Raw genomic sequence first — 60,948 nt, 5'->3', positions numbered from 1 at the left:
CATTCCATGCAAATGCTCCCAAACACTTACTCTCCCTTAAAGGCTGCCGCCAGGGTCAGAGGGATACATCCTCAAGAGAAGGACATGAAAAAGGAGCGTTGCAGCCAGAAAAACACACCCCACCCCATTCCTCGCCAGGCTGTGGCATGAAAAAACTGCTTACTGAAAAAAGCCGTCACGCACAAGGGCTGTCCCGCCCCTTGGGGACCAGCATAAAAGCCAGCCCAGCGCCTCTCTCCCTCACACACCTCTCCTGACGCCTTCTCCTCCGCACTCAACAAGGTCAGCCTGAACCCCCTACCCCTCCTTCTTCTCACCCACCTGACCCGTCTCTCCCAGCACGCTCTGACCCCACCCTCAGCACCCCTGACGCCTCCCCACCGCCACCCTCCCCAACACCCACAACAGGCCTCCCCACTCCCTCGCCCTCCTGCACCAACACCCCTTGCACCCCACACCCCTCCGCTTGCTCAACACCCTCTCTTCCAGGGACCCTCCACACCACACACATGGCCTGCTACGATCTCTGCCGCCCCTGCGGACCCACCCCGCTGGCTAACAGCTGCAACGAGCCCTGTGTCACCCAGTGCCAGGACTCCCGTGTCGTCATCCAGCCTCCCGCCGTGCTGGTCACCCTGCCAGGACCCATCCTCAGCTCCTTCCCCCAGAGCACCGCCGTCGGATCCTCCTCCTCGGCTGCCGTGGGCAGCGCCCTCAGCGCCCAGGGAGTGCCCGTCTCCTCCGGCGGCTTTGGCTTCGGCTACGGCTTGGGAGGCCTGGGCTGCTTCGGTGGCAGAAGAGGCTGCTACCCCTGCTAAGGGCCCTCCCCACCACCCCGACAACAACTGCTAACACCCTGGAAGCCATGACATGGATTGAGGATGTGCCTCCATGTCGGTGCTGACACACAGGCTCGCTGTCCATGGCTCCTTCTCTCAAGGCACCAGACAAGGAAGCAGGGAAGGGGACAGCCCGGGCTGCCGGGAAACACGGCCCATGTACCTCCTCCTCTTCTCCCGCTTCCTTCTCTGCCTCCACCCTTCCCCTATGGACCCTACTCTCCACTGCAAACCCCTTCTCACAAGCCAAAGGCCACTGGGCACTTGTGCACGGTGGATCCTACTGCAGGGTAGGAAGATCTCAGAGCTCTGGCCAAATCTACTGCACGGAAGGGACATCAGCTGATGGCCGCTGTACTTCCAAATCAGACCAGCTCCCTTCCCATTGATTCTCCTGACTTTTTGCTTTTTTTTTCTTCAATAAAGTTCTCCTGCATCCCAGACTGAGACGCCTCCTCTTCATTTCTTCTCCCAACACTCTTCTAACCTCACCTGCCACAAAGCCAGGGCTCAATAGGTCATTGGGGTGCGTGGAAGAGGGACTGTAAGACCTCTCTTAGGCTGGATGTCCCCAGGAACAACAACAACATGGACCAGCATAGGGGGGCTGCAAGCCCGTGACACTTGCCCAAAGGATTGGACACACTAATGCACTTCTACCCACACCTCAGACACAAGCTCGCCGTGGCACCACACACTTAGAATCGTGCAAAAATTTAGGTTGGAAAAGGCCCTGAAGATCGTGGAGTCCAATGCTCTTCCCAAAGTCTCCCTGCAGATACTTGGCCTCTTTGACTGCACTGGTGCATTGATGCCTCCTGGTCAGCTTGTTCTACACCAGCACAGGAAACTCATGTTCAGCAAAGCTGCTTTCCAGCCTATCAGCCCCCAGCATGACCTGCTGCCCAGCGGTATTCCTCTCCAGATGCATTGCCCCCTGCTGAACTGCAGGAGAGTCCTCTCTGACCCATTCTCCAGCCTCTCCAGCTCCCTCAGAATGGTGCCACAACTGCCACGTGCCTCAGCCTCTCTTCCACATTTTGCTTCACCTGCCAGCTTGCTGAGGGGCCACACCATCCCACTGCCCACATCGCTGATGAGGATTTTGAATGGTGAAGGCCCCACAGATCCCAGTCCCGGCCTACACCACTTGAGATTTGCCTCCAAAAGGACTTTGGGCCACTTATCACAAGCATCTGGGCCCAGCCCTTCAGCTATGTTGCACTCCACCTCACTGGCCCCTTTGCAACCCATCCGTTCTCGCATGATCTACGAGGACCTCACGGGAGACACTGACAAAGGCTTCATTCAAGTACAGCTCAACCACGGACACCGCTCTCCCCTTGTGCAATACCCAGTAGCTTTAACATGGAAGACACAGATGACGGTCAAGCACGATTTCCCCCTCGAAAACCCATGCCGACCACTCCTCATCAACTTCCTGTCCTTCCTGGGCTTGGCAGCACATTCAGGGAAAAATTTATCCATTGTGCCCCCTAGAAACAAGGGCAGTCTCACCACACTCTCGTTTCCCACATCCTCTCCCTTCATCTTCTAAAAGACACGAGGGCTAGGAGCTCTCTTCCAGCCTTCAGGAACCGCTCCCAGGGACAACGACCTTTCAAAAAACATCAAGAGTCGCCTCCAAAGGACATCAGCCAGTTCATCCGCATTCCTAGGTGCGGCCCCTCATGCCCCGTAGACATCTGCACACACAGTCGCAAAGCAATTCTTCCTACCTCAATTCCCCTTCCTCAGCAACAAGCTCTGCTCGCCTGACACACAGCCTGCAAACACTCACCTCGGCTCCAGCGGGACAGGCCTGGCCATTCCTCAACCCTTCGGCACTCATCCACCACCACCAGAGCCAAGGATCTGCAGCCACGGGCCGCTTGCTTGCCTCCAACTCCCCTCGGAAATCTCCAAATTCTCTTCTGTCCCATCAGACACTGTGCAGAAAAATGGCTTCGCCCCTCGGCGCTGCCCCAAAGTAAAGACCACAAAAACCCTGGCTCAACACCTCCCCTGCCTACCACTCCCACTCCCCCTCTGTCTCTCACCACACTCACGACCTCTCCAGAAACTCACCTGCCCTTGCAAGGTGCCCCTCATCAACCACTGTGTCACACCAGAACCCAGGCTGCAAACCTGTGGCCCCAAACAGGGAAGGGCTATGGAGGGACCAACACAAGCCTCTGGGCAGCCGGACAGGCCTCCCGACAGCACAGGGCTTGCGAGCTCTCAACCAGGGCTGCCAGGACAACGGCCTGCTCTCGCAAACAGCCCTCCTCGGCCTGCTGGTACTGCCACCCCCAGGGACGGACCCAGGGGGACACAAGACCAAACACGCAGCCTCCTTTCTCCAACTACAACCCAGCAGCACGAGGAACTCCAAAACAACTGCAGAGCACACCCAAAAGGAAAGGCCAGGCCTAAAGACAGGCTGAGCAGTCTGGCAGCAGGGCAAGGACAGAGTGAACACAGTGGAACGAGAAGCCCCTCACATAATACACACCTGCAAAGCCCACACCAGACTGCCACAACTGGGAGGAAGTGGGGCCCACTCTTCGCAACGCGCCCACAAACCACAACACACGAGTGACATGGGATGACCTCACTGATGACAGCTCACAGTTCCTACGCTTTGCCCGCGTCTGACAAATGCCCTCACACGCACCATCAACACCAAACATTTGACCTCTAGTCCTTGCAGTTAAAGCTGCCGCCAGGGTCAGATGGACACGTCCTCAAGAGGAGGACATGAAAAGGGAGCCTTGTGGGGAAGGACAACACACCCCACCTCATTACTTGCTGCTTGTTGCAAGACGCCATCATGCACAATGGCCTTGCCTCCTGGATGAAAAACCTCACAGCTCGCTCAGCTTCTCCTCACAGCTAGGATGCTCCAGTCCCTTCACCATCTTCATTGCCCTGCACTCGACTCGCTCCACTAAGTCCAAGCCCTTCTTCCACTGGGGAGCCCTCAGCTGGACACAGGTCCTCAGCCGACCCAAGTCTGGATCCCTGTTGCACTCTCCACCCGGCTGCATGGTCCCCATCGCACCTAGGGGGAGTCCCCATGCCACGGTCTCACCTTCCCATGGGGTCACCAACCGATCACTTGGGGGACGTCCCCAGGCCACCAGCTCCTCTTCCTGCAGGGCCCACGGCGACCCATGCAGAGGGTCTCGGCACCACCATCCTCCCTGCTGCGGGGTCCCTGCACCACCTGGGCACGGGACCCCAAGCCACCATCCCTCTGCTCTGAGGGCACACAGCAAGCCCCTACTCTGAGGTCACAACCCCCCTCACTGTCGGGTCCCTGAGGCACAGCATGGGGCACTGAGGACCAGGAGCACCAACCTGCCGGGACCCTGCTCTGATCAGAAGATGGGGCTCTGTGCTGGCTTCACCTTGCCTGGACACCAAGTGCCCACCAAGACGCTCTCGCACTCTCTCTCACCTCAACTGCGCAGGGGCAGAAAAAGAGCATGAAAGGCTCCTGGGTCGACACAAGCACAGCGAGATCACTCACCAATTGCCATCACGGGAAACTGACTTGACTCTGGGAAATAAATTGAAGCCATCACCAAAAGTAAGGGCAGGAGAAGGAGAGATAACGAGAAATAATAAACAAGCATCAGAAACAACAGCCGATGAACTGAACGCAACCCCCATCCCCTGACCCCCTGTACCACCGGGAGGGAGCGGGAGCAAAGCAGATTCCAGGAAGAGGGATGCATGGATGGGGAAAGTGTTTTTAATCTGCGGGTGTATTTCCCGCTGCCTGACTATAGTTTGATTGCTAAATAAGTGGTGGTGCTCAAATTAATTTGATGTTCTTTTCTCCTTCCCCAACAGAATCTGTCATTTGCCCGTGACCAAAATGGGTGAGACATCCCTGCCTGTACTTGTCTCACTGTCCGAGCCCTTTATTTTATTTTCTCCTCTCCTTACCTGAGGGCAAAGGAATGAGCAGGTGCTTGTAAGATGCTCAGTTACCCTCTGGCTTATACCATGATGCATCCTCTCACACACGCCACCCCTGCTACCCTGTCCATACCAAAAACTTGCCAAGAAAATCCAATATACACAGGTACCACCTTACAAGACAGAGAGATACCAGGACACCCACGAAGCACACTCAACAGCAAAGACAGGCCTACACACAGGATTAGTGAGCTCGCATCAAGGCAGGGAGGGACCAAAGGTGATGGAAGTGGAAGCCCCTCACACCCACAACACATCCGAAGTCCAGACCAGCCTGTGAGGCCTGAGAAGTAATGGGGTCCCATCCTCACAATGTACCCGCAAACCACACCATGCGGGTGCCACGGGATGATCTCACTGATGACAAACACCTCTCCTATGCTTTGGACACATCTGCTAAATGCCCTGACGCACACATTCCATGCAAATGCTCCCAAACACTTACTCTCCCTTAAAGGCTGCCGCCAGGGTCAGAGGGATACGTCCTCAAGAGAAGGACATGAAAAAGGAGCGTTGCAGCCAGAAAAACACACCCCACCCCATTCCTCGCCAGGCTGTGGCATGAAAAAACTGCTTACTGAAAAAAGCCGTCACGCACAAGGGCTGTCCCGCCCCTTGGGGACCAGCATAAAAGCCAGCCCAGCGCCTCTCTCCCTCACACACCTCTCCTGACGCCTTCTCCTCCGCGCTCAACAAGGTCAGCCTGAACCCCCTTCCCCTCCTTCTTCTCACCCACCTGACCCGTCTCTCCCAGCACGCTCTGACCCCACCCTCAGCACCCCTGACGCCTCCCCACCGCCACCCTCCCCAACACCCACAACAGGCCTCCCCACTCCCTCGCCCTCCTGCACCAACACCCCTTGCACCCCACACCCCTCCGCTTGCTCAACACCCTCTCTTCCAGGGACCCTCCACACCACACACATGGCCTGCTACGATCTCTGCCGCCCCTGCGGACCCACCCCGCTGGCTAACAGCTGCAACGAGCCCTGTGTCACCCAGTGCCAGGACTCCCGTGTCGTCATCCAGCCTCCCGCCGTGCTGGTCACCCTGCCAGGACCCATCCTCAGCTCCTTCCCCCAGAGCACCGCCGTCGGATCCTCCTCCTCGGCTGCCGTGGGCAGCGCCCTCAGCGCCCAGGGAGTGCCCGTCTCCTCCGGCGGCTTTGGCTTCGGCTACGGCTTGGGAGGCCTGGGCTGCTTCGGTGGCAGAAGAGGCTGCTACCCCTGCTAAGGGCCCTCCCCACCACCCCGACAACAACTGCTAACACCCTGGAAGCCATGACATGGATTGAGGATGTGCCTCCATGTCGGTGCTGACACACAGGCTCGCTGTCCATGGCTCCTTCTCTCAAGGCACCAGACAAGGAAGCAGGGAAGGGGACAGCCCGGGCTGCCGGGAAACACGGCCCATGTACCTCCTCCTCTTCTCCCGCTTCCTTCTCTGCCTCCACCCTTCCCCTATGGACCCTACTCTCCACTGCAAACCCCTTCTCACAAGCCAAAGGCCACTGGGCACTTGTGCACGGTGGATCCTACTGCAGGGTAGGAAGATCTCAGAGCTCTGGCCAAATCTACTGCACGGAAGGGACATCAGCTGATGGCCGCTGTACTTCCAAATCAGACCAGCTCCCTTCCCATTGATTCTCCTGACTTTTTGCTTTTTTTTTCTTCAATAAAGTTCTCCTGCATCCCAGACTGAGACGCCTCCTCTTCATTTCTTCTCCCAACACTCTTCTAACCTCACCTGCCACAAAGCCAGGGCTCAATAGGTCATTGGGGTGCGTGGAAGAGGGACTGTAAGACCTCTCTTAGGCTGGATGTCCCCAGGAACAACAACAACATGGACCAGCATAGGGGGGCTGCAAGCCCGTGACACTTGCCCAAAGGATTGGACACACTAATGCACTTCTACCCACACCTCAGACACAAGCTCGCCGTGGCACCACACACTTAGAATCGTGCAAAAATTTAGGTTGGAAAAGGCCCTGAAGATCGTGGAGTCCAATGCTCTTCCCAAAGTCTCCCTGCAGATACTTGGCCTCTTTGACTGCACTGGTGCATTGATGCCTCCTGGTCAGCTTGTTCTACACCAGCACAGGAAACTCATGTTCAGCAAAGCTGCTTTCCAGCCTATCAGCCCCCAGCATGACCTGCTGCCCAGCGGTATTCCTCTCCAGATGCATTGCCCCCTGCTGAACTGCAGGAGAGTCCTCTCTGACCCATTCTCCAGCCTCTCCAGCTCCCTCAGAATGGTGCCACAACTGCCACGTGCCTCAGCCTCTCTTCCACATTTTGCTTCACCTGCCAGCTTGCTGAGGGGCCACACCATCCCACTGCCCACATCGCTGATGAGGATTTTGAATGGTGAAGGCCCCACAGATCCCAGTCCTGGCCTACACCACTTGAGATTTGCCTCCAGAAGGACTTTGGGCCACTTATCACAAGCATCTGGGCCCAGCCCTTCAGCTATGTTGCACTCCACCTCACTGGCCCCTTTGCAACCCATCCGTTCTCGCATGATCTACGAGGACCTCACGGGAGACACTGACAAAGGCTTCATTCAAGTACAGCTCAACCACGGACACCGCTCTCCCCTTGTGCAATACCCAGTAGCTTTAACATGGAAGACACAGATGACGGTCAAGCACGATTTCCCCCTCGAAAACCCATGCCGACCACTCCTCATCAACTTCCTGTCCTTCCTGGGCTTGGCAGCACATTCAGGGAAAAATTTATCCATTGTGCCCCCTAGAAACAAGGGCAGTCTCACCACACTCTCGTTTCCCACATCCTCTCCCTTCATCTTCTAAAAGACACGAGGGCTAGGAGCTCTCTTCCAGCCTTCAGGAACCGCTCCCAGGGACAACGACCTTTCAAAAAACATCAAGAGTCGCCTCCAAAGGACATCAGCCAGTTCATCCGCATTCCTAGGTGCGGCCCCTCATGCCCCGTAGACATCTGCACACACAGTCGCAAAGCAATTCTTCCTACCTCAATTCCCCTTCCTCAGCAACAAGCTCTGCTCGCCTGACACACAGCCTGCAAACACTCACCTCGGCTCCAGCGGGACAGGCCTGGCCATTCCTCAACCCTTCGGCACTCATCCACCACCACCAGAGCCAAGGATCTGCAGCCACGGGCCGCTTGCTTGCCTCCAACTCCCCTCGGAAATCTCCAAATTCTCTTCTGTCCCATCAGACACTGTGCAGAAAAATGGCTTCGCCCCTCGGCGCTGCCCCAAAGTAAAGACCACAAAAACCCTGGCTCAACACCTCCCCTGCCTACCACTCCCACTCCCCCTCTGTCTCTCACCACACTCACGACCTCTCCAGAAACTCACCTGCCCTTGCAAGGTGCCCCTCATCAACCACTGTGTCACACCAGAACCCAGGCTGCAAACCTGTGGCCCCAAACAGGGAAGGGCTATGGAGGGACCAACACAAGCCTCTGGGCAGCCGGACAGGCCTCCCGACAGCACAGGGCTTGCGAGCTCTCAACCAGGGCTGCCAGGACAACGGCCTGCTCTCGCAAACAGCCCTCCTCGGCCTGCTGGTACTGCCACCCCCAGGGACGGACCCAGGGGGACACAAGACCAAACACGCAGCCTCCTTTCTCCAACTACAACCCAGCAGCACGAGGAACTCCAAAACAACTGCAGAGCACACCCAAAAGGAAAGGCCAGGCCTAAAGACAGGCTGAGCAGTCTGGCAGCAGGGCAAGGACAGAGTGAACACAGTGGAACGAGAAGCCCCTCACATAATACACACCTGCAAAGCCCACACCAGACTGCCACAACTGGGAGGAAGTGGGGCCCACTCTTCGCAACGCGCCCACAAACCACAACACACGAGTGACATGGGATGACCTCACTGATGACAGCTCACAGTTCCTACGCTTTGCCCGCGTCTGACAAATGCCCTCACACGCACCATCAACACCAAACATTTGACCTCTAGTCCTTGCAGTTAAAGCTGCCGCCAGGGTCAGATGGACACGTCCTCAAGAGGAGGACATGAAAAGGGAGCCTTGTGGGGAAGGACAACACACCCCACCTCATTACTTGCTGCTTGTTGCAAGACGCCATCATGCACAATGGCCTTGCCTCCTGGATGAAAAACCTCACAGCTCGCTCAGCTTCTCCTCACAGCTAGGATGCTCCAGTCCCTTCACCATCTTCATTGCCCTGCACTCGACTCGCTCCACTAAGTCCAAGCCCTTCTTCCACTGGGGAGCCCTCAGCTGGACACAGGTCCTCAGCCGACCCAAGTCTGGATCCCTGTTGCACTCTCCACCCGGCTGCATGGTCCCCATCGCACCTAGGGGGAGTCCCCATGCCACGGTCTCACCTTCCCATGGGGTCACCAACCGATCACTTGGCGGACATCCCCAGGCCACCAGCTCCTCTTCCTGCAGGGCCCACGGCGACCCATGCAGAGGGTCTCGGCACCACCATCCTCCCTGCTGCGGGGTCCCTGCACCACCTGGGCACGGGACCCCAAGCCACCATCCCTCTGCTCTGAGGGCACACAGGAAGACCCCGCTCTGAGGTCACCATCCCCCTCACTGTCGGGTCCCTGAGGCACAGCATGGGGCACTGAGGACCAGGAGCACCAACCTGCCGGGACCCTGCTCTGATCAGAAGATGGGGCTCTGTGCTGGCTTCACCTTGCCTGGACACCAAGTGCCCACCAAGACGCTCTCGCACTCTCTCTCACCTCAACTGCGCAGGGGCAGAAAAAGAGCATGAAAGGCTCCTGGGTCGACACAAGCACAGCGAGATCACTCACCAATTGCCATCACGGGAAACTGACTTGACTCTGGGAAATAAATTGAAGCCATCACCAAAAGTAAGGGCAGGAGAAGGAGAGATAACGAGAAATAATAAACAAGCATCAGAAACAACAGCCGATGAACTGAACGCAACCCCCATCCCCTGACCCCCTGTACCACCGGGAGGGAGCGGGAGCAAAGCAGATTCCAGGAAGAGGGATGCATGGATGGGGAAAGTGTTTTTAATCTGCGGGTGTATTTCCCACTGCCTGACTATAGTTTGATTGCTAAATAAGTGGTGGTGCTCAAATTAATTTGATGTTCTTTTCTCCTTCCCCAACAGAATCTGTCATTTGCCCGTGACCAAAATGGGTGAGACATCCCTCCCTGTACTTGTCTCACTGTCCGAGCCCTTTATTTTATTTTCTCCTCTCCTTACCTGAGGGCAAAGGAATGAGCAGGTGCTTGTAAGATGCTCAGTTACCCTCTGGCTTATACCATGATGCATCCTCTCACACACGCCACCCCTGCTACCCTGTCCATACCAAAAACTTGCCAAGAAAATCCAATATACACAGGTACCACCTTACAAGACAGAGAGATACCAGGACACCCACGAAGCACACTCAACAGCAAAGACAGGCCTACACACAGGATTAGTGAGCTCGCATCAAGGCAGGGAGGGACCAAAGGTGATGGAAGTGGAAGCCCCTCACACCCACAACACATCCGAAGTCCAGACCAGCCTGTGAGGCCTGAGAAGTAATGGGGTCCCATCCTCACAATGTACCCGCAAACCACACCATGCGGGTGCCACGGGATGATCTCACTGATGACAAACACCTCTCCTATGCTTTGGACACATCTGCTAAATGCCCTGACGCACACATTCCATGCAAATGCTCCCAAACACTTACTCTCCCTTAAAGGCTGCCGCCAGGGTCAGAGGGATACGTCCTCAAGAGAAGGACATGAAAAAGGAGCGTTGCAGCCAGAAAAACACACCCCACCCCATTCCTCGCCAGGCTGTGGCATGAAAAAACTGCTTACTGAAAAAAGCCGTCACGCACAAGGGCTGTCCCGCCCCTTGGGGACCAGCATAAAAGCCAGCCCAGCGCCTCTCTCCCTCACACACTTCTCCTGACGCCTTCTCCTCTGCGCTCAACAAGGTCAGCCTGAACCCCCTTCCCCTCCTTCTTCTCACCCACCTGACCCGTCTCTCCCAGCACGCTCTGACCCCACCCTCAGCACCCCTGACGCCTCCCCACCGCCACCCTCCCCAACACCCACAACAGGCCTCCACACTCCCTCGCCCTCCTGCACCAACACCCCTTGCACCCAACACCCCTCCGCTTGCTCAACACCCTCTCTTCCAGGGACCCTCCACACCACACACATGGCCTGCTACGATCTCTGCCGCCCCTGCGGACCCACCCCGCTGGCTAACAGCTGCAACGAGCCCTGTGTCACCCAGTGCCAGGACTCCCGCGTCGTCATCCAGCCTCCCGCCGTGCTGGTCACCCTGCCAGGACCCATCCTCAGCTCCTTCCCCCAGAGCACCGCCGTCGGATCCTCCTCCTCGGCTGCCGTGGGCAGCGCCCTCAGCGCCCAGGGAGTGCCCGTCTCCTCCGGCGGCTTTGGCTTCGGCTACGGCTTGGGAGGCCTGGGCTGCTTCGGTGGCAGAAGAGGCTGCTACCCCTGCTAAGGGCCCTCCCCACCACTCCTGACACCAACCACCCACGCCCTGGAATCCACAACATGGTTTGAGGACGCACCTCAGCCTCTTTCTGGCATGTAGACCTCCCATCTTTGGCTCCTCCTCTCAAGGCACCATGAGAAGAAGCAGGGAAGGGGTCAGCTACAGCCCGGGCTGCCTGGAAACACGGCCCATGTACCTCCTCCTCTTCTCCCACTGCCTTCTCTGCATTACCCCTTCTCCTATGCCACTACACTCCTCTGCAAACACCTTCTCACAAGCCAAATTCCACGGGTACCTGTGGTTGTGTGATCCCACTGCAGGGCAGGAAGATCTCAGAGCTCTGGCCAAATCTACTGCAGGAAGGGACATCAGCTGATGGTTGCCCTGCTTGCACCTCAGAGAGGCTCCCTTTCACTTGGCGCTCCTGCTTTTTCACTGTTTTTTTCCTTCAATAAAGTTCTCCTGCATCCCAGACTGAGATGCCTCCTCCTCATTTCTTCTCCCAATGCTTTTCCAACCTCTCCTGCCACAAATCCAGGGCTCAACAGGTCATTGGGGTGGGTGAAAGAGGGCCTATAACACCTCTCTTAGGCTGGATGTTGCCAAGAACAGCAATAACACAGACCAGCACAGAGGGGCTGCAAGCCCATGACACAAGCCCTTCACTCGCCCAAACCAAGACTGGACACATTCACGCACTTCTACCCACATCTCTGACACAAGCTCCCCATGGCAGCAGGCACTTAGAATTAAGGATATATTTAGGTTGAAAAAGGCCCTGAAAATCATTGACTCCAACTGTTCACCTAACGCTACCAAGGCCACCGCTAAACCATGTCCCTAAGCACCACACCTACAGATCCTTTAAATGTCTCCCACAATGGTGACTCAACCACTCCCTGGGCAGGCTGTGCCAGTGCCTGACAACACTTTCAGCAAAGAAATTTTTTCCTAATATCAGATCTACACCTGCCTTGGTGCAACCTGAGACCATTTCCTTTCATCCTATCGCTTCTTACTTGGGAAAAAAGGCCAACACCTGACTCGCTACAACCTCCTTTCAGGTCATTGTAGAGAGCAATAAGGTTCCCCTCAGTCTCCTTTTCTCCACACTCAACAACCACAGTTCCCTCAGCAGCTCTTCACAGGACTTGTTCACTAGACCCTTCACCAGTTTCATTGCCCTTCTTTGGACATGCTCCAGCACCTCAATGTTTTCTTGTACATCGGTAGCCAAAACTGAACACAGAATTCGAGATGTGGCTTCACAGGTGCTGAGTACGGGAAGACAATCCCTGCCCTACACCTGCTGGCCACACTTCCCCACACAAGCTAGGATGCCATTGGCCTTCTTGGCCACCTGGGCACACTGCCAGCTCATATTCAAACAGTTGTCGACCAACACCCCAGGTCCTTTTCCAATGGGCAGCTTTCTAGCCACTCTGCCCCAAGCCCAGAGCATTGCAGGTGGTTGGTGTGACCCAAGTGCAGGACCTGGAACTTGTTGAACCTCATACAACTGGCCTTGGTCCATCAATGCAGCCTGTCGAGACCCCTCTCTGGAGCCTTCCCACCCTCCAGCAGATCAACACTCCCACCTAACTTGGTGTCATCCACAAACTTACTGAGCGTGCACTCAATCCCTTCGCCCACATCATTGATAAACATGTTGAACAGAACTGGCCCCAACACGCAGCCCTGGAGAACACCACTTGTGACCGGCCACCAACCGGATTTAACTCCGTTCACCACAACTCTCTGGGCCCGGACAGACAGACAGTTTTTGTCCAGGTCAACAGCATCCACAGCCTCTCCTGTCACAGAAGAGGATCCCAATGGTCAAGCAGGACCTTCCCTTCACAAAGCCATGCTGATCACCTGCTTGTCCTCTATCTGCTGATGGAAAGCACTCTAGATGATCTACTCCATACCCTTACCCACCATCAAGGTCAGACTGTCACACCTCTAGTTCCACAAATCCTTCTTCCAGCCTTCCTTGTACATGAGCATCAAACTGACCTCCAGTCAATGGGACTTTGCTGTTTAGCCAGGAGTGCTGAGAATTTTTTGAAAGTGTCTTGGTGAGCACTTCTGCAACTCCCTCAACACTCCTGGGTGGATCCTATTCAGCCACATACATTTGTGTGTGTCTGAGTGGTGTATGGGTTGCAAACCATCTCTGTTGGATTATGAGGGCTTAATTCTGCTCCCCGTTGACAAACATCCTTCCTCAGCAAGAATCTCTGCCCATCACAGCAAACACAATCATTGAGTGCACAAGGAAACTCTGGAGATCATCTAGTGCAACCCAAACTGCTCAAGCAGGGTCAGCTCAAGCAGGCTGTCCATGACCATGCCCATTCAAGGTTTCAGGATCTCCAACACCTCCTTGAAAAGCAGTTCCACTCTTTCACCACCCTCACACTGAAAAAGGGGTTGCCTTCTCTTCCACAGAAATGGCACATCTTTGCCGCTTTCTCCATTCGGGAATGTCTTGGCCATGGACACCATTGAGAAAAATATCACTCCCTTGTGTCCTCATGCCCTCCCTTCCCTTCCTGGATTTAGACACACTGATGACCTCTCCAGTGCATGGCCTTGCCTCCTGCCTGAAAATCCTCCCAGCACTCACAGCTTCTCCTCACAGCAAGGATGCTCCAGTCCCTTCAGCATCTTGGAGGCACTCTACTTCAATATGTCCATGTCCTTCCTCAATGGGGGAGCCCTCAATTGGACACAGGTCCTCAGCTGAACCATGTAGGTCCCTGTTGCACTCTCTGCCTGGCTCATGGTCCCCATCCCACCTACGGGGGACTCCCCACGCCACGGTCTCACCTTCCCATGGGGTCACCAACCGATCACTTGGGGGACGTCCCCAGGCCACCAGCTCCTCTTCCTGCAGGGCCCACGGCGACCCATGCAGAGGGTCTCAGCACCACCATCCTCCCTGCTGCAGGGTCTCTGGACCACCTGAGCACGGGACCCCAAGCCACCATCCCTCTGCCCTGAGGGCACACAGGAAGACCCTGCTCTGAGGTCACCATCCCCCTCACTGTCGGGTCCCTGAGGACCAGCATGGGGCACTGAGGACCAGGGGCACCAACGTGCCAGGACCCTGCTCTGATCAGAAGATGGGGCTCTGTGCTGGCTTCACCTTGCCTGGACACCAAGTGCCCACCAAGACACTCTCGCACTCTCTCTCCTCAACTCACAGGGGCAGAAAAAGAGCATGAAAGGCTCCTGGGTCGACACAAGCACAGCGAGATCACTCACCAATTGCCATCATGGGCAAAACTGACTTGGCTCTGGGAAATTAATTGAAGCCATCAGCAATCAAAACCCAGGGTAGGAGAAGGAGAAATAAAAACAAATAATTAAAGAAGCAGCAGAAACAACAGCTGATGAACTGAACACAACTCCCATCCCCTGACCCCCTGGGCCGCTGAGAGGGAGGAAGTAGAGAAATCATGAGCAAAGCAGAGTCCGGGAAGAAGGGAGGGTGGGAGAAAGGTGCTTTTAAGATGTGGTTGTTTTTATCACTGCCCCACTTGGACCTGATTGGAAAATTGGTGGTGCTGGTGTTCAAAATAAACTGGTGTTCTTTCATTCTTCTTCAGTGGAGTCTGTCTTTTGCCCGTGACCAAAATGGGTGAGACAGCCATCCCTGTTCTTCTGTCGACTTAAGTCTTTTTGTGTATTTTCTCCTCTCCATCCCTGAGGGCAAACCAGTGAGCAGGCAGTTGCAAGGTGCTCAGCTTCCCTCCGGGCTTCTACCATGACACACACTGCCCTGCATCAACCCCTCCTGCCCTATTGATACCAAAACCTGGCCACAAAACTCCAGTACACACACCTCCATCCTTCAAGACAAAAGGGCAGCAAAACACCCACAAAGCACACCCAATGGCAAAGGCCAAGCCTAAATAGAGGCTTAGTGAGCTGGCATCAAGGCAAGGAGGGACCAAACGCAATGGAGGGGCAGCCTCTCATGCCCATCACACATTCAAAGCCCAGACCAGCCTACCAGAGCTGCGAGGACATTGGGCCACTCCTCACAATGCACCCACAAGCCACAGCACAGCAGGGACATGGGATGACCTCACTGATGACAACCCACTGCTCATACACTCTGGCCACGTCTCCTAAATGCTCTCACATGTACCTTCCATGCAAATCCTACCAACTACCTTCTCTCCCTTAAAAACTGCTGACACAGTCAGGTGGACACATCCTCAAAAGGACATGAAAAAGGAGCATTGCGGCCTGGAAAACACACGTCACCTCATTACTCGCCAGGCTGTGGTTTTCCAAAAGCTGTTGTCTGCAAAATGCCGTCACGCACAAAGGCTGTCCCACCCCTTGGGGACCAGCATAAAAGCCAGCCCAGCGCCTCTCTCCCTCACACACTTCTCCTGACGCCTTCTGCTCCGCACTCAGCAAGGTCAGCCTGAACCCCCTTCCCCTCCTTCTCCTCACCCACCTGCCCCATCCCTCCCAGCACACTCTGCCCACAGCCTCAGCACCCCTGATGCCTCCCCACCATCACGCTCCCCACACACCCACAACAGGCCTCCCCACTCCCTCACCCTCCTGCACCAACACTCCTCACACCCCCACGCCCCTCTGCTTGCTCAACACCCTCTCTTCCAGGGACCCTCCACACCACACACATGGCCTGCTACAATCTCTGCCGCCCCTGCGGACCCACCCCGCTGGCTAACAGCTGCAACGAGCCCTGTGTCACCCAGTGCCAGGACTCCCGCGTCGTCATCCAGCCTCCCGCCGTGCTGGTCACCCTGCCAGGACCCATCCTCAGCTCCTTCCCCCAGAGCACCGCCGTCGGATCCTCCTCCTCGGCTGCCGTGGGCAACGTCCTCAGCACCCAGGGAGTGCCCATCTCCTCCGGCGGCTTCGGCTACGGCTTGGGAGGCCTGGGCTGCTTCGGTGGCAGAAGAGGCTGCTACCCCTGCTAAGGGCCCTCCCCACCACCCCTGACACCCGCACACACATCCTGGAAGACACGACACAGATTGAGGATGCACCTCCAGATCTTCACTGGCACATGGGCTCACCAACAATGGCTCCTTCTCTCAAGGAATAGTGGAACCATCTTCTCACATGCCGAAGAACACCGGGGTCCTGCAAAGGGCTGCTCCCACCACACTGCAGGCAAACCTGCATGCTCTGGCAAACTACCACATGCAAGGGAAGTCAGCTGATGGTCACCTCAGACAAGATCCCTTCCACTTGGCACTCCTGCCTTTTCACCATTTTTTTTTCCCCAGCTCAATAAAGTTCTCCTGCATCCCAGCCTGACACACCTCCTCTTCCTTTCTTCTCTCAAGGATCTTTCGTCTTGACCTGGGACAAATCCAGGGCTCACCAGGCCAGTGGGGTTAGTGGAAAAGGGCCACAACACCTCTCCTAGTGAATATGTCACCACCACCACTGACCACACACACTGGCACCTGGGGGGCTTCCAGAACATGACACAAGTCCATCAAGGGCTCAAACAAAGGATTCAACATGACAACGGTCCCCTGCACACGCCTCTGATGAAGCCTCCCTGTGCCAGCATACACTTGACTAACTCTCTCTCCCATCATGGCTCTCTGGGCTTTTCAGTAAACAAAAATCACAGAATCATCTCCTTTGGCAGGAACCTTTGGAGAGCAGGTGCCTCAAAACCCCTACTCAGGCAGGACCAGCAAGTGCAGGTTGTTCAGAATGGGTTTTCAGTATCTCCCAGGACAGAGACTCCACCATCTCTTCCACTTGTGGACCACTCTCCCACTGAAAAACACTCACTGCCTTTGCCCACAGAATTTCATCTGTTCTCACTGCACCCATGGCCTCTTGTCCTGCACATGCGCACTACTGAGGAGAGCCAGCCTCCCTCGACCTCATTCCCTACCGTCCAGCACTTTGACACATTTATGGCATCCTCCCTGCGCTTCCTATTCTCCTGCCTAAGCAGTCCCAACTCTCTCAGCATCACCTCCTAGGAAGGAATCTCCACCCCTTCAGCATCTTGGTGGCCTGTGCTGGTCTCGCTCAACTAAGTCCATGTCTTTCTCCATCTAGGGAGCCCAGAACTGCACACAGTACCCCACACGGGACCTCACCACTGCTGAGGAGACAGGAAGGGTCACCTCCCCCTACTTGATGGCAACACTTTTTGTAAAGATGCCCAGGAGACTGGTGGCTCCTTTTCCTGCAGGGGTGCACTGTCACCTCAGCATCCATTTGTTCTCCACCAGCACCACAAGGTCCTTCTCTGCTCAGCTGCTCTCTGCCCAACTGCCCCCCAGCCATTACTGCTACACAGGGTGACTCCTCCCCAGAAACAGGGCTCTGCATCTCCCCCTGCTCAACTCCATCACATTCCTCCATGTCCACTGCAAGGAAATCAGGAAGGTCCCTCAGCATTTGTGGGCTCAAACCATCTTCCCCCATGGACTCGGGTACATCAAGTTGCACCATTGCCATTTGTGGGGGGCAGCCCTGAGCCCAACTCAAGAACTGGCACCCCCAGACCAAGCCTGCATTGGCCCAGGCCTGCAAGGCACTCCAGTACCCATCAACACAGAAGCACAGATACCCTTCCCACCTCACCTCCTCTTCCTCACCAACAAGCACTGCAAGAACAACCCTCAGGACACTCACCTTCACTGAATGTGGGCAGGTCTTGGGAGGTCCTCACTGACTGGAAGCTAAAGAGCCTCATTTTCATTGATTAAAAGGGCATGAGGGTAGATCCAGGAAACTGCAGGAAACTGTTCCCCCTTGTCCTATTACTGCACTCCCTGAAAAATAGTCCCTCCCCATCTTTCCTGTAGTCCCCCTCTAAGTCCTGGGAGGCCACTCTAAGGTCTCCCCAGAGCCTTCTCTTCTCCAGCTGAACACCCCAATTCTCTCAGCCTGTCCTCACAGGGGAGGTGCTCCAGCCCCTAATCATTTTCATGGCTTCCTCTGGACCCACTCAAGCAGGTCCATGTCCTTCTGATGTTTGGGGCCCCAGAACAGGACATAGCACTGCAGGGGGGGCCTCACAAGAGTGGATTAGATGGGGAGAATCCTCTCCCTCAACCTGCTGGCCACATCTGATGCAGGCCAGGACACAGTTGGCTTTCTGAGCTGCAAGCACACATTGCCAGCTCATAGCCAGTTTTTCATCCACATTCTGTGGCACCAGGGCCCCTGCCCCAGTCAGCATTTTTCCTAGTCTCCCTACTCCTATACACAGGGAAGACCCTTTTGTTGCCTTTGACATCCCTCAATTTTTGTAAGCCTATGGATAAAACTGCTCTTACCTCATCATATCACACACATCCCATCTCTCCCCAAAGAGCTCCAGCAGCACTCACCACACAGCCAAGCGCAGACAGGCTCTCTCCAACAAGCAGAATCAGCTCCAACAGCACAACCACTGTGCCCTGGCTGCCACACACATCCCACCAGCAAGATCACAGTCACCCCAGCACCATGACTGGTAGCACAGGAACACTCTAAACCCCAATCTCCCCTATCAGCACTCACCTCAGCCCCACAGCTTTCCCTCATTATAGCCAGCCACTCCCTCACCCCACCCCCCCCCCCCCCCCCCCCCATCAACCAGCCAATCAGGAAACAGATAACAACCTGACCATCAGGAGGCAGCAAAAAATCTGCCAATCAGGGTGATGCTAACAAGCACCAGCTGTGCAGAAGCCCCTGGAAGCTTCCAGAAGGTGCCTGTCAGGTCCCCAGAATCAACACCTCCAGTACAACAAATAGATAATCTTCACCAAACAACCCCCAAAACAACTGCTGGGAGGGGTGGGGGGTGAACAAGGGAATGAATGAGTAGAAATGCTGCTGTAAACTAAACACCTCACATATAGTTAAGGGACTCAGGGGATAAGAGGGAGGGAAAATGCCCTGTTTAAATAACAGCCCCCCAAAAAAGCTGCGATCAATAAATATGTCAACAGACCCTGCAAGCAACTGCTGCGGAAGGAAAAATAATCCGCCAAAGATACAAAATCCCCATGTGTCCTCCTGCTTTCAGTAAATACATAAAACCCCACCAGAATAAATGCCGACTTTCAGTGTCCATGTCACCTTTCTTCTGTGCTGTAAGGTCCTTGGGTCACCCATGCAGGGTCACCTTTCATGGTCCCCCCTTGTTGTGGTCCCCAGCCCAACTGCCTGGCAGTCCCCGTGACATCTTCCCTCACTGCAGGGTCCCATGTCCCCCCCCACACAGGGTCCCATGTCCCTGTCCCCATTTTCATGTAAGGTTCTGGTGCAATTCATGCAGGGTGCCCAGGTCACCACCCCCCTGACGTAGGGTCCTCAGTTGACCCACGTGGGAGGTCTGTGGGCCAGTTTACTGTATGTTCCCCATTCGATCCATGTAGGGGTGCCCAAAATACTGCCCCACCTTTCTATGGAGTCCCACACCCGCCTCAGCTGAATCTGGGAAGCCTTACATTTATCAGACCTTTTCACCACTCACATGGGCACAACCACCTCAGGCTTGCAGCCCCATGCATCTTGCTCGCCTCCTGTTCCCATCTGCAATGTCCTCTCGTGTGTAGCAAAGACAGTGACGGTGGCAGTGACTCACAAGGCAATGGGGGATTTTCTCAGCTGCCGCTTACTCTGAGAAGATCTATCCCAAGCTCCTGAGCACACTGTGAGGGTCACATCTTTGACATCAGTGTGGTGCTTTGAGGCTCTTTCATGGACCATATGCATGACAGGACACCCTGGACCTCCTCAGCCCCTCTCCGTTGTCCCATCTTCTTGCTGTTTGCACCCCACCTTGGTTTGGGCTTGAGGTAAGCAAGCTGGGTCCAGAAGAGGAAAGCCCATCAGGATAAAGCCAGGAGCTGGGTGCAGGGACACGCAGACATGAATTGACCGTACTGGGCTGCATTTAGCTCTGACAGGGTAGATCTGGGCACCATGAGGATGCTCCTGAAGCCTCCTCAGCAGGGAGCAGCTGTCCTGTTGGCCGGGTTAGAGGTGGAGAAAGTTCTCCCTGTGCTTGCCTTCAAGGCCATGCCCAGATCTTCATGTGCCTGCAGCTTCTGGCTGACCCCAGAGCCTCCCTCTCCCATCACATGCAGAACATTTCGACACTCCTTGTGACAACGAGATGTGGATAAATGGAATTGGGGTGGAGCTGTTAAGGGGGAGGTTGATGCTGCTGCGGCTTTTGCAAATGTACCTTGATGGAAAGGTGCGTTTACTTTTTTTTTCATTGCTTCTCTTGTTTAATCATTGGGGGTTTGAAAGATGTTTCAAGTCTTTATATAGCTTAAAAATATTAAAACATAATAGTCTTCTGTTTCCATGGCAACGGACACAGCAGGTATTCATGGGCCTGAGATGTTGGCATCTTGCATTCATCACAAGGTTTAAAAGACAGAGTAATTTGCTTCAAGGTTCCCAGAAAGCACCACGCAGAGAGAAGGGAGGCCATGGCCTTGAAGGTACAAGCAGAGGCCAAAGCCTAGTCCCAGGCCTTGGGGCTGTGAGCTTGGGGGAGCTGCAGCTTTCAGGGAGCTGGGGTGCTGGCACTAGTTTCCATGCCTCCTGCCTGTGTAGGTGACTGACTGATGGCCTGGGCACTGGTGGGAGGCAGGGATCTCTGGGCTATCATCTGGGAGAAGAGGACCATCCTGGGAGTGTGCAGGGCATTGCAGCTGCATGGGGACAGTCATGTCCCTGCAGTTACTTTCCCTCTTCCTAGGACAGCTGATCTTCAAAGCTCTCCTGCCAGGACTATCCAGTCTAAATACCAGGAGTGGCAGGTACCGACTGCCTGAGCTTGGCCCAGCTCTTTCATTCATGCATGTTCATAGAATCGTTGAATATTTGGGGTTGGAAGGGACATTTAAAGGTCATATAGTCCAACCTCCCTGCAACAAGCAGGGGCATCTTCAACATCCTCAAGGTTGATTACCAGTGACTCCCATGAATCCCATTGCTCTGGCCATCCCAAGCGATGCTGAGGCACCATCCCAGATGTCCCTCTGCAGAAATCCTGAGCACGGGGCTGGGAGCATAAGCAGGACCCCAAGCTTCATCTTCTCTCCAGATGTGTCCTAGTTTCTCAGCTATTGTACGTGCCTTCAGCCTTCCCCTCCCTCCCCCTCACTTTTCTGGGACCCCCACCATCCTGTACTGGGGTTTCAAATCCTCTTGCCTCATGTAATGAGCACATCCTGGGCAGTGTCTCCATGCCACCAGCATGCTGGGTGTTTCACAGCCAGTCTGAACCGACAGCTCCATGCTTCCCACCTCCATCGTATCAGATTTTGGGGTCCTCAGCAAGGCTTCTTGCCTGCCCTACACAGGGCAGGCAGCCTTGTACTCTTCAGAGCTCGTCGCGTGACCTGCAAGCCCCAGGGATGTATTGATGCATCTGTTCTTCCTCTGTGACACAATGTTTTGTGGAGAACAAACAAGCTTTTGTTTTTTGTAAGTAAAATTCTAAGAACTGCCACTCCCTGGGCACCTAAAGTGTGTTTGATCATGTTTAAGTGACACTGCAGGGACTGAAGGTACGTTATTAAAGTAATTACAGGACAGCTTTAAAATTCAGCGCAGTTCTCATTATTCAAAGTATGTCCAGATAGTGACATTCCTGTTGGGTGACGTGTAGGTCATCTGCATCTTTCATTGTGACTGTGTCTCCAGGTGTCTGTTGCAAAGCTCCAGCATCTGTAGTCATGGGAAACCAATAAATCTCCTGCTTTCAGCTTGCAAAATAAAGATGTATAAAAAGTGGTACTCAAAACCCAGAAGACTACAAAATAGGACCCACATCTTCTTACTTTTTAGACAAAATCCCACTATTTGAGGAAGAGGGGATGAAATTTTTTATGCTGAGGGTGGTAAAACACTGGACCAGGTTGCCCAGAGAGGTGGTCGATACCCCATCCCTGGAAACATTCAAGGTCAGGTTGGACGGGGCTTTGGGCAACCTGATCTGGTTGAAGATGTCCCTGCTCATCGCAGGGGGGTTGGACTCAATGACCTTCAAATGTCCCTCCCAACCCAAACCCTTTGATGATTCTATGAATATCTAATGACTGTTCATGTTTAGTCTTTCCTCTTCATATTCAGACACCCTTCTTTAGAAACCTCTTTTATATCTCAGGGGGTCAAGGTGTATCTGTGTGTGTCCAGGAGTGTGTCAGTAGAACATTGGTCTCCATTGCACTGACCCCAAAGCTGCTCAACCATCTCTGTTTCCAGTGTGACACCCCCCCAGCCTGCTCTGGGGGACCGAGTTTCCCAGGTTGGACATGATCCGTGGACTGGGTGGCCTCTGCTGGCCTTAGAAGATGACTCCCAGCACTGGCTCTTCTCTGCCAGGACGTCGCATGGAGCAGAATCTATCTCCTGCCATGCATGGTCACTCTGCGAACATAGAGCAAGGCCAGTGAAGTGTGCCACAGGGCTTTGGAACCTGCTCCAGCACTGGAAACCTGGCTCTTTGGAGCCACAGCAGTGTTGGTGTGGAATGACCTCAGCTGCAGGCTGGTCCAGTTCAACGTCTTCATTAATGATCTGGATGATGGGGCTGAGCGTACCCTCAGCAAATTTGCAGGTGACGCCAAGCTGGGAGAAGTGGCTGATATACCAGAGGGTCATGCGGCCATCCAGAGGGACCTCACGAGGCTGGAGAAATGGGCTGATGGGAACCTCATACAAGGGGAAACGCAAAGTCTTGTACCTGGGGAGGAACCACCCCAGGCACCAGGACATGCTGGAGGGTCACCCAGCTGGAAAGCAGCTCTGAATAAAAGGACCTGGGGGTCCTGGGGGACGCTGAGTTGAACACGAGGCAGCAATGTGCCATTGCAGCAAAGAAAGCTCACGGTGTCCTTGGCTGCATTGGGAGGAGCGTTGCCAGCACATCTCAGCACTGGTGAGGCCACACCTGGAGTGCTGTGTCCAGTTGTGGGCTCCCCAGTACAAGAGAGACATGGACACACTGGAGAGAGTCTGGTGAGGGGCCACGTAGATGATGAAGGGACTGAGGCATCTCTCCTGTGAGGAAACGCTGAGGGAACTGGGACTGTTCAGCGTGAAGAAGAGAAGGCTCAGGGGCACCTCATCAATGTCTATAAATACCTGAAGGGAGGGGGCAAAGAAGACAGAGCCAGGGACTCTCCAGTGGTGCCCAGTGCCATGACAAGAGGCACAAACTGGAACACAGGAGGTTCCCTCTGAACATCAAGAAACACTTTTTTACTGTGACGGTTATGAACAGTGGCACAAGTTGCCCAGAGAGGTGGTGGAGTCTCCATCCTTGGGGACATACAAAGCTGTCTGGACACAGCCCTGGGCAACCAGCTCTCGGTAGAGCTAATGAGCTCCAGATGTCCCTTCCGACTTCAACCATTCTGTCATCCTTTAAGTTCTTAGCAAGTGGCTGCTGGGACCACAGCATGTCCCCTGAGTGGCTGCCCCCAACTCTGGTTGCTCCCTGTTGGTTGCCGGTTACCCGTGTTTGAGTGTGGGACGCAGAGGTCCCCTCTCCAGCTCGAGGTAGGTGGCAGGGGGGAAGAATCACAGAATCCCAGAATCATCTGGGTTGGAAAAACCCTTGAAGATCCTCCAGTCCAACCATGAACCTCACCCTGACCGTTCCCAACTCCACCAGATCCCTCAGTGCTGGCTCAACCCGACTCTTCAACCCCTCCAGGGATGGGGACTCCCCCCCTGCCCTGGGCAGCCCATTCCAACGCCCAACAACCCCTTCTGCAAAGAAATCCTCCCTAAGAGCCAGTCTGACCCTGCCCTGCCGCAGCTTGAGGCCATTCCCTCTTGGCCTGCCGCTGGTTCCTTGGCTCAAGAGACTCATCCCCCCTCTCTGCACCCTCCTTTCAGGCAGTTGCAGAGGGCCAGGAGGTCTCCCCTCAGCCTCCTCTTCTCCACACTAAACCCCCCCAGTTCCCTCAGCCGCTCCCCATCACACCTGTGCTCCAGACCCTGCACCAGCTCCGCTGCCCTTCTCTGGACACGCTCGAGTCATTCAAGGGCCTTTTTGGAGTGAGGGGCCCAAAACTGAACCCACTCATTGAGCACAGGGGTAAGATCCCTTCTCTGTCCCTGCTGGCCACGCTAGTGCTGATACAAGCAATTCTTGGCCACCTGGGCACACCACTGGCTCCTGTTCAGCTGGCTGGCAATTAACCCCCCCAGGTCCCTCTCTGACTGGCAGCTCTCCAGCCACTCCTCCCCAAGCCAAGAAATGGTGAGAAGAGCTGAAAGGGAAATTTCTGATCATCCCACAGAGACACCTCATGTCCCAGCTGTGGGGATGCTGGTAAAGCCCCTTCCCCGATGCCTACAAGACCCACCAGGCAGCATGAAACAGGCTCGGTGGAAAAAGTAGAGTTGAAGGAGAAATGATGTGTGATCCTGGCGAAACTGGCTGCTCGTGGCTTGGATGGACACACGCTTTGCTGGGTAAAAAACTGACTGGATGGTCGGGCCCAAAGAGTTGTGGTGAATGGAGTAAAATCCGGTTGGTGGCCAGTCACGAGTGGTGTCCCCCAGGGCTCGGGTTTGGGGTCACTCCTGTTTAACATCTTTATTGATGATCTAGATGAGGGGATCGAGTGCACCCTCAGTAAGTTTGCAGATGACACCTGCTCGAGGGTAGGGAGGCTCTGCAGAGAGACCTGGCCAGGCTGGAGCGATGGGCTGAGGCCAGCTGGAGGAGTTTCACTAAGGCTAAATGCCGGGTGCTGCCCTTGGGCCACAACAACCCCCAGCAGCGCTACAGGCTTGGGGAGGAGGTTGCAGAGAGGGGGGGATGAGTCTCTTGAACCAAGGAACAAGCGGCAGGCCAAGAGGGAATGGCCTCAAGCTGCGCCAGGGCAGGGTCAGACTGGCTCTTAGAAGTATTTCTTTGCAGAAGGGGTTGTTGGGCGTTGGAATGGGCTGCCCAGGGCAGGGGGGGAGTCCCCATCCCTGGAGGGGTTGAAGAGTCGGGTTGACCCAGCACTGAGGGATCTGGTGGAGTTGGGAACGGTCAGGGTGAGGTTCATGGTTGGACTGGAGGATCTTCAAGGGTTTTTCCAACCCAGATGATTCTGGGATTCTGCGATGTTCTCTGTGAGACCTGCGGATGGATGGCTCTGCTGAGCCATGGTAGGCAGAGAAACCCACTCAAAGCCAGGGGAGCAAGGTGGGCTCCTGGAGACTCAGTTTGTGGCCATCCAGCTCCTGACTGCGATGAGAGTTTAGAGCTGGTCCCTAGACCAACGGGTGGCAGAGTGACACAATTCCGTCCATCTGAACCATTTACCTTCCCCCTTCTTTTTCTAACAAAGCGCTAGAGACCAAACTAAATCAAAGGTAGGTAGTGCACCACGCCATGGGTCAGCAACCCTGGAGCAGGGCTCAACCCTGGCTGGGGACAACCTGGCTAAATCTCCTTCAGGCCTGGGCTCTCCCTGGTGCCTCATCAAGGTGGAGGACGGATTTGCAGATGGGCTTGTGTGGTCATCACGTATGTCATGGTGGTGTTTATCCCTCCCCAAGGGTGCAAGCAGAGAAGAGCAGCTCCACCGCCACCATGACTCATGGACACCAGCTCAAGTCCTTGTGAGAGACTGAAATGTCAAATGATTGTCTCAAAGCTTGCTTGTGTGTGCATGTAAACTTCAAGGACAAGCCGCGGCCTTTGGATTAGTCTAAGGAATGTCACCCAAGGAAGCAGGAGTGTATGGAAGGACGCACCCCCCACTCCCTCGCAGTTGCATTGACAAACTCCTTAGATAAGCCTCAAAGGGGGAGACATGGACTGAGCGAAATCAAGTGTTTATCACTGGCTCCAGCATGTAAACCTGATACTTTGTGGCTCTATTGTGTAGGCCAGACACCATGCTTGCCTTGCTAATGACTTGGCGCCTTCGCTGTTAAACTGATAAGAGGCGAGCGTTTCTGCCCCAGAAGCCCGATGATTGCTCAAGAAGCATGAAGTCAACAGAAACCTGTGGGAACCAAGGAAAAACTAAAGATGGGCAGAAATGCTAATCAGCTGATATGATGAACTTAAAAGGCACCAGAAGACTTTGCTGTGTGTGCATCCACCACCAAAGAGGACCAACAGGACGCTGCCAGATCTGGGTGCACCCACCACCGAGGAACTGAAGACTAAGGACCAACAGGACGCTGCCGGATCCATGGTGGTGACTATTCTTGTGACTCTCTTCCAGATTCCTGCTTGATTTCTGTCTTTTCCTTCCATTCTGTCCTATTGCTACCCCTCTTCGCTTTTAACAATAAAAATTGTATTGTGTGTACGGCATTTGACCTTGTTTGTGTCTTAATCTTGCTCTTGGCATCATATCGAAACCTCCCGACACTGGATCGGGACAGCCCTGTCTTCTCCGGAGCACGGATCAGGCTACCCCAGGACGAGCGACCGGTGGGGTTAGTCTGGGACACGCGTCTTCATGTCACCGGGTCCTAGATCAATGCCGCAGGTAACGCGCCGGCTGCAGCGAGTCAAAGACGCCCCTGTCTGTGTCACTAAAACGGGATAAAAGAACTTATCGACACCAATGGGTTGTAGATAATCAGACACTCCTTTATTAACAGCCGGGTGCGTAGGGGAGTCGTCTCACCAACAACACACCCCTAACTCATGTAACATGCTGATTATATTGGAAACAGTCATACATATTAATCAAGTTCTCATACATAAACATGATAATTCCCGTAACTCATTTTCTTATTCCCACCCCTTTCCAGTCATGCACACTTGAATCCCGAAATGAGTCGGGGGGCTGCGTTTGTGACCACCACGAACTACTGACCTAAAAGAAAGACCCTCCAATGCCCTTGACTCAAGGACTTTGGCTCACATGGTGATTTTAACAGGCTTCAAGGCCCTTTCACAATACAACTTTTAGAACACCTGGTCTACAGGGCAATAAATCATCCTTAAAGAACAGTCTAATAATGGTACCTCGTTATGAGTCTTATTCTTTGACTAGAAATCTGGTTAATGATTATTACTAGTCTACGTGGCCTTAGCCTGGGACTTTAAAAAGGACTTTGCAGCAGCATAACTGGTTGTATGGTTACTATAAATCATTCCTTGTTTAAATCCAAATCATCAAAAATCATTAAAATCAGCTCAAATTAATAACAAATCAGTAACACCCATGCCAGGCTCTGCTCTGCTGTCCCGAGGTTTTGGGTGGGGGTCATGGGGCTGCTTTTGACCCTCAGCTCCAAAGGGTTGGGGATGAGGGTCCTGGAGAACTTTGTGGCTTGGGAATGGGAGGAATGATGTTGGGTGGGGAGGAGCTGTGTTAGGCTGAAATCCTTCTGGCCTTCAAGTCTGGTTTCTTTGCGTGGTCTGCCAAGCCCACGCTGGTCCTCCAAGGAATGGCAGTGGACGCCCTGCAAACTGGTGGTTACTGGGGCAGAGCCTGGGATCAACTGGAGCTGACCCAGTCACTGCTGAGGTCAGTCCACGCTTCAGTGTCTGGACCCCATCATCTCGCCGAAGCGCTGGCGGTGGGCGATGGAGCCCAGGCTCCTGGGAACCAGGGGTGATACCTCAAGGTTTGGATGGGGGATAGGTGTTGGGGGCACCCCTGGGCGTTAAACCCCTCAGAGACATCCTGATCCCTCCTGCAGCAGACAGCCCACGCAGGAGGTGACGTGAGGAGGACTTCCCTGTGTACGGTGATGTGTTAACGGGGTGCTCGGACACAAGGTGACCCCGCTGAAGCAGCGGATGGTGTCCTCCAGTAAAGTTTGAGAGCAGAGGCCAGTCACGGTCATACCACAAAACTGCTCCATGGCCCGGCCCGTCACACACACGTTCACGTTGAGCTCATCCAGGCTCATGTTTTGGGGCTGGTTTTTATCCAGTTCCTTCTCCAGATCCCTTCCGAGGTTGCGGTGAAGAGCACGTGGAGCAAATGACTTTGGTTTCCAGGAGCTTCTGTGCAGGATCACATCTCCCCTTGGCGTAAGAGAAGATGATGGCAATGGTCTTTCTTGGATCAGGGTGCCCAGGGGCAAGGAGGTAATCGCTCTTTTATTCTGTATAAATCAAAGGAAATTGAAAAAACTAATAACAACAACCCAAAACTAAATGTTTGGGGAAAAAAGAAAAAACACCACCAAAAGAGCAACGTTCATCTGAAGCAGCCACTAGAAAAACACCAAAACGTTGCTAACTCACCATTTCCCAAGCTCTGTCCTGCACTGTGCACATCTCAGAGGAACGTGGACGTGAAAACACAACGTTCTTGGGCCCTTCTGCTCCAAAAAGCCACCGGTTGAACATCGACAAGATGTTACGGCTGTGGCAAAGATCATTAGATGAGGAGCTGCTTTGTTCCCAGCACCTGGGAGCCCCAGGCATGGGCACCCCTTCACCGGAGACGCCGACGCCGTCCTGGTGAGATGCCCAGAAGGACAGTCGGCCAAATTCCTTCAAATTTGCAAGTCAGGAATTACGTTGGGGCTTGAAAGGGAATAAAAGGTTTTGCACCATGACCAAACTTGTCCCCTTCTGACAACTCATCAAATCATAGAATCCTGGGTTGGAAGGGACCTCAAGGATCATCTGGTCCAAACTTTCTTGGCAAAAGCCCAGTCTAGATGAGGTGGCCCCACCAACAAGCCAACAAGCCAATGAGCAGCTTCTCCGATTCCTTCAGTAACACCAAATTTTGGGCTTGGGGCAGAAGGTGCTCCAAGCTCTCCTGATGTCTTCAACCCAGGTGCCTCCAAAGCTCATCAGATGTGTCATCCCCCCCCAACCATTTTGGGGTGCTCAAGCTCCGTTAGGCACGAGGGCATGGAAAGGTGCTGATGGGCGTCACGGTGAGGAAAAATCTGGGGGAGCAGGAGGAGCCTGGGTGGGGGGAAGTGGGTTAAATGGGGTAAAATCAGGCTGGCAGGAGTCTGGACTGGAGGGGACAGATTGTAGGGGGGACCCTCAAGTTGGGGAGACCAGGCAGTGCTGGCACAGCCCCAGGGGGCTGGTCCCCCCAACCTGTGTGGGGTTCCCTTCCCCATCCAGTGACCCCAGGGAGGGACTGGGTACACGGGTATGGGTGGAGGTTGTGGGGGGACGGGGACACACAGGGGGGGTGTGGGGTGATGGGGGTACAGGACCCATAGCAGGGTGTGGGGTGCAGTGGGGTGCTGGGGGTACAGGACCCACAGGGTGCTGTGGGGTGCAGCAGGGTGCAGTGGGGTGCTGGGGGGCACGGGACCCACAGGAAGGTGTGGGGTGCAGTGGGGTGCTGGGGGGAAGAGGACCCACAGGGTACTGTGGGGTGCAGTGGGGTGCAGGGGAGTCCTGGGGGGTCACAAGCCCTGGGGGGGGGGGCTATGGGGCACCCCGGGGGCAGGAGGGGGGGGGTGTGTCACTATGGGGTACAGGTCCCAGGGGACATGGGGGGTCGCGGGGTGCTGTGGGGCACAGCGTGTGTGCGTGTGCACGCACGCGTACACACATGTGTGACATATATGCACTCGCATGCAGTTTGTGTGAGCACCGTGCGGCGCCTGTGTGTGTGTTTGTGCACATCTATGTGCTGTGTGTACACACGTGCAGGCATGTGCAGTGGGTTGCACGGTCACATGTGTGCATGCATGGACACGTGTGTGCACCGTGAGTGCGTATACACAGCGTGTAGGAACATGCACGTGTACTGTGTGCCTGTATCCGTGCAGTGGGGATATATAACATGTGTGTGTGCTGTGTGTGCACATGTGTGCACATGTGTGTGTGCGTGTGAGTGCACAGCATACGCGCATGTGGTGTGCACGTAGGTGCTAATGTGTGCGCAGGATGTGCAAGGTGTGTGTGTGCACTGTGTGTGGTGTTTGTGAACATGTGACAGAATCCCAGAATCATCTTGGTTGGAAAAGCCCTTGAAGCTCCTCCAGTCCAACCATGAACCTCACCCTGACCGTTCCCAACTCCACCAGATCCCTCAGCGCTGGGTCAGCCCGACTCTTCAACCCCTCCAGGGATGGGGACTCCCCCCCTGCCCTGGGCAGCCCATTCCAACGCCCAACAACCCCTTCTGCAAAGAAATCCTTCCTAAGAGCCAGTCTGACCCTGCCCTGGCGCAGCTTGAGGCCATTCCCTCTTGGCCTGCCGCTGGTTCCTTGGCTCAAGAGACTCAGCCCCCCTCTCTGCACCCTCCTTTCAGGCAGTTGCAGAGGGCCAGGAGGTCTCCCCTCAGCCTCCTCTTCTCCACACTAAACCCCCCCAGTTCCCTCAGCCGCTCCCCATCACACCTGTGCTCCAGACCCTGCACCAGCTCCGTTGCCCTTCTCTGGACACGCTCGAGTCATTCAAGGGCCTTTTTGGAGTGAGGGGCCCAAAACTGAACCCACTCATCGAGGGGCGGCCTCACCAGTGCCGAGCACAGGGGTCAGATCCCTTCCCTGTCCCTGCTGGCCACGCTAGTGCTGATACAAGCCAGGATGCCATTGGCCTTCTTGGCCACCTGGGCACACTGCTGGCTCATTATCAATCAATCCCCCACCAGGTCCCTCTCTGACTGGCAGCTCTCCAGCCACTCCTCCCCAAGCCTGTAGCGCTGCTGGGGGTTGTTGTGGCCCAAGGGCAGCACCCGGCATTTGGCCTTAGTGAAACTCCCCCCGTTGGCCTCAGCCCATCGCTCCAGCCTGCCCAGATCTCTCTGTGGAGCCTCCCCACCCTCGAGCATGCACGCACAAGCATGTACACGGTGCACGCGTGTGCCCACACACGTGCATGGCAGCTGCGTGGATGTGTGCACGTGGTGCTGCCTGCAGGCGTGTACATGACCGCACGTATGTCTGCACGCCGGCACGTGTGCACTGTTACAGGCGTGCAAAGAGCCGCACGCACACACGTGTGCATCACTATGCACTTTCACTGTGTGCACAGAGCCACATGTACATGCGTGTGCACGATTACAGGCGTGCACCATGTGCACGGAGCCACACATACACGTGTGTGCACTGTTACGGGCACACGCCATGTGTCTGGAGCCATGCACACTCACATGTGCACAGTTATAGGCGTGCACCGCATGCACAGAGCCATGCACACACGCGCGTGCACCATTACAGCCATGAACCATGTGCACAGAGCCATATGTACATACGTGTCCACTGTTACAGGCATGCACCACGTGCACAGAGCCACACGCAGACGCGTGTACATAGTTACAGGTGTGCCCTGCATGCACACGTGTGTGCACCATTATGGGCATGCACCACGTGCGCAGAGCTGCACACACATGCGTGTGCGCATTACGGCCATGAACCTTGTGCACAGAGTCACATGCACACATGTGTGCACCATTACTGCCATGAACCATGCGCACGGAGCCATACCACACACGCGAGTGCACCATTATGGGCACGCGCCACGTGCGTGGAGCCATGTGCACGTGTGTGTGCACAGTTACAGCCATAAACCACACGCACGGAGCTGCACGCACACACGTGTGCATGTTACAGCTGCGAACCATGGCACAGAGCTGTGTACACACACATGTGCACTGTTACAGGCATGCAACACATGCACAGAGCCATGCACACACGCGTGTGCATGTTATGGCCATGAACTTCATGCACAGAACCACGTGCACAAGCGTGTGCACTGTTATGGGCATGTACCACGTGCATGGAGCCACGCACACACACGTGTGCACAGTTACAGGCGTGCACCACGTGCACAGAGCTGTGTGCACACACGTGCACTGTTACAGGAGTGCAACGCATGCACAGAGCCATGGACACACGTGTGTGCACCATTACGGCCCTGATCCTTGTGCACGGAGCCACGTGCACATGCATGTGCACCATTACGGGCATGCGCCACGTGCACGGAGCCACACGCACACACGTGTGCAGTTACAAGTGCGTGCCACGTGCATGGAGCCACTTGCATACATGTGTGCACATCACAGCCATGAATCGTGTGCATGGAGCTGAGCACACACACATGTGCACTGTTACGGGTGTGCAACACATGCACAGAGGCGGGCGCACACACATGTGCGTGGTTACAGGCCTGCACCTCATGCACAGAGCTGCACGCACACACGTGTGCACCATTACAACCATGAACCTTGTGCACAGAGCCACGTGCACACGCATGTGCACCATTACAGGCATGCACCATGTGCATGGAGCCACGTGCACATGCATGTGCACTGTTACAGGCGTGCAATGTATGCACAGAGCCGTGCACACACACATGTGCACCATTACGGCCATGAACCTTGTGCACAGAGCCATGTGCACACACCGTGTGCACCATTATGGGCATGCACCACGTGCCCAGAGCCATGTGGACACGCGTGTGCACTATTACGGCCATGACTCGTGTGCACAGAGCTGCATGCACACACATGTGCACTGTTACGGGCGTGCAACACGTGCACAGAGCTACATGCACACGCGTGTGCACGTTACAGCCACCAACCTTGTGCACAGAGCCAGTGTGCACCATTATGGGCATGAGCCGCATGCAAGGAGCCATGTGCACACGCGTGTGCACAGTTACGGGCGTGCACCGTGTGTACACAGAGCCACATGCACATGTGTGTGCACCACTATGGACATGAACCTTGTGCACAGAGCCATGTGCACATGCACGTGCACCATTACAGGCATGCACCAGTGCATGGAGCCACGTGTACATGCATGTGCCCTGTTACAGGTGTGCAACGCATGCACAGAGCTGTGCACACACACGTGTGCACTATTACGGCCATGAACCTTGGGCACAGAGACACATGCACACGCATGTGCACCATTAAAGGCATGCACCACGTGCCCGGAGCCACGTGCACACACATGTGCACTATTACGGCCATGACTCGTGCACAGAGCTGCATGCACACACATGTGCACCGTTATGGGCTTGCAACACATGCACAGAGCTACATGCACACGTGTGTGCACCATTAAAGGCATGCACCACGTGGTGCACTATGGACACGCGTGTGCACTATTACGGCCATGACTTGTGTGCACAGAGCTGCATGCACACACATGTGCCCCGTTATGGGCGTGCAACACATGCACAGAGCTGAATGCACACGTGTGTGCACCATTACGGGCATGAGCCGCGTGCACGGAGCCATGTGCACACGCATGTCCACAGTTACAGGCGTGCACCGTGTGTACACAGAGCCACGTGCACACGTGTGTGCACCGTTACGGCCATGAACCTTGTGCACAGAGCCACGTGCACATGCATGTGCACCATTACAGGCATGCACCACGTGCACGGAGCCATGTGCATACATATGTGCCCTGTTACGGCCATGACTCACATGCACAGAGCCACATGCACACACATGTGCACCGTTACAGGCGTGCAACCATGGCACAGAGCTGCATGCACACGCGTGTGCATGTTACTGCCACGAACCTTGTGCACAGAGCCACGTGCACACGAGTGTGCACCATTACAGGCATGAGCCTCATGCAAGGAGCCATGTGCACACGCGTGTGCACAGTTACAGGCATGCACCACGTGTACACAGAGCCATGTGCACACGCGTGTGCACCATTACGGCCATGAACCTTGTGCACAGAGCCACATGCACATGCATGTGCACCATTACAGGCGTGCCCCACGTGCACGGAGCCACGTGTACACACATGTGCACTGTTACAGGTGTGCAACTCAGGCACAGAGAAATGCACACACACGTGCGCACCATTACAGGCATGCCTCACGTGCATGGAGCCACGTGCACATGTGTGTGCACTATTACAGCCATGACTCGCATGCACAGAGCCGCATGCACACACATGTGCACCGTCACGGGCGTGCAACGCGTGCACAGAGGTGTACGCACACGCATGTGCACGTTTCCGCCACAAACCTTGTGCACAGAGCCACGTGCACACGCGTGTGCACCATTACGGCCATGAGCCGCGTGCACGGAGCCACGTGCACACGCGTGTGCGCAGTTACAGGCGTGCACCGCGTGTACGCAGCTGCGTGCACACGCGTGTGCACCGTGACGGCCACGACCCCTGCGCACGGAGCCCCGCGCACACGCGTGTGCACACTTGCGCCCGCGCAGAGCCCGCGCGCCCCCCCCCGCGCATGCGCGCTGCGTGCCCGCCGCCGGACTCCCGCTCCCATCAGCCCCCGCGCCTGGCCCCGCCCTCTCCGCCGGGAGGGGCGTGGCTTGAGGCCGGGCGGGGGAGGGAGGGGGCGTGGGTAAGCCTCCCAGGCCACGCCCCCTCCGCCGCTCCCCATTGGCGGCGCCGCCGTTGTCGCTGGTGACGGCGGGACGCGGCGGGGCCGCGGCGCGAGCGCCGGCCTCAGTCAGCGGCGGGGCGGCCGCGGGGGGGGGAACCGGGGAAGGGGGGTGGGGGGTCGGGTCGGTCACCGGGGCCATGGGAGGCCGAACCGGGGCCGAGACCGCCGCCGAGCGGTAGGGCCGCCGGGAACATGGCGGAGAGGTGAGAACCGGCACCGCGGGGTGGGGTTGGGGCGGGAGGGGAGCGGGGGGTTGATCCCTCTGAGGGGGCCTGAGGCCTGTGGGGAGTGGGGGGGGCGGTTGGGGGCTGCTCCCGCTGTCCGAAGAGGCCCAGACACCCTCAGCCAAACTCCCCCCCCGCCCCGGGGGGTGCTGAGGGAGGTCTGGGCCCCTTTTTATCCCTCCCTCGGGGGGCGTATTCCCTGTCCGCCCCCCCCATATAGATCTGTATAGGGGTTATGGGGGTACCCCGTTTCTTTGGGTTCCCTGAGGGGTGTTTTTCGACACCCTCCCCCCACCTTGGGAGCTATCTGTGCTTCTTGTTGGGGAGGGGGGTATTTTCTCCTTCTTCTGGGTGTATATGGGGAGAACTGACCTTATTGGGGGGAGCGGTGTCAGCGCCACCTTGATTTTTTTGGGGGGGGGGATGGGGGGGGTGCATCCCCACCTGCTCTGTACGTGGTGTAGGTTTGGATCCTAACCCCACCCTGCTCTCTGTGGGTGCGTGGAGTGGGGGGTGAATCCCAACCCCACTCTGTGTCGTGTCCCCCCCCTTTGCTTTTGGTGCATGGGAAGGGGGGGGGGGGGGGGCTGCATGCACCCACCTGGTTGCATGTGGGTGCAGTAGGGAGATGGGGGGGGGGGGGCTGGATCCCAACCCCACCCTGATTCCAGGGGGGCATTGCCTAACGGCGGGGGGGGGGGGGCTGGATCCTCCCCCTCTGCTCCCTGTGGGGGGGTTATGGAGGAGCTGGATCCCCCCCCTGCTCCCCGTTGGGGGGATTGTGGAGGAGCTGGATACCCCCCCCCTGCTCCCAGTTGGGGTTATAGAGGGGTTGGATCCCCCCCTGCTCCCCGTGGATGCTCTGCGGGGGGCGTTATGGATTGGGATGGATCCCCCCCCCCCACCCCTTCCCGTGGGATGCAGCCAGGGGAGGTATTTTTTACGGAGGTGTAAGGTGTGGCAGGGCGAAGCGGGGGGGTGGCGGGGGGTGGGACACACACAGGGTGGCATGCGAGTGGGTGTGGATGCAGGGGGGTGCCGGGGAAAGGGGTGCGGGTAGGGTTTGGGCTGGGGGGGGGGGTTCTGCAGCGGGGTGGGGAGGGGATACACCGGTCTTGGAGGGGGAAGAAATCGCCGAGTTTTGGTGTTTGTACTGGAATGGGGTTTATTTATTTCACATGTGCGGTGGATGGCGAGCCGCTGGTTGGTTTGTTGGTTGTGGGCTTTTTTTTTTTTTTCTTCCCTCTCTGCGCTGCTCTGCTGCTTCCCCAGACCTGCATTCTCCGGCTGCAAAAACTGCAGGATGGGAATTTTTTTTTTTTTCCCCTCCTTCCTTGGCGATAGCAGTTTAATCAACCCTTGAGTGACCTCTACAGATAAACCAGCAGCTGCTGGGCTCCGCTACCTCACCCGGCCCATGCAGCAGGGTGGGCTTAAGCAGAGGCGGGAGGGGCAAAAAGAAAAAAAAAATGTTTTTAAAATAAAATTAATGAAATTGGGGAGCTTGGTGTGAGCTCTGGGGTGCCTCCAAGCAGCAGGTGGCTTGGAGAGGGGTGTGCCTCCGGCTGGGTGTATCTGGACCGGTTGTAAGCGAGGTGTGACGCTGTGCTTCGTGCCAGCGGGCCAGCGTTGGTGGCCGTGCCGTTGCCATCCGTGGATGGTTGGTTGATCTCCTCCATGAAGCGTCTGCCCAGGCGGTAGCTGCGGCTGAATGTTAATATACCACATGATCGTTAAAAACAGCGTGATTGCACCTTGCTGCAAATCTGTCGCCTTCATTTGCAGCGACGTTGAGAGCTGATTTCTTTGGTGCTAGGGGGAACCAACACCCTCGCGATTCCATCATCTGGCTGCTGCAAACTGTCTCGCTGCTGACTTGGGGGGGGGGGGGCGGGGGGGGGCAAGACTGACAGCGCTTGGTATTTGGTGCTTGTGGATGTGAATTGGCCTGTGGATGCGAGATCTTGGCTTAGGCTTGCAAGATGTGACCTTACGTTGGTTAATAAATGCCTCTTGTAGTTCTTCTACCGAGTGTTGCGCCGTACATATATTTTTTAAAATTTTTTTTTTGGAAGGGAGAAGCTATATATTTCTGCCCCATCGCTTAGGATGGATGCGAGAGGGAGGGCTCAAGACATCGAGCAGCGTTACCCTTCCTCTGGTCAAAAGGAGGCACAGAAATCCCCTGTGGAGTTTTGTAGATCCTTGCCCATCAGCACCCAGTAACTTCTTTTCTGTGTGTCTTGGCCGGTGCGTACGCTCAGCTGATCAGGAGCTATCTTCCCAGACTAAAATTTGGATGAATTTAACTCCGCGCCTCATTCCACCGGTACCTGGGATGGCTTTCAAGTCTAAATAACTCTTTAATGTTAATCCCAAATGCCTTGAGTTATGCTAATACCCTTGGGAGAGATCCTTTCAGCGCTCTTTTGGGAAGAAAGGCATATGTTGAGGCCCTCGATCTCTAGGGAAGTCTTTGCTCTGATGCTACAGTTGCCGCTGACGGGGTATTTCCCACCGAAATCTCTGGTTGCTGTACTTTTCCCGCTGCAGATCAAGACAAACCAAGGCCTAGCTTGTCTGCAGGCCAGATGTCTTTGTGCAGCTCTCTTCCAAAGGAGCTGGAGATGGGTTCAAAGGAGCTTTACAAAGGAGGCTGCTAGCGAGACATTGGGATTTGTCAGTGGCTTTAAAAAGACGGGAGGCAGCGAACTTGCTGTCCTCCTGGTAAAATTAATATTGCTGATGTAAAGGTGCCTGAGAAGTGCTCGCAGCTGAATTTCTGTGATTTAGTGTTAACTTCATTGGAGGAGCCTGTAACTGTAATTCCTGGCTATACTCTACATGGCTTAAATTAGGTCATTAACTATCCTAATAAGAGAAGCAGAAATGCCATAGTCTCCTGTAACCTGCAGCTCGGATGGGGAGAGGGAGAGCGAGGAGATGCAGCCAGTTGGCCAAGAGCCCAGAGCTTCATAGCTTGCAGCTGAATAAAAGGTGGGTGAATAGATGCAGGAGGATAAATGTGGTTAAATCAGGTGCTGGCTGTGTCTCTCCTGGGGGGGTCGCGCCGTTGCGGGCCGTGGGACTTGCTGTTGGGCTGCTGGGAGCAAGGAGGGGTCAGAGAATCATTTTGGTTAGAGAAAGACCCTTAAGATCATTGAATCCAACTGTAAAAGGTTGGAAGGAGAGAGAGAGGCTGCTGAAATCTGGACTGTGGAAGGTTCTCCAAATCCTGACCGATGCTGCGTTTCACAAAGGATTTTCCTGATGCCCGTGACGGTGAACGTGTGGTTGGTGGGTGCAGTTTTTATCTTGATTTGGGGAATTTTTTAATTTGCTGCTGCTGTCCTGTTGAGACAGGAGCCCCGTTCTACCCTGGTTGCAACCACAAAGTGATTTTTATGGTTAGTCCTAGACAGCTGCAGCAGCTGCTAAGTTTAACAGCGATGCTGGGTGTACGCTGGACCAGCTTTATGAAGATTAACGAAGATATATTTATGTATGCTAACGAACCTGACAACATAAGAACAGTGAGGTGATACAGGTTGTGTGGATGGCAAAACCAGCTTTTTATTCTGATTTAAAAGTAAATCCCTTCTGCCTCGTTCTTCCTAGCCTATATTGAGCATTTTGGACCTGTGATTGTGGGTTATAACTATGTGAGTGGTGAGAGAGCATCGTCTTGAAGCGGGAATATAGGGCCTAAATGTGATGGTTGAGAGAGCTTCTCCAACCCATCAACTAGTTGTAGGGTTCCCAGACATTTTAGATAATGTAGTTCAATCCCAGATCATAACTTTTAAAAAAAAAAAAAAATTTATGGAATGCCTGGCTTCTGCAAAATAGGAAAATAACATCTGCGCCTGCGTGATGGGTTTGACATCAGACCTCCTGGGTGTGTGTTGTCAAACAGCCCCCTGGAAGGGCAGAGCCGCTCGGGAGCGCGGTGCAGCCGATGGTAGATCTGGTGCGTGTTTGTTTTTCTTGCCTGTTTACAGAGCTGCTCCTCCACCTCTTTAATATTAAAACACTGGTAGAATCTGGGACAATCCCAGCAGCCTGTCTGTACATAAGTCTATCTTTAGAGCTGTGGCTTTCGGCGGTTGAAAGCTGCCTTGTTGCCTGTGGTGGTGATATCTAAAAGTCATCTCTCAATTAGGACTCCGAGTCTCCAAAATTCAGCATCGTAGAATCGTAGACTGGTCTGCTGGAAGGGACCTTAAAAATCATCTAGTTCCAGCCCCCCTGCCATGGGCAGGGACACCTTCCACTAGACCAGGTTGCTCAAGGCCCCGTCCAACCTGGCCTGGAACCCTTCTAGGGAGGGATAAGGGTTGTCCAGGCTCTGTGTTGGGTGTTTCCTGTCAGACTGAACTTTGCTGTGAAACCTTTCTTCCTAGAGAAATGATGGAGTGTTGTTTGCTGAAATATTTCTGCTTAGACTGGACAAAGCACTAGAAAATCTTGTCACAGGGATTAACATGACCCTTCCTTAGTAGGAAGGTGGAGGAAACGTGTTGCATCATGTAGGTCCTCTCTAAGGATAAGCCTGATGTTCTTGGGTAGAGCTCAAGGGAAGGAGTTGTCTCAACTTTGTGCTTGTTTAAGGCTTTGTGAGGAGCTATCCCAAAGGATGAGGGGAATCCACAGTTCTGTACCTGGATTTGAAGGTCACCTACTTTGGTCTTGACCAAGTCCTTCCATCAGCTCCTGCCACCACGTGGGGTTTGTCATCTGGGAAATGTTTGTGGGGTTGAAGTCTTGAGCTGTAGAAACCTGCAGCATGGTGGTGTAGACAGCTTCCCCCCCCCCCCCCCAACAAAGTAACTCCTTTAGAGAGTGAACTAGGAACAGCTTCCTAAATCCCCGTTCCAGCAATGTCCTGTTGTGGCTTCTCCTTTTTTCAGGTCAACTGACCTGACCATTATTTCTCTGGGGTCAATCTGCTCTGACTCCTCAATCTGCATTTAGGCTGGTGAAGCCAAAGATCCGGGACAAGTTTTTCTGGGTAAGTTCCCAGGTACACTATAATCTAGATAGCAGACATCGTGTCTCATGAGTAGGTATCTTGGTTTAAGACCGGTTTGGGCAAGGCTCAAGTCCTCAAACCATTCTGACAATCATGTTAAGACCAAAGACTTGTGGTGTGTTGTTCCTCTTCTGAAGGATAAAGGTTTTAGCAGCTCACCTCTTGGTAACTTGTGGAAATACACGATTTAAGCAAACAAACAAACAAAAACCCTACCCAACAACCTTTAAACGAAAACCCACAAACCAAAACGAAACCACTACATACAACCGAGGAGTCTGTAGGGACTGGGCTCATTCCAGGAGTAAAATTTATGTATTATTCGGTAGGGTTGCAAGTTCCCCGACGGTGCGGCAGAGCCGTGGAGGGGACTGGCTCTGGGGGGGTGGATCGTAAATCAGCAGGTGTAGGATTTTTAGTCTTTGACTGTAGCCACTGTCACCGTACAGCAGCATTTTTGTGATATGCTTATTTGGATATGTTTGCCCCAGACAATAAATATTAGTGAGAACTTCATTTTGGCTGATTAAGATGGCTACAAATGTTATGATGACCCTCCAGTACCTTTAAAAAAATAATTTCTTGTTCCTGTCTTCAACAGCCACGCTCTCCCTCCTGCTTTTTTGCTTCAGTGATTATTTCCTTACATGCTCTAGATAACGCATTGAACCTAGACCTTTCCTCTTCCTCCTCTGTCTCTTCTCAAAAATAAACATTTCTGCTGTAATACTTTTCTTTTTTCGCTTTGCAACTAATCCAGGCTGGCTATTTTTAATTCCAATTGCCAAGAAGCAGGTGAGGGATAAATGTACTCCAGGTGCTGAAGGGAAAAAGTGGAGCACTCTCTAGAGAGCATCTGCACCGTGCCCTTGGAATTAGTCGTTACTCCTTAAATTGCTCCCAGGAACCCCCAAAGCTGGTTTTCTCGGTTTACCAGCTCCTGGCTAGCAGTGAAAGAACCACATTGTGCTGTTACAATGGGAGGTGCCTCGTTTCTCAAATTCTTCATCCCTCGCTGTTTCTCTGGCCTTAATAGATCTGGTGATTGTATTTATTTTCTTCCTCTCGCTGCTGGGACTGCTCCTGCCCTTTAAACATTCTCACAAACAGCTCTGCAAAGAGGCAGTCCTGGCAGTTGCCTAATTTTTAGGGTGCCAAATACACCGCTCTGACTTTTGGTACCATCCCAGCTGATTGGCAGGAGACTAGATAACCTCATCTCTGCACTCTCAAATGAAGAAAAAAAAAAAAATTTGTTTTCCAATTGTTAAAGTATTTTTAAACAATAAATGGGAAGGAGATGGAAATGGGCAGAGAGTGCTTATTAACTGTGACGTGTAGAAACCCAGTGGTGTAATTTAGAGAGCAGAAACCACTATTCCTGCAGTGAAAGATGTGGAAATTTTTGATTGTTGATTAACATCTCATAAAACTTGCAGCAAATGAGGCCTGAAATAGACTGTCAGAGGGAGAAGGCTTTGCTTATTGTATTTTACAGACAGCGTGATCCTAGAAGGTTTTGTTCCTGGATTGAACATTGATTGGAAGTTATGTTTCTGGTATGGAGCAGAGCTTTTTGATTTCTGGTTAATGTTTAAGTTTTCTCATTAGTGCTGAATTTAAAAGACGGTTTGACTGGGAAAAAAGCCCTTACTGGGAGGAAAGGAGGGGCGTAAGGGGCGGGGGGTTGGTGGTATAGGGGGGCTGGTTGGTGTCACGGCCACCGGTGGCTTAGCCAGCCCTGAATCAGTTGATACCTGACCTAAAGGTGCCTTGCAGGCTGTTCTTCTCTTACAACAGTGTGTGTATAGGGACTGGGATTATAAATTTGAGCAAGAACCTCAGCAAACATTGGAGAAGAATGCAGCGTTGCGTGCCAAAATTTAGGATTTCTGGCCTCGCTGTAGGAGGGGCATATTCTGCATCTGTGTATATAAAATAGACCGGTTTGGGTTTGAAGGGATCTTAAAAAACATCTAGTTCCAACCCCCCTGCCACGGGCAGGGCCACCTTCCACTGGCCCAGGTTGCCCAAAGCCCCGTCCAACCTGGCCTTGAACCCTTCCAGGGAGGGGGCAGCCACAGCTTCTCTGGGCAAGCTGTGCCAGGGCCTCCCCACCCTCACAGGGAAGAATTTCTGCCTTAGATCTGATCTAAATCTACCCTCTTTCAGTTTAAAACCATTCCCCCTCCTTCTAACCCTATACTCCCTGATCAAGAGTCCCTCCCCCCTTTCCTGTAGCCCTTTTCAGTCCTGGGAGGCCACTTTAAGGTCTCCTTGGGGCCTTCTCCTCTCCAGGCTGAACAACCCCAACGCTGTTCCCATTCTACAGATGGGAAGAGACCTCAATATGTCAAAAGTCGTGCAGTAAAATAATACCAGAGCCTGGGATCTCACTCTCTGGGCCGTGACTGGTTTTGACCACGTGGTCCGCTTCCTCTTTACCACCGAGAAGTATAGAAAAAACTCTGAACTGAAGCTAGGTGCCTTCCTTATGGCGTAGCCCCTATAGAAAACACACGTGCCTGGTCCATTTGTGCTCCTGTCAGACGCACGCGGTTTCTGGGCTGCCTCTTCCCAAGGTGGTGACATTTCTCTGTCTGCCTCGTTGCGTTTTTATTGATCTTCCCTCTCTGCTCTCCCTCTGCTTGAATGTAAATGACTTCCACGGGCGACGTGTTTGGAAACCCAAGCTTTTTACCATCCAGAAACGTTACTTACTCTGCGAATTGAAGCTACAGTATTATGATTTTTATTGATCTTTCGGTAGCGCTTCTTGCAAGCCCGAGAGCACTTCGCGCACAGTTGGGAGGGATCATCGCGTTGGATGGAAAAGTGCAATCGCTTGTTGACTGCGATGTGGCAGTTTCCTTTCTAGAAGAGAAGGATGAACAATAGGGTGTGTTTAAATAACGGTGGAATTTAGGTTACTAGAGCCAACCCATGGTCTATCCGGGATGTTTAGAGAAATAGTCCCTCTTTGAAGTCTAAATCCTTTAAAAGACTAGAAATGGAACAGCAACACGCTGTCCCTGGCCGCGTGCGGAGATGCAGAGTTACACGTGGACTTAAAAGGGGAAATGTTGCTTCTTGAAGAGCCAGTTTTGCTTCCTTTTGGTATGCTGGGGTTGGTTTTCTGTTGTTTTTTTTTTCATGTCCATCTGTTAAATTACTCACATTGAGGAACGCATCTCAAGCTGGCCCAGCAGCGCGCTGAGCACATACGCAAGGCTTTGGAGGATATACGGATGTATCATCGTTTTTTTATTAGTAATTAAGCTGTCTCTTAAGTACTTTCTGAATCCCGTGGCTGACCTGAAGTTGGCTTTCTGGATGCTGTTGTTTCTGCTTCATAAGCTTCTTTGCTCCCTTTAATCTAACGTGTGCATCTGTGAATCCACGTCCTCTCAAAGACAGGGATGGGAGAAACCCTGTAGAGCCTCCTCCATGTGCCTGGTGCGCTGCGGTGGCTGAGGCTTTCAAAAAAAAAAAAAAATAACAAAAACACAAATGCCTCTTACTCTGGCAACGCTTAATGTGGTCAGGAACATTTGGGAAGAACTAGGGGAAAAAAGAAAAACAAACCAAAACAAACCGCCAGGCAGAGGAATCACTGTTTGGAGCAGAGGACTTGAGGGATTTGTGTGCACACATCTCTGACCAGATCAGCAGGCTCTTGGTGGGGCATGTGGTTTTCTTCCACTTCCCAGAAAAGTAGTGGGATTTGGGTGAAATGAGCATGGAGGAGGTTGTTTGCTGAGGCTGCTGGACTCCGATTCCCTGCTTTGCATCTGCTTGACTAAGCGTGACCTCTGCTACTTGCTGCTTGGGGGTTTTTTGGTGGGTTGGTTTTTTTTTTTTTTTTTTTTGCAGTTGAGATCATGTTTCAGCCCTCGCTGGAGTTAAATCCAGGGGCTGTGTGGAGAAGGGAGCAGGTTGGCTCCTCATGGACCCTGGCAGCCTGCGCTGCTGTGGGTATCACAAAAAGGGAGCGTGGGGAGACCAACACGAGGTTTCTCAGGTCACAGGAGCTACCTCGGGCGTCTGGTGGTTGTCTCTTGGGGACATCCGCAGCGCTGGCAGCTGAACGGAGCCATCCACGTTAAGATTCCTCTTAATGCAATTTTCCTTTCTGAGGTAGGAAGGAGGCTAAGTGATTTCAAACCCATCCCCTTTGCAACATCCCCGGTGGGTTTCTTGCCTTTCTCCTTCCTGGCAGTACATCTCAACGTATCGCCGCGCTCAATGCTTATTTGAAATGCTTCTTCTACCTCTCCAGTTTCGAAGAAACCTTCCCTTCAACTTTTTGACCTCTCCCTAAGGCCTGCTCTGAGAAATAAGAGCAGACATATCTCGGCATGCCAGTCTACATCCAGGATTAATATTAAAGCACTGGGATTGTTAGAGCTAAGGTTTGGTGTTTTGGGTGGGTTTTTTTTTTCTCTGCCTGGCTTTGGGGAGAGCAGGAAGGTGCTGCTTTGCTTCCTTGCACTAGGCAGGACTCACCATTTAGGAGGATCTGCATCCAGAGTTATGCTCTGGGACTTGCTATTTAGAATCATCAAGTGGTTTGGGTTGGGAGAAACCTCTGAAGATCATCTAGAGCAACCCCCCCCTGCTATGGGCAGGGACATCTTCACCTAGATCAGGTTGCTCAGAGCCCCGTCCAACCCAACCTTGAATGTTTCCAGGGATGGGGCATCTACCACCTCTCTGGGCAACCTGGTCCAGTGTTTTACCACCTTCAGCATAAAAAATTTCTTCCTTGGATCTAGTCTCAATCATAGAATGGTTTGGGTTGGGAGGAACCTTAAAGCCCATCCAGTCCCACCCCTGCCATGGGCAGGGACACCTTGCACTAGCCCAGGTTGCCCAAAGCCCCATCCAACCTGGCCTTGAACCCTTCCAGGGAGGGGGCAGCCACAGCTTCTCTGGGCAACCTGTGCCAGGGCCTCCCCACCCTTATTGTAAAAAATTTCTCCCTTAGATCTAGTCTGAATCACAGAATGGTTTGAGGTGGGAGGGACCTTAAAGATCATCTAGTCCCAACCCCCCTGCCACAGGCAGGGACACTTTCCACTAGATGGGGTTGCTCAAAGCCCCGTCCAACCTGGCCTTGAACCCTTCCAGGGAGGTGGCAGCCACAATATCTTCCAGTGTCTCACCACCCTCTTTGAGTTTAAAACCATGACTCCTTGTCCTGTTGCTACAGGCCCTATTAAAAAGTTGTCCCCATCTTTCTTATAAGCCCTTCTTAAATATTGAAAGACAATGATTTAAAAGGATCTTAGTTAGGCATTGGATCAGGCTGAGCAGCAGCCACCAAAGGACTGTTCCTGGAGAAGGCTGCGGCAGACGTTTGCTCTCCTTGTGCTCCGGGTTGACCCGATGACACTCCAGCTGTGGTGCAGAAGTCTCACAGCCCTGACGGTGCGGTGATGGGCCTCTGTGGGGCTTCTTGACACGGGCTGGGCCATGCGTGGATGGGAAACTCCGCTTGCTGGGTCACGAGGGTGGAGGTCTCGTATTCCTGACTCGCATCCTCCCGCGCGGATGACGCGAGGACCGGAGTAGATTGCATCACGATGAGTTGTCCCTGATTGAGTGTGGCTTGATGAAATTGAGCAGTGAGGTAGAAAAAGCATACAGGAAACTATTTTTTTTTTTTTTTTTTAAATTTCAGATTAAAAGGACTTTCATTACACCCCCTGCCCCACCCAGAGAGCGTTGGGTTCCCTACTTCCACCTTCTGTGCCATTTTCAAGAGATGCTGTTGAATCTGTCAGAGCTCCCAACAGCACGCCTGCAAGGAAAAATTGCAAATGAATACATCAACTCCGCTTTCATTTAGAAACCCTTTCTTTTTCCCTTCTAGTTCTGCATATCTAACATCTCCTGAATGTCACCTTGAGGAATCTATATTGTAGTGTGGCTGTTCCCTATATGTGGAAGTAGGTGGAGCATGTTCTCAAAAGATATCCCCCCCTGAAAAAAACCCAATGGCTTAGAGAACACCTCAGCACATTTTCTGTCTTAGACTTTTTTTTTTTTAAATAGGAAGTTCTCTAGGTTTTTATTCAAGGTAAGTAACGTGCCTAGAACTTGAAACCATGATAAGTGCCTCTGCAGTAATTTTTTTTCTGTCAGATTTGAGCTTGCCTAAGCAATGCACTTTTCTTCTTCAGCTCAAAGGGAGAAGGTGCATGGACGGGGTTTTTCACTGCAAACAGAGGTGGGAATAAGTTCTGTAAGAAGAGGTGACTTGCTCTGAACGTGTTGATCAGGGTTTTAAAGGCTTGAGAAGGTACAATGCCTGCCTTACTCTAAATATGTTCCGCCATGGGATGGTCTTCCAAGTTGAGGCAAGACAAAAGGGACTTTTCTATGAGTTGTCTTAACAGTGTCAAAAAGGAGGTTCGTGTGTTGGAGGATGAAGGTCAACCTTGTTCCCAGGCATGACTTTACTACTTAAAGCAGAGCACAGAACAAGGTTGAGGAGGGCTTGTGTGGAGAAGGCTGTAGGAGGAACATAGAATAATGCAGTTGGGGGCAACCAGGGCTTGTTTTGTCATCTCTGCAATCCCCCCCCTTTGTCTTCTGCAAAGATGCCACTCCAAACAGGAGACTAATACAAACCCGTGGTAGAAACCAAGCTTGGTGTGCAGGAGGAACAGGTTTGGCAGCAGAACCCTCTGTTGTCTGCCGCTCCTCTACGTAGGAAGCGTCTAATCCAGACCTGTAAACCACGGATTATATTCGTCTCGCCGTGGCTGCCTCGTTTCACGTGGCCAGTACTGATAGGTGGACTTGGGACCATTCCTGTCTGTTAAATGGGAATGTGTTAAAAGTTGCTCCAAGAATGGATCAAAAATGGTTGGAGCTCGAGCTCCAGAACACAAAGGGAAGTTTGGCTGGAGTTTGAGCAGTGACTATCCCTTTTGGATGCCGTGCTCTCGTCAACATCCTTGCGTGATCTGACCTGGGTATGGATGAGCTTTCCATCAGCTCTTGCCCACGCAGCGCCGCGGGCGTTAGTTGACTGTTCCTCCGGCGTGTTCCTTTCGTGAATCAACGTGTCTTATAAGCAAATGGAGGGGTCTGTAGCCATTTGGATCTTGAGGTGCCTATCCTTTTAGCAATAGGGAAAATATGAAAATCTGTATATGTACTTTTGGATACTCCTGGCATATGTCTCTCCATCTGCACTTAGAGCACGCGGATAATGTGGCTAAAAACACACTTGCAGATAACGCTGTATAAATTTTCCCCCTATGCGGTGCAAATATCTTTCATTAAGGCTTTTAAATAGGGAGAAAGCAACATTTTGAGGGTATGATTTTGCAGGATTACCTACATCTAAAGCAAGTCTACTCAGGCACTGCCGATAAGTCTTGTGTCTCGCAGTATAACCACTGTGCTTCAAAGCACCCAACCAGTGGCTGAGGAGGGGGCAAAGCCTTCGGAATGGGAGCGCGCTCGCTTTGCGTGAGCGTGGACAACGGCAAATGTCGTGCATAGCTGTCCGTACAGTCCAAACTGGAACAAAAATACTTCATTTTGGCAGTCTGGGGTTAGATACTGCAAACTAGGGGTTGGAACTAGGTGATCTTTAAGGTCCCTTCCAACCCAAACCGTCCTATGATTTTAAGCTAGTTCCAAAGCAAAGTAGGCTGAGCTTAAGAGTAGCCCCTCTCTGTTTCAGACCCCACTGCAAAGACTTGAGTTCTGTTTCCCTTCTTTGTTCCCTTTCACAGAAATAAGATGCACAATACTTTAATGGGGAAAATTGAGTCTGGAGCGGTGTATTTAATATATTAGTGCCACAAACAGATGTTCTGGAGTTGGTTTCGTTCTGGGGAGCTTGTGAGCTTGGAAAAGGGGCCTACAGAGGCTACTGGGGAAGGCTGAAATCTGCACATCAAAGTAATTAAAGGTTATTAATGACTCATGTATCTCCCTCCACCCACATAACTGTGATCCGGGCGCTTGCTTTCTCTTTTCATAATGCATTTCAGACTATCCTGGATGGCAGAAATCATTTAACCCTCCGGATTATCTCGGCATTTTCAGATCCCATCCCAAGGTGGGCCTTCAGCTTTAGTGTCTGCGTGGCAGGAAAGTGGCTGCCACATAACTATTTGCATTTTGTTTCCAATCATTTGACTCAAATTTTGACTACTAGGGTCTTGCCTAGCCACAGAATCTTTTTTTTTTTTTTTTTAACAAAATGCTGCCTTAGCTCTAGAATATTTTTTTTTCCTTGATTCTTCAGTATATTGACAACTTAAAGTCAGTACTCAAAGTCCTGACCTGCCAATCTAAATACAGGCACAGGATTTGTCCTGAAGCGAGGAGACTCTTGTGTGTGTTCATCTAGAGGACATGGCACTGAAATTAAGAATATCTGGTGTAAGTTCTAGTTCAGTCTCACTGAGCTGATGGTTTTACAAATAGAGATCAAATGATTTTGAGCCAGAGATTTGAAAGGTTAGAAGTTTTCTGGTAATCTGTTGATTGACATTACTAAAAGAGGTATTGATACCGTGTTAGGATACAAAAACGGAAGTTAACGTCTCCCGGGTACGTTAGCGTGCTCCTCTGGTGTGTTTGTAGGGTTATGGCATACAGCTTGCTCTGGTCGAAGTGGCTAAACCCTACAAAACCAACTGCCTTAGTTGGGATTTGTTGCAGAATTGCATCACGGAGACCTTAAAACCCTGAAGTTTGGAACCCTGAAGTCCAGCCACCTGCCCTAGATGGAGCGTGGTCCCTGTCCCCTGGAATGGGGAATGAAGTGGGGGTGGTTTTGGGTCGTGGCAGCCACTCTGCTTTTTAACGGCGGATTCCCACACCTCTCCGTGGGACGGTAGGTACAAGGGACAGGGAATATCGTACGGTGTCAGCGATGAGCCACGTTGGATGTTGACTTCAGCTGGGAATCTGGACTGACATGAAACCACTTTATCTGTCTGAGGGAAGCGTCCAAGATACAATGCCCCAGGCTTGGGTTCAGGCATGAATTCAGGAGGGAAAGGAGCTGAAATAGGATTGTTTGTACCAAGCTGGAGGAATGATTTCGTAGCCCAGTATCCCATTTCCTGACAGCAGACCCTGCCTTCACCTTCTGTGGTCCTGGGAGACCGGTACGTAGCAAACGCAGCTCCAGGTCCATGACTTTATGTAGCTGCAAAGGGTTTTGTGAGTGATGGTGGAGCTTTCAAGGGGACTGGACTCTGACAGGATGGTGTAAAGTAAAGCCTAACATTTTTGCTGATCCTAGTGTCCTCTTAACAAAGCTCTAGTACATATCTTGACTGTGTTGGGAGCATATGAACTTAAATATCTTTGAGGTGAATGTCTCCTAATGGTTTAAATATCTGGATCTTAAATATTGCTAAGTATTCTTTATTTTCCCATTCCCTAAGTGATACTTTAATCCTACAGTTTGCCGAAATATAATTGCCATGCTCTTCTGTGAGTAGACTCTTGGAAGATCTTTATCCTGGAGCTATGCAACGGCGGGTTATCTCCTGGTTTTTAAAGGCAGCCTTTGTGGGAGACAAAGACACAGCTCCCTCCAGGAGGTAGAAGGATGCCTTCCCCTCCTCGTTAGTGGACACAAACTAGCAGCTGTAATGAACTTATGGACGAGGTAACTTGGTCCATAGCATTCAAAAGTATATCCAGAGAGTGTTTCATACTGTTACGTATCCCAGCTGTGTTTATAAAATGAAGCCTCTTGCCAGGAAGGTGAGGAATTGGCTGCTGGAAGACAAGATCCAATTATCTGCAGTGATCAATGGCAATCAATTAAAAATGGCACTCCCTGGACGGTGAAACTCAAAGAATATCTGTCCATAGTTCCCTTTAAGGCAAGACGTGGCTGTTTGAGCTAGTTTTCTGGTGTTACCTTTTAACTTAACTGGTTTTAGCTTGGTAAGAACTTCAGGCTACATGAAATTTAAACCTGTTTTGACTCGAGCAGCATCCTTGATGAGTGACCTACCCCCTTCAGGGTCCTGTAATCCTATTTTCTTTCTCATACATCCCTAAGAGGTGTTTAAACTGGGAATAGAAAAGCACAAATGTCCGAGAGGGCTACAGAAACCTGCAAAGGTCCATTCAAAGATCAGGGGGCAGCAAGTAGAAGATAAGAAAGGAATGAGCAATAAATTACTTAAGCTCTACACAGGTAATTAGGAGGGACAAGGTGGTGTGTTGGGAAGACAGGATCGATTAGGGAATTAGAAATGTGGGGGGAAACCACCATAACTGTAGCGTTAATACAGAGGGACATAAACTAACAAGAAGAAAAATGGATGTGAAGGAGGGAGAGGATGCTCCAGGCTACGCATCAGAGTTGCGTGCGTGGAGGTTTTTTTGATAGTGATGAGGAATGAAGTGGAGTGCAGGCTCAGGAAACAGGGTGAGGTTCGAAGTGGTTGCGCTGAGGACGTGGCCAGCGCTTCAGTCCCTAAGTGGCTGCTGGGTTCCAAAATGATACTTGTATTTAATGCGTTGCCTTTACCTCTTTAATGCAACTCTGAGAGAAATCACGTGGGTACGATGGTGAAAATAGGGACCATGAAAAATATTCCAGCAAAACTTAGTGCAGGGAGAATATAGGGAGATTTAATGTTTCTTCTGGGGTATTTTTTTAGCCATTTTTGTCTGGGAAAGTCATGCCATTAGGAATGCCTTCAAGGTATTTGGTTAGGCAGTGCAGAAATACATGAGCTTAAGGATCGCTGCCCTGCAGATCTGCCTGATGTGGTAGGACCTAGAGTGGATGGGGACAAACTTTGTAAGCAAGAGCTTTGTAAGGGTCTTTTGAGTAGTGGCAAATACTTGCTGTAGTAACATAAATGTATAATTCCCCTTTTTGCATCAGTAAGATGCACAGCAGAACCCGCTGGAGCAAGAAGAGCGTACACCTCAGTACAAGCCCTGTCAAAACTAGGAGGGTGAACAGGGGTGGTGTAGGGGGAAGAATTATTGAAAAATAATTTTGTCTGCCCCAGAGGTCTGCAGACAGGCTCCAGCTGAAGCCTGGCGTGGGTCACTGGATGATTGGAGTTAACTGTGACTTGGAATAATTTGACTTGCACAAAGTGCCATTTAAACTGTTTAGCAAATGCTCTTTGCATCTGCTCATGCGGTCAGTTTTATGAAAGATAACGTCCTCTTAGCTTGGAAATAATGCAAAGGATGATGGCTTTATAAGCAAAAATTAAGGCAGTGGGAGACTTGAGGTGAATATTAGGTTTCCATACGTCGCGTCTGAAGAATTGCTGTCTGAGCAGGGAGTAGTACAGGTTAACAAATCGATATCGCTGCTAGCTCGCTTTCGTGCAGTTGCAATTTTCTACTCAAGGGAGTGGAAGTAACATGGCCAACTCTACTTCTCAGGGTGAAATGCCCAGGGTTACTCCTGCGTGCTCGTCTCCGCTTTGCTGCACGGCGGGTATTTTGCTGGAAGTAGTTGTGCTCTCGGCGCTTCCCTTGCTCTTTCATCTGAGCTGTTGTTAACGATACAGTTGGCATTAGTGTTTGAGGATCTCGTAGCTCTTGCTCTTTCTGCTTCGTAGAACCAAAAACTCAAAGGGAAAACTTGACGTTGGGAGGACATACTGTCATTCATCCTGATAAACTGAGAGAATTGAACTGTGCATTAACAGGCAAGATGCCAAAGAGAGAGGCTGATCATCCTGAAGTACAGAAAGATGGTCTGAGGATGCCCCGGGACAGAGGCAGATGTTCCAGATCCTTCTTGATGAATGGAAGTTTGTATTGTAGACAAGTGCACTGCCTAGAAATGTGGTCAAAGCTGGAAGTGAGATTTATTTTATTTTATTTTTTTTTTTAGAAAGTAGCAAAGTGATGGTATCCAACCACCACAAAAAATCCCGTGCTAGTATTCAGTGATAAAAATTGGATGCTGGCTGCGGTCGGGGGGTATTATTTTAAAGATGGTATCCAGCAACATCTGTGCATTGAACGCTTGGAAGTGATGCACAGCACTGTCCAATTTACTGCTTTTTTTTTTTTTTCAGCATTGACTAAAGGGTTTGCAAGGATGAACAAGGAGGGGGAAAATAAAGGGCTGAAGGGAATTATTTGAAGGTTAAGTATCTGTTGCTTTAGAAAAGCCTACAGTGATTGCACCGTTGCAAAGGCAAAATGAATAAAACTTAACTAGACAGACGAAGTAGACCTCATTACGAGTTGGGCTCTGCGCTTGCTACCTTGGTTGTAGATCCTCATCGATATCTGTGGGGGAGGAAGAATAAAACAAAGCTCTTCTGATGTTGCTTGTGGCTGAAATTCTGTGCTGCTTTCTTCCCTTGAAAGCCTGTTCTCCTGAAGACTAAATGCTGCCTTTCATAGCAGAGCTTTTGAGATACTCGGAGTATTTTTGGCTAGGAAAGATAATGAAGTCTTAATGCAGCAATCCATTTGATACAGAAGATCAAAAGGCACACAGAACTTGAGTTAAAATCCAAGTGTGGCTGGACGCAGAAATAGCAATGACAAAGCGTGTGGGATCTCATCTCCTCACCATCATCTTCTAAGCGCTCGGTTTGTTCTAGGGGCTGGGAAGTGAGATGACAGGACAGCTCGAAGCACATCCCTTAAATGAGAAAAGGGATAGGAAGGGTTCTGAAGAGACTATGTTAAAAAAAAATCCAGTGTATTGGTACTTTGAAATCTCTTCTCATACTTTTCGTAGCCTAAAGCTTAGAAACAGAGTAGATTTCCAGGGAGAGGAAGGATGTACTTGTGGGTGTCCAGCTTGCTGAGGTGACTGCTAACACGAGATGTGGGATGGAGGAAGAGAAGACACTTGCACCATGACATACAGCTTGAATGTTGTTGGTGGAATCTGAGCTGCACCCCCGATTTGTACTTTCATGGTACCTGGGGAGGGGAGCCCAAGTTTGCCTTCCCAAACCATGCTACTTGGTGGTGTCAAGAAGCTCTTCCCTAAGCTCAGATTGGCTCTTAAATTGGAGGAAGGAGCTCCAGTTTAGCTCTACTATTGTTATAGCTTCTAACCCTTTAATCCGCTGTGTTGCAGTATATTTCTAAGGGATGCCTTTTCTTCACACGCCTGCAGATAAATGGAGTACAGAGGTTGTTAAATGGAAACACTTCCAACTTGGTCTACCAATTTTGTGTGATGCACTTACTGCAACCGCTGGTTTAGGTTCACTTATTGTTCACAAATTTTCCTTTATCTGCTAAAAAGAAGAAAAAGCCTTAAACTGCTCCATGGGGTGAAAATGTTCAGAGGAGATTTTTTACATCCAACTCAGGAACTCTTATGTCAGCTGGAGAAGGAGAAAGAAGAGTAATTGAAAATATTCAATACTTCATGAGCCACAGTCCAAGAAAATTTCTAATGCAGCTGTAATATGATTTGGTTTTTAGAGCTCTCTGTATTGATTTGTCATTTAAAAACTGTCGTGCTCTGTGTCCGTTGTACAAGGAGGGAGGAAAAAGAAAATGCTTTATAAATAAATTTCTGAGGACATACAGAGTGCACTTGGAGTAATGTCTGGACCATAGTGGAGCTGCTTATTGGCTCTCACATTGTGCTTTGGCTGTTAATGGTGTGTAAATTTTATTTCTATTTAAAGCCATTGTGGGACTTATTTTTTTCCTGTTTCACGTGCAAAGAGAAAAATGGAAGAGTGGGCAGGATGTCTTTGGGGCCCCTGCTTTAGGATGCATCTCAGTCGATGTCTGCCTGTCACCCCACCTCAAATTCCAGCGTTGCCCCATTATCAGGGAACAAGCATGTTTTATACTAAACATATGTCTCACACTTGCCTCTGGTTACAGCACTCGGTACTAGTGCCATTTATCAGCCTAAGTAGAGATAAATTATAAATGTGCAAGGAAAAAAAAAAAAAAAACCCTTGATGTTTAAGAAATTTTCTTCCTCTTCTCTACTCGTCATCTTGCCTCATTTTTAGCTACAATTTAGACTGTGTGACCACGGCTTTTAAGAGCACAGGTCATTGACTTTCAGATTGGCAGGCAAGCTTCCTTCCAGCTCTGATATTGCTCTGAGCAATTAGTATCCAGAAAGGCTGAATTGAGCAGAGTGGGCACGTTGGGTGAAGCAAGCGCTGGTACCAAGCATGGTGAAGATGTTGCTTAGAGCTGTGTACAAAGCACCCTTGATGCGTGTTCAGCATATCTGATGGTTCCTATTACTCCTTTGAAATTTGTTGCCCAGCCAGCTGAAATAGTCTTTTCTCCACACTGGAGATCTCGTGTTCAGTTGAGGTAGGACTGCTAGGGTATCTGTCTTTGGGTAGGGCTCTCCTGCGTGCTCCGAGTGCCACACAATCTCAGCTTGAACTTGTGAGCGAGGACTCGCTTTGTTCTTGATGAGTTTCTACTCTTCTCAACACAAGCATTTGGGTTTATGGTACCTCGCTTATGATGGTGTTGAGGGTTGGGACTAGCTCTCCTTTCCCTCAAAACACTGGACTGTGTTGAAAGAGTCCATGGGGTAGAGGCCACAGACAAAATATTTAGTGAAGACCAACAGAGCAGTTTGTGATGGTGTCTAGCAAAGTTGTGGGGCTTGGGAGGTCCAGCTTCTGAAGGCCAATGCAGCTGACACCCCTTGGTGACTTATTACTGCTTGGCAATGAAGCTTTCGTTGCCTTCCCTTCTGGGATTGCAGATAAAAGGCCATTTTCCCCTTTTTCAGAGCATGTGTGTGGTGTTAAGCAGCACTGAGGGGCATAAAAGTTTGTTCAGGGCAGACTGCAGAGAGGCAAAATGTCCTCTTACACCTGTATCAGTGGGTACCTGCAGCCTGCTCACTGCAGCTGCGCTCTTCTCGCTTCAGTGTGTCTTTTGGGGGGTGTTTCTCCCCAAAATCAGGCCAAGGAGTCCATCTCCTTGTAGGCAGACATCAGCTGGTGACAGAGCTGGCTTTGGAAGGATGCCTCTTGGAGGGTGACCTGGAACAAGTGCACCCCTTGGACGGTGCTGTATCCTGCCTGGCATCTATCCTGAGGGCTGTCAACATCCACGCTACGCTGATGAGCCCAAAAGCAAAGTCTCATCACCCAACACAGAGCCAGTCCCCGAAACCAACAGAAAGACTCTTCATTGATTAACATCGATCTGTCTTGGGCGGCAGTGCCGCCGTATCAAGAGCAGATCTCCCGTCAGATGTGCTAATGCTTTTGGCTCCTCGCCAACTTTTAGGGCCCTTGGCATGTAACTTTACCATCAAGTTCTCATATTTCTGCAGATTCTCTGGGACTCTTTATCAGGGCGTGTAATGATAAGACGGAGGGTAGCAGTTTTAACTAAAAGAGAGTAGATTTAGATTAGATGTAAGGAAGAAATTCTTCCCTGTGAGGGTGGGGAGGCCCTGGCACAGGTTGCCCAGAGAAGCTGTGGCTGCCCCCTCCCTGGAAGGGTTCAAGGCCAGGTTGGACGGGGCTTTGGGCAACCTGGGCTAGTGGAAGGTGGCCCTGCCCCTGGCAGGGGGGTTGAAACTAGATGATCTTTAAGGTCCCTCCCAACCCAAACCATTCGATGGTTCTGGGATTGTCTCCTGCTGCGGCCGTTTTTGAAGTTGTACTTAGTGACTGATCAGGCTGTTGATGCTGCTGGTGGAGAGCAGAGAACAAGATTTACTCTAAACCGAATACTCAGTTTAACTTGTAGACCCATTTGTGGTGACTTGCTCTGCTAGGTGTTGAGAAACAAGTTGATAAAAGGAGCTGAGGATCTGAGCTGGAGGCCCAGGTGTGAAAACACAGCAGAGCGGTCGGGACTTTTGACTGTGTTATGACTTCAGAGGGGTTTTTTGCTGGATTTTTTTTCTAGAAGAGCCTTTTAGATCACCAGAGTTATCCACTTTGCCTTGCATTGTTGGCTGGCAGCCTCTATTTTTTTCATTTTATTGTTTTTCTAAGCAGTACGTTCGTTGATTGCCTCTGCGTTAGATAAACTTCCTCAAACATCTTGGAACTGAAACTGCGGCCTTTGAGCAGCCAGTGTCAAGCTGACTACAAACCTTCTCCATAACCCTTAACATAAGCTTGTTTTACTCACTTGAACGTCCAGAGCAGTTCAGGCTTTGGAAATCCTGATGGTTTCTGGTGGGAAATATTTCTGCTGAACTTTTCAAGAGGTGTATACAAAGAGCGCTTGGGGATTGAGAGTTGCGAGCGTCGTCGGAAACCCGCGCTCTGCGAGACGGGCAAAGCAAGTTTTCAACACGACGACGTCTTGTTCATGCCTAAATAACAACCGTCGTCCCCCAAGCTCCAGAAAACGTTGTGGTAAGATCCCTTATCCTGAAAGGCAACAAACAGCCTTTCCTTCAAGTCGTTAAGTAGTGTCTGGGTGATGATTTGACTAATTTGCCTGCTGCGGTGCTCTGCTCGGGGGATCTAATCAGCGAGCAAATTGCAGGTCTGGCTGATTCTGCAGACCATGCCTTATGTGACTGTCTTGCTGTTCGGGTTCAAGGGGCCTGCTTGGCTTTGTCATTTCAAAGCAAGCTCCCAAACTTCTTTTAGGGTTGTATTACTGGATTAAAGGCTTTACTGTAAGGCTTGGGCACACAATAGCTGCTGGTTTAAGTAGCTTCTCTGTAAAAGCTGCGCTGCGGCAGCGTGCACGCAGGCTTTCTGTCAGCAAAGTGCTGCGACTTTGTTTAACCGCAGGAAGCTCGTTGGGCTCTTTGAATCGCCCCAGTGGTGTGGCAGGTTAAGAGCCTTTCCATGGAGAGTCCCTGTGACTCAGCTGCTGCGTAGTAACATCCAGCTTGAATCACCACTGCACCGATAATCATGTTAAATAGCGCCGTTTTGTCCAAATTCTCTTGTCATTCTGAAAAATTCTATTACATAGCATCCTTTTAACCTGGTTACCTGGTTTTCTGTGGCCTTTCAAAGGGATTCCTTCATTTCCTCTACCCTATTTTCCCTGGCCACCTCTGTTGCAAGGATGACACGGATAGAAGAGAAATATTTGTTCTCTCACAGGGACAGAAGTCTGATTTGCTCACGTAAGGCATCACTCATATAATCAAGCCTTTCTGGTTCTTTGTTCTAGGCATCTATTATTGGAAGAGGAGGATGTTGTGAATTGCTGAGGACTCTTACAAAGAACTAGGAAGGTTTGAATGAAAAGGCAGCAGGTTCAGAGGAAGGATTTGGTAGCCTGTAGTCCTTTCTTTCTCACCACGTATAATACGTGGGAGTTGAGACTTGGATCATTTGTCAATCCTACGTAATAAAAATGGATCCTAATTGCTAGCAATCCTTGGCCATGTTATACCAAAATTGCTGTAACAGGTAACTATTTTCAATATTGTCATTCCAAAAATGACAGTATAGAAAATTAATCATTTTTGTAACAATAATTTCACTATTTCTTTAGTCCAGAGCTCCAGATCTTCAAAGAGGTGGGTGATGGGTGGACTGGCTGAAACTCTTCCAGTTCAGGAGCAGCTTCTCTCCTGTTTTGTTCTCCATAGTGGTGGGGCTTGGCCTTCTGCATCTTTGAGCATGTTTCGGGGTGTTAGAGTTTGAGAAAGCCTGGGAAAATGGGGCAGGAATGATTTTTGCCTTAAAATCAAGTTACTGGCTTTAGGGTAGGGAATAATTCCATTTTAAACAGAGTGGGGGTGAGGGAAGCGGGCTCTGTACTAGGAAGTTGGTTGGTGGCTTTGCTGTAGAGCAGCTCATCACTACCTGTGTTGCTAAAAATGTTTTGTTTAATGAATTCTCTTAACGAGCGCCCGAGACCACGCTGACTTCTCTGTCAACCTGTTCTTCCTTCAAAGACCCGAGTTAACCAGCGTTGTTGATACTAGCTTGAATTTGCTATCTGCTGGCCAACTTAATTTCTCCTCTGATGAGCCATCTTAAAATAGTGCAGTAGCCTAGCTTAAAAAGCTGCTTTGAGGCCTGAAGACTTACAAATACCTATTTAAATATGCCTTATGCAAAACCAAGTTCCTGACTTGACTGGTACTGCAGGTATTTCAATGACTACCCTTGCTTTACAGCTGGGTTAGCCCACAGCAGTCTCTCTTGCAGTCTAGCTTCCAGTCTGTAACTCTAACCACAAATCCCAAAGTTTTGAGTCAGCTCCTCATCTCTGCTGGCTCCAGAGTATTTCTCCCCCCGCCAACACCTCCTCTTCGCTTGGCTTTCCCACTTGCCAGCACAGCAATCATTACCTGCTCTGGCACTGAATAAATAGCAATTAATCATACTGACAGCTATGTGATGACATCCAGGGCACCTACTAATAAATGGTATAAGACCAAATCTTATTTTACCATGTCTACCTTAGCCAGCCAGCTGTTCTTCCTCCTTTCCTTTACTGTTCACGTGCTGTAAACTTTGTCCTATCCATGTTTTTTCCTCCTGTTGCATTAGTGTAGTACTAATATGCTAAAGAATTGCTAAATGCTTGCACTAGTCTTACTAGTGTGTAGACATCTGCTTTTGGTGGTGGGGTGCCAGACTGGACAGGCTTCTGGCCAGACCAGTGCTATTCTTCTAGTGACTTGACATCTCGACGGGTTCAGATGAGGACTGGATGCCCGGGGATGAGGATGTGTTTGTAAGTGCATATCTCATGCCTTTCTGTAAGGTTACAACACTGGTGATCTCTTTTTCCGTTTTTTTTTTTTTTTTTTTTTTTTAAACATTGCCTGGGAATGCGTAAAGCCCTGGCATAAAAAATGCCCCCATGTCCCAGGATGGTTGGGCTATGTTTTTTAGGTCTCAGGGTTTCCTGGACACATCTGAAAGTTTTTTAAATACGTGTTACTCATCTGCACCTTCATAAAGCTGGAGATTTGCTGCTTCCCTGGCGTGGTTTAGCTGCCTGCTATGTGGACACTGCACTTGATCGGTAGATCCACACTTTCAAAAGTGCTCAGGGACCAGGCTGCCTCACTGGAACAGCAGATCTAGATGTGTCTTCAACTGGGAAAAGGGTTAAAACTCCACGGACCCCTCTGTCTATCCGCGTGGTCTCTACTAACCTGAGTTTTAACACTTTCTGGTTGAGCTGTAGGCTTTTTCATAGCTAGCTTGTGTGTGTACGACTGTGACTTTTAATGCTCATGTTTCTATAGGATAGATCTCTTCATGTCTTTTAGGATATAACCCTAAAAAGCTCTTAAGGGCTGGCAAGCTGGACTGAGGGTCTAGCAGGTCAGAACTCCACGGTGAGAACTCATGCAAATGCGCACACGTAGCAGTGCAGGAGTCCTCTACCCGTCTCACGCGGAGCGAGTTGAACTCAAAGCACACGGTGTGTCAGCTACTCTACCGTGACTCCCTCAGCCCCCGTTCTCAAGCCGTTAACCTACCTGCAGCTTCGTTATCGTATTTTGACACCATCAACTGCAGGAAAGCTCTCAAGGTTGTAAATTCTTCAAGTCTGTATCTATCTCCGGTGTAAAAAGTCCAGCAGGTTACTAGACCCAAGCCTGCCGGTTTGATATCCCCTTTTCCTGGACGGTGTTTGAGAGGTTCTTACTGTTGGTCACTTCCCACCTTGGCAGATCTATCATGACATGGTTTTGCTGCCTGTGGAACAGGACCGTCATCTTGAAGGTCAGTGTTGTGTGGACAATCCCTAACGAATGAACTGTCTTACCTGGCCGCTGTGCGGGATTGCACTCCTAAGGGTACCTATTTCTCTAGGTTCTTGGCTCAGCCTTACTCCAGCAGCAGATATTACAAATACCACCAATGATGCCATTTTCTTAAATTCATTATTGTTGCTGGGTTCCCTCTCCCTGCAAACCTTGTTCTGTCTTATTATGTGTTGGGTTTTGGGGGGGTTTGTTCTCTCTTCATTTTACCCCTTCCAAGGCTTTAACGTACAACATTCCACTCAACCTCTGTTTCTGCTCCTGCCTGTCATACGTGCAGCCGCTAAGCCAGGATTTGCTGGGCTGTCCCTGTAGATGTAACGGGCCAGGGCGGGTCTGAGAAAGGTACTGGGCAGCTGTGTGGGATTTGCTGGAAAATTTGCCCCCTTCTGCCTTTATTTTCTCACTTCTTTCTTTTGCTCCGTTTCTCCTCTCCTGCTTTTTCACAGCTTTTGCATCCTCCTTCTCAGCTGTAGCAGAAACCCCTCAACTGCCTTCATCCCTGGGACGAGAGACTTGGTATCCTGGCAGAAAGCTGCAGAAATAAATAAGAAGAAAAAAAAAAAACAAAAAACCTTCTGGCTGCTTTTCCTGTAGCTGCTGGAGTCCAGCGGCACTGCAGAGGTGTGCTGACTCGATCTGCAGATGAGGGGCTTCATGAAGCTGCTTCTTCTTTTGCAGTACAAGGGCCTCTGTCCCGCTCCCCTGGGATGAGCCTTGTGGGTTTGTTTCCCTTTCCACCATTTTTTGGTCATTCTCCTGCTGGTTTTGGGTCATTCTCTGCAGAATCTGTCTTGCGTCTCTCTGCAGGTGCCTGAATATTGCTCTTCCCGATGCTCTTGGCATCACTGCTTTCCTTGTGCCCGAGTTGCTGTTTCTACTGTTCTCTTAGCTTGATTCTTCTCCAACTGTTGAGCTCCTGCTACGCTCACACTTTGTCTTTTTTTTTTTTTTTTCCCTCCTGTCCTCCCACCCCCGTCGGTCTCGCTACCATTCCTTCAGTATCTTGTAGGGAAAAAGATGTTTTCACACTTCAGAATCTCATGGAGTCTTTGATGCTTGCATATGCAAACTTATTTACATCTTCTTTGTACTGCTGATACCTCACTGCGTCTTCAGGTGGCATATTGTTGAGCTAGCTCTGCTGTATCCTGATGGGAATTAACCATCATGCTGAGAGACTACTGCTAGCAGCTAATCCCTGCAAAAAATAACATTAATTTCTAGTTATTTTAGTGGGTTTGGGGGGGGTTGTTTGACCGCTGTGAGCTGTAACCGTGCATTAACGAGAGGGTGCAATGAAATTCCAGGGTGTGGGATTTGGAAAAACATGGTGAAAACATAACCTGTGCAAAGAATGTCCTCAGATCTTCCTTTGAGCTACAGTAGAATGGCTCTCAGTTGTGTCAAATTGTGATTAAATGATAAAATCCTCGATTGCT

At 51.8% G+C, this 60,948-nt stretch overlaps 5 protein-coding genes across 8 annotated transcripts in view; all 5 read left to right on the top strand.

Annotated features, from left to right (window-relative positions):
* The first annotated feature begins 509 nt into the window (after nt 1-509).
* LOC141954881 (feather beta keratin-like) lies at nt 510-818 on the top strand. The gene has a single exon (XM_074894918.1). The coding sequence runs from the start codon at nt 510-512 to the stop codon at nt 816-818; it is 309 nt and encodes a 102-aa protein (XP_074751019.1).
* Nucleotides 819-5,753: 4,935 nt separating this feature from the next.
* Nucleotides 5,754-6,062, top strand: LOC141954875 (feather beta keratin-like). Its single transcript, XM_074894910.1, has one exon. The coding sequence runs from the start codon at nt 5,754-5,756 to the stop codon at nt 6,060-6,062; it is 309 nt and encodes a 102-aa protein (XP_074751011.1).
* A 4,935-nt stretch (nt 6,063-10,997) lies between these two features.
* Nucleotides 10,998-11,306, top strand: LOC141954863 (feather beta keratin-like). The gene has a single exon (XM_074894883.1). It carries the CDS (start codon nt 10,998-11,000, stop codon nt 11,304-11,306), a length of 309 nt encoding a protein of 102 aa, XP_074750984.1.
* A 4,664-nt stretch (nt 11,307-15,970) lies between these two features.
* LOC141954868 (feather keratin 1-like) lies at nt 15,971-16,273 on the top strand. Its single transcript, XM_074894898.1, has one exon. It carries the CDS (start codon nt 15,971-15,973, stop codon nt 16,271-16,273), a length of 303 nt encoding a protein of 100 aa, XP_074750999.1.
* Nucleotides 16,274-34,715: 18,442 nt separating this feature from the next.
* ARHGAP39 (Rho GTPase activating protein 39) overlaps nt 34,716-60,948 on the top strand; it is a 165,598-nt gene continuing 139,365 nt past the window's right edge. For 3 of the 4 annotated variants that reach the window (XM_074889425.1, XM_074889401.1, XM_074889434.1), the window contains exon 1: nt 37,700-37,805. In XM_074889425.1, the coding sequence (XP_074745526.1) occupies nt 37,729-37,805 (77 nt within the window). In that variant the 5' untranslated portion in view covers nt 37,700-37,728. Of the gene's footprint in view, nt 34,788-37,699; nt 37,806-60,948 lie in introns of those variants that run through there. The other variant, XM_074889417.1, reaches the window with a different exon arrangement.

The sequence above is a fragment of the Strix uralensis genome, chromosome 1, assembly GCF_047716275.1.
Source record: "Strix uralensis isolate ZFMK-TIS-50842 chromosome 1, bStrUra1, whole genome shotgun sequence".
Lineage (NCBI taxonomy): Eukaryota > Metazoa > Chordata > Aves > Strigiformes > Strigidae > Strix > Strix uralensis.
Note: the sequence above shows the minus strand (reverse complement) of the source record. Positions and strands in the feature narration are given on the sequence as shown.

What these genes read in the sequence shown, in the direction of transcription:
- LOC141954881 (XM_074894918.1), top strand. Translation starts at nt 510, where the DNA reads ATGGCCTGCTACGATCTCTGCCGCCCCTGCGGACCCACCCCGCTGGCT.
- LOC141954875 (XM_074894910.1), top strand. Translation starts at nt 5,754, where the DNA reads ATGGCCTGCTACGATCTCTGCCGCCCCTGCGGACCCACCCCGCTGGCT.
- LOC141954868 (XM_074894898.1), top strand. Translation starts at nt 15,971, where the DNA reads ATGGCCTGCTACAATCTCTGCCGCCCCTGCGGACCCACCCCGCTGGCT.
- LOC141954863 (XM_074894883.1), top strand. Translation starts at nt 10,998, where the DNA reads ATGGCCTGCTACGATCTCTGCCGCCCCTGCGGACCCACCCCGCTGGCT.